Source organism: Fistularia commersonii, chromosome 27 (assembly GCF_037954325.1).
Source record: "Fistularia commersonii isolate RoL2024-O1a breed Wild chromosome 27, RoL_Fcom_v1.0, whole genome shotgun sequence".
In the NCBI taxonomy this organism is placed as follows: Eukaryota; Metazoa; Chordata; class Actinopteri; order Syngnathiformes; family Fistulariidae; genus Fistularia; species Fistularia commersonii.
In genome coordinates, this window is record NC_141310.1 from 11,961,285 (window position 1) to 12,022,500 (window position 61,216).

General features: G+C 46.3%; 1 protein-coding gene across 1 annotated transcript; it reads left to right on the forward strand.

Moving 5' to 3' along the window:
* The first annotated feature begins 6,753 nt into the window (after positions 1-6,753).
* Positions 6,754-49,909, forward strand: tox3 (TOX high mobility group box family member 3). Its single transcript, XM_086174602.1, has 7 exons — positions 6,754-7,524; positions 32,951-33,016; positions 41,391-41,642; positions 48,039-48,299; positions 48,383-48,613; positions 48,692-48,772; positions 48,872-49,909. The coding sequence occupies exons 1-7, from the start codon at positions 7,423-7,425 to the stop codon at positions 49,793-49,795; spliced, it is 1,917 nt and encodes a 638-aa protein (XP_086030728.1). The 5' UTR covers positions 6,754-7,422; the 3' UTR covers positions 49,796-49,909.
* Positions 49,910-61,216: the final 11,307 nt, after the last annotated feature.

Sequence of the window (61,216 nt, forward strand, 5' to 3'; positions counted from 1 at the left end):
CTCTGATACCGAAACCATCGGGAAAAAAAAAAAAAAAAAAAGGAAATTAATTCCATTGCCTGGCAGCGATGGCCAAACGACGTTAAAAAATGGGAATATATAACAACAACACACGCACACACTGGTGTTGTATTGAAGCCAAACATCCAATAACCAGGCTGAAGTGGGAATATAGTGCTTATCTGATATGTGGTGTGTGGGAGGATGCGTGGGATTTTTTTTTCTGTGTGCGTGCATGTGTGTGTGTGTGGGTCGGAATGAATGGGATTTGATCGGGTGGGTGTATCGGTGTGTGTGTGTAGCATGTCAAGGGATAGCTTTTTTTTTTTTTTTTTAATGCATGCTAGCACAGATATCAAACAGGAACACAGAAGGGGGGGGGGGGGGGGGTTGCAACGCAAGGCCGACATCAATGTGTCCATAATTACAAAGTAGATTTACCGGTGACGATTATGGATTGTTGACCATCGCTAGGCAAACACTGGAGGGTGTTCAAATGAGGATTATCTTCTCCGGCGCAGCACAGCGGAGTTTAGCACTGTATGTCATTGATTAAGCCTGCACGTATCACATGCCAGCACATATCTCACTTGCATTGGTGTCTTGTAGAGCTCCTGCTTAAATGCATCCTCCACACACACACACACACACACACACACAGCAGTACAATCTGTTTATGTAAATAAATGCGTGATTTATTGTCTCCCCGCGCAGCCGACAAATACCTTTGATTGACAGATGGATAGAGGTGTTTGTTGTCAGCGGCCGATGCATGACAAGAAGCGAAAACAACCAATGAGGGAGAATGGGAATTATTTAATTTATTTTGATTTATTTTATTTATTTCTTTTTTTTTTTAGAATTTGAAATGGAATGAAAGACGGTCGCACAATGAAATGAATGAGGTGGCTCGAAACGGTTTAGCGTGGCCAGAGAAAAGGAGTGGGAGGAAGCGTCACCCTCCCCCGTGATTCAAATCCTCCCGTAATTCACAATATTCTATATAAATTAACTTCTTGGATGAGATTTTATACAGTCACATATTTACATGTATATTTATTCACATATAGCATTAATGCTATCACGTATACATACTTCAATGTTAGCTATCAGTCCCTTGGGATGGTTTGTTTTCATGATTTCCGCTCGCTTGTTCGAGAAATTGATTTGATCGGTGCAAAATAAAAATCCGGTAAAACGTCGACGCGGTTCCTTGAATTTAAAGGGAAGAGAAAATAAAATATTCCAATTTAAAGAAACTGAGTGAATATTCATTCATTCATTAATTCAGCGGGATAAAGTAAATGAATAGTAATAATCTTCATCAAGATAATGATAACAAAAATAATACAAATAAATAATAAATCATAAATAACGATAATAATCAAAGTCCAATCTATCCTGCGCTGAACATACTTTTAATCACAGTTTAATTGATCATTACAACTTTTGCTTCCTTTCAGATTTATTGATCGTTGTTCCGCCCTGTATTGATCAACGTCTCGCGCACCATCTGTTCAAGTCTCCAATGTTTCCTTTTTTTTTTTTTTTACTTTTATTCTAAATAAATAGAATAGGCAACAACCGTTACACAAGAAGTTATTAGTTTAATCATCTCAAAAGGGGAAATTATATTATATTCCGAACTCCTTTTTTTTTTTTTTTTTTTTTGGGTTTCCAGTGTAATTCGCGGCTTCACGGCTTTATCTTCACATTTCTGGACATTCCTCGAGAAGAAGAAATCTATTTTCCCCAGGATCGGACTCAGACAAAAGCATATTCGTCTAACAGCCGGAAAGGTCTGTGACAGGCAGCCGGGGCCGGGGGGGGAAGTCTAACAAGGAGAAATCACGGGGGGAGGGGAAGGGAAGGGGGAGACCACGCTCTCGGGCCGATTCACGTCAAGTCCAATATTCAGCTGTGACTTCCACAACTGTTTTCTGTGCCATCAGGAGTATTTTTGTACTTCTGTCCTGAGACAGCAGTTCCATTCCAGGCAGCTGTTATTCTTGAACTACAGGGGTCAGCAGAGCCATGATAGCCTCTAAAAACCCACCCACTGAGAATAGCCAATAATAATAATGATAATAATACAGCTCGGATTTCCTTTGCGCCTTTTAGGACACCCAAAGATGCTTTACAGAGTAGACCAAATGTCAGAACCGGAGGAACGCCGGTTTAAAGCTGTGAGTTTGAGCTGAAGGTTGGTAAAGACTCCAGTGGAGGCACAGGAAGAGGCAAAGTCCCCCTCCAAAGTTTTGCGCTTGGTTCTGGCGATGCGGAGCGCAGGAGGTTGGAGTCAGCATATCGGGGGATGGCGGCAGGAGGGAAGGCATTGGGGAAGGCCTATGGAGTTGTTGGAGATGTGGTCGGTAGGTTGGAATCAGCAGATCTAGGATGTCTTTGGGGAAGGCCAGAGAGGTGGGTACTGTTCGTGGTACCCACCTTCGGCGGCGGAGAAGGCGGGTGAGGTCGGTACTGCATATGATACCGGACAAGAAGAGCCCATGGAGTTGTTGGAGGATGGTGGAGATGTGGTCAGGAGGTCGGAATCGGCAGATCTAGGATGGCTTTCGGGAAGGTAAGGTGAGGTAGTTTCGGTTTAGGATACAGAGGGTCGGAGTTAGCAGATCGGACACAGTAGACAGGGGGAAGGCAGAGGGAGGGGGCAAGGAGGTATATGATACCGGACAAGAGGAGCCCGTGAAGTTGTAGGAGGATTGGGGAGATGTCGTCAGGAAGCTGGAGTTGGCAGATCTATGATAGCTTTGGGGAAAACCGGTGAGGTAGGTACTGTTTAGGATGCAAAAGGTTGGAGTAACCAGATGGGACACAGCAGGAAGGGGGAAGGCGGTGGAGAAGGCCGGTGAGGTAGGTACTGCATATGATACAGAACAGGAGGAGCCCGAGGAGTTGTTGGAGGATGGAGGTGATGTGGTCTCTGGACAGGGTGGAGGTGAGAAAACTGGACAGCTGTAGTTTTCTGAGGTCAGGAGAGGGAAGTCCGTTGAGAAAGCTGTTGAGGTTATCAAATTTGGATACGTATGTCTGCGGTGGGGTGGGAGAGGTAGGTGCAAAGACACGCAACAGTTCAGAAGTGGAAGAATGAAGTCCTGTTCCTGGAGAGGGTGGAGTCCATTGAAGGGGACTCTGAAGGGGTCCTGTTGAGCTAAGCTAATTAGCGGACTGCTGTGTACCACGGTGCAGCAGAATGCTACGGTCTTGAATCTGCTGCCTGCGGGTCAGCAGCTCAGACACTGGATGACGCCATTTAAGGTCCCTTGGGTTCCTGCACTGGCCGCGACCAAATCCTTGATGCTAAGATGCCGCTTGCTCTTCAGCTAATGACCAATCAGGAACCCCCGATTTCCAAAGTGACAATTATGTGCATAAGGACTTCTTCAAAACTAAGATCCGGTGGGATTTTACATCTTAAAGTGCTGAGAAATAGCTACAATTGCGTTCGGGGTACACTGATCTCTGCGGGCGCCAACTCCCTCAAACCTCTTGTTCTCCAGCGTACCCCAACATCTAATTATTGCTGATGTTACCGATACCGCTGCAGAAGCGCCGTAGCTAGCAGGAAAGGCGTAAACAATGCCCGGTGTCCTGGAAATGCTGCGTCCGCGTGATGATATCACCGGCACGTTCTTGGCTTCCCACCAGGGAGCGAGGCGGGGAGCGGCAGAATTGGGTGAACTTTAAGATCCGCTGATGCCGACACGGTTTAAAGGCCAGCGTGGGCGGCTGTGGGGTGTCGCGTTCAGGCGCTCGGCGGCGGACGTGAACCCCAAACCCTCAGCGCCGGGCGAGAAGCGGGGTTCACCCTGGATCATTCACAGGGCCACGAAAAGAGACAAACAACCATTCACTCGCTCATTCATACGTCTTATAAACTCATTCACCCTCTCAGTCACGTCATATGGACACAAATTATATTAGTTTATTTCAAAAGGGGACAATGCATTTTCATAAAAACACATGAATAAAAACATGAGTAAAAAAGCCAGAATTAGCCAAAGAGGCTATTTTTCATCCGTAGTCCCCGTCCATGATGTCAAAAATGGGAATAAAATGGACAAAGACATACATCGTTGGACACGACAACAACACGATAGTCACTCTCTCATTCACACATTATAAAGACACGCAAACATTCACTCATTCATAGTGTAACTATTCACTCGCTCATTTGTGCGTCATCTACACATTCACAAGTCATATAAGGACGTCACATAGATATACAACCGTTCACCCTCTCATTCACTCATCTTAAGAGATGAGATTGTTCACCCGTTCATATAAAGACACACAAACGGCTTTTACACTCATCCATCCTCCCATTCACCTGTTATACAGAGACATGCCAACATTCACCCTCTCATTCACATCATGCAGACACACAAACAGTTATTTGCACATTATATTGAGACATATGACTTTTCACAAATATAGAAATATAACTATTCACTCCTCCATTCTTCATTGACGCATACACTCATTAATACATCACACAGAGACATGCAACCATTCACCCTCTCATTCACATCATACAGAAAGACGACCGTTCATGTCTTATACACTCATTCACCCTCTCATTCACGTCATGCGGAGACATGCAACCAGTTATTTACACGTCAAATAAGATACAATTTTTCACTCACTCATTCACAAACAGAGAAATATTACTATTCACTCTCCCATTCACATGTCATTGACGCACACAATCTTTCATACAGACATGCAACCATTCACCCTCTCATTCACGTCATATGGAGATATACAACCAGTTATTTGAGATGAGAGAACAACTTTATTTATCCCGAAGGAAATTGTTGCACATTATATTGAGACATACAACTTTTCACAAATATAGAGAAATATAACTATTCACTCCTCCATTCATCATTGATGCATTCACTCATTCATTCATACATCATACGGAGACATGCAACCATTCACCCTCTCACTCATACATCATACACAAACATACAACCAGTTATTTACACGTCAAATAAGATACAATTTTTCACTCATTCATTCACAAACAAGAGAAATATAACTATTCACAGACCCATTCATGTCATTGACACACACACTCATTCATACAGAGACATGCAACCATTCACTCAGTCATTCACATCATGTATAGACATATAACTATTTACTCTAATTTATGCGTCACATGTGCATCACCTCATTATTCACCCTCTCATTCATACACAACTATTCACATGTCATATAATGACATAACTATTCAGTCTCTCGTTCATTCGCCACATACACACTCCTTCACACACTCATTCACCCTCTCATTCACACGAAAGGAGAATTTATGGCGAATTTATGGCGAACCTCGTTTTCGCGACTCCGACTTTAGAATAAATGAATAAGGTTTCCAGAAAGGGCTCGAACATAAATAGTCGATTAATAAGAAACCTGAAGGCTCCGTCTCGGTCCCGGAGTAATAACGCCCGATGTGTAATAACACGATAATTACCGAGGAACCCAAACCCAAACACATTCCAGCTCCTCGCGCTTCTCCAGAATTGACCCTGGCGGGCTCATTAAAGATAATCAGAGCAGACTTTTGTATTGTTTCCATGGTGCCGGCGAGTACTTCTTTTTTTTTTTTTTTTTTTTTGCCCTCTTTCTTTTTCAAGTTCACGGCTGAAATAGTCCGAACGCACCTTGAACGAAACAAACACCGCTTGGAATTCAAACAAACAAACAAACAAACAAAAAAAAACCAGAACGCTCGGTGAAAAGAAGAAAAGAAAGGAAAAGTAAAGGCTCACCTCGACGACTTTCGTACCGGTCGTACCGGTCGTACCGACGTAACGATTCGGGCTTTTCCACGGTAATAAACGTGTAATAACAATCACACGAACGACAGGAGTCGGAGGCGAGGGTTATTTATTTAAAAGCAAACGCTCACACTGCAACGTGTGTGTTTTCCCTTTCATTGTAGGGGGCGGTGTTACGCATCGTACCATCCTGCGGAAAGAAATTGACCACAGTCGTGCAGAAGAAGAAGAAGAAAAAGAAAAAGAAGAAGAAGAAAAAGAAAAAGAAGAAGTGCAGAGGTCTCTATTTCCCCTTTGCTGCCCCTCCCCCTGCACTCCTGCAGGCTGTGGGAGTTGGAAGGGGGGGGTCACATTCAGAACAAGAGCCACCGATTTAAATGGGTACTTTATGTGTGTGTGAGTGTGTGTGTGTGTGTGTGTGTGTGTGCGTCAATCACCCCCCCCCACACACACACACACACGCTTTGAAGGGGGGGGGGGAGAGTAAATATGGAAATGCAGAAAGCTGGCATGACGTTATGCACACATAAAAATACAAAAAAAAAAAAAAAAAAAATTGAAATAAATAAATTAATTAATTAATAAATAAAAATAAAATAAAATAAAATAAAATAAAATAAAATAATCCAGAGCACGGAGCATCAGTTGGGGGCGGGCTAATTGAAATTAATTATCTCCAGCCAACTTCACACATGGGAGTTTTGCATGGGAGTGGCTTAAGAGTGTTTGGGGAGTGGCTGCCGTGTTCACACACACACACACACACGCACACACACACGCCATCGTGCGCGCTCTGGCACGCGCGTGCACGTCTCCCCCTTGCACGCGCACTGACTTCTCCTTGTTCATCAGAAGCCCGTCAGGCTGGAGAGCCGTGGAGACCCATGTAGCCGCAGCAGCGCCTCCTCCGCCGCCGCCGCCGCTCCACCCGCGGATCGCTCTTTGGCTTTTTTTTTTCTATTCCTTTTTTTTCCCTCCCTCCTTCTTCTTCTTCTTCTTCTTCTTCTTCTTCTTCTTGTTTGTTTTACCGACCCTCCTTCCAGGGTTCGCCGCGAACACGGAGATACGCGCACAAACTTCTGCAGGCGGGCTTGTGTAACTTTACCGTTGTAATTACTACTTTATTACAGCGTTATAACCCCTTGTGCACTTTTTGAGCCCTGCATCGGAGGAGTGGGGTAAGAAGAAGAAGAAGAGAAAAAAAAAAAGGCGGCGGTGTTGGTGTCGGTGGTGTGGAACCCACGCCGGTCTCCTTTGTGCACGGCGGTAAATGCGTGGACGCGCTGCAGCTCCGTGCGAAAGGGGACCGCGATGAAGAGCCGGGCGTGAGGAGGAGGAGGAGGAACATCTCGGAGCCTTCAGCTTTCAGCTCCGTCCGTCCGTCCGTCCGCAAGAACCCCCACCTCCACCTCCACCTCCACTCCTCCCCTTTAACAAAGCTGGGGGGGGGGTCAGCTCCGACGCCTCTCCTCCTCCACCACCACCACCACCTCCTCCTCCTCCTCCTCCTCCTCCTCCTGCTGCTGCTGCTGCTCTTCCTCCTCCTCCGTTTCTCGCCGCTGCGCTTGGATTTGCAGGCAGGAGGAGAAGAAGGAGCGCGCAGCCCGCAGCCGCCATGGATGTACGCTTTTACCCCGCCGCCGGCGGGAACCCGCTGCCCGGGGAACCGCCGAGCCTGGACTTCGCCCACTGCCTGGGTTACTACAACTTCAACAAGGTGAGAGGGCGGTAGAGGTCCGTGCGTGTGTGTGTGTGTGTGTGTGTGAGATCCACTTTCTGTGTGTTTTTCCTCTGTGCGTTAAGAGCGCGGGAATCGAACCCTCCCCTTCCCTTAATTGCACTTCCGCTTCTAATTAATCTCCATGCGACAACTTTGACGATTTTTGGTCCCTCACGACGTGACGTGACGTGACGTGACGTGGGGGGGTGGGGTGGGGGGGGGTGAGAGGAGCGCTCGTCCATCCCACGGTGTGTGAAACAGATTTAAAAAAAAAAAAAAAAAAAAAACAATAACGAAAGGATCGATGTTGACTCGACTTGGATCCAGTGTCAGCAGATAATCTCTGCACCGGCATTGTGCAGAGATTAGCCGGCTCAACATCCCATAATAGACGCTCCGGTGCAGAAAGAAGCGGCTCCTCGGGTCCAGCCCCGGTGGCAGCTACCATCTCCGCCCCGGAGAGCTCCTCCGCAGGCCTCCTCGGAGTGGAGGTCGCCCGGGCTACCGGGAGTCCAAGCCGGGAAGGGAGCGGTTCGGTCCGATACCGGAAGTCCAAAAAGTTAGCAGTCGGGTCGAAGCGGCGTGACGTTCTTTTTTTTGCGAGTGCCGCCGGCGACATCGCCCATCGGAACCCCGAACAATGGTACCCCCTCCTCGCACGGTTGACCCCCCCCCCCCCCAAAAACCCCGACCCCTCCGGGATCGCCCCGAACGCAAGTTGTCGCCCCAAAAGCGGAGTCTATACGTCTGACGTACGTTTGGACGAGCGGGCGGCCGCTGAACTCCTGGGGTCAAGTGAAATTTTCCATCTGCAACAGTAATTGGCCGGTGCGCAAAAAGAGGCGGAGGGGGGAGGAGGAGGTGCTGGTCCAGTATCTCCACCAGTTGTGCTGGAGAGGCAGAAGGAGGGGGTTGTCGAGGAGGGGGGTGGCGAGCGCACAAAGCATGCATTTCACGCTAATTCCAACCCTTCCCTTCTTTATTTTTTTGCACGGCTTCTTCCAAACGAGCCTCCCGGTGCGCCAGGATGGACTTGCGCGAAAGCGGAAGCGCAGCGCCCCTCCGTAGCCTTTTCTTTTTTTTTTTTAATCCACTCGTCGATGCGTCCCTGAGAACGACAAAACTTTCTCTTCATTGGGCGGAGAGAGAGAGAGAGAGAGAGAGAGAGAGAGAAAAAAAAAAGAGGGTGGACGATGGAGGGGTGGGGGGTGCTAGCTAGCGTTGGAATATTCCATTTTAATGACAGTGGAGACGGAGGGGGCCCACAGGCACTTTGAAACATCAGAGATTCTTTTATTTTTTTTTTGGGGGGGGGGGCGTTCTAGAAAAGAACGGGTGGTGAGAACTTAATTAGGCCGCGATTGATGGGCGATGGAGAAACACGACCCGGCTGAAGGATGGAACCAAGAAGAAGAAGAAGAGGAGCGCGGCTCTTTAAGCATCCGTCCTTGCGGATGTAAGCATACAACTGGGCGCAGGATTCTGTTTTTTTGGGTATTTTTTTTGCGACGGCGCTCGAAGCGCCGCTCCTCCGCCGGTCGGGTTCTGCCTCGTTCCGGTGGAGGTTTCCCCGCGTCCGGACCAAACTTGGAGATGCGAGAACGACTCCGGGTCGGTCAGACTCGGGTATTCGTTCGAGTCCAAATGTGATTGACTTTAATGGGTCCGTGAAAGGAGCCCGGTGTTCTCTTTCTATTCCCCCACGAATTTATGACCATCTGGTCTTTTCTTCTCCTCTTAAGCTTTAATAATGTTTCAGATACAGTATCCATTCAGAGCTGGGAGGGCAAAAGGGGGGGGGGGGGGGGGGGTTCATTACCTCCAGGGCTCGCGTGGGACTGAAAATCACTCACAGATGTGGAAGGCAAACTCCTCACCTGCGCTGCTGCGAACGGGCGTTTTGGAGAGTAGCTAATTCCGAAGGATCGTCTCTTGGAAGGGAAAAGTCTTGACAGCTTGGTTTTGGAGCGAGTACCCAGATTGATGTCGATCGGTCGGAACCCGGCTTCAGCCAATCATCTGCCTCCCGGCTCACGCCCACAAACTTCATGTCCTCTTTCACTGCACTCTGAGTTTCCCTTAAGGCCTGGCAGCTCCAACCTTCTCACCACTAGCCCCCCACATGTGGTGTCCCACTGATGGACTCGCTGCTGATCCTATCCATCCTCCTTACTCTCGGAGAACCTCCACATCTTCTTCTCCGCCACCATGTGGTCTACCTCCTCTCTCTGAACCAGACCACATCTCCCATACGTTCATTTCATTCTTCATCAAAACCCAGCAGTGATCAGAACGTCTCCTGCGAGCGTCCTCACGGATCAGATGGCGATCTGTGAAGTTCTCCCATCCATCAAACGCACCGATTGGTCGGCGAGGAGCAGTTTTTTTGGATTCTGATTCTGGTTTGTGTTCTGTTAGCACTGCGCTAATAATGTAGATCGCTAGCAGTGTCGGTGATCTGGACCGGGAGATACGAGCTAGCGAGGACGACGGTTTTCGGATCATGCGAGACCCGCGCATGCGTTAGCGTCACTCTTAGCGGTTAGCAATCACCCATCCACACAACGATAGCGACAGAGCTGCTATGCTAGGCGCTAACCGGGCACTCGGGAGTGACTCTGCGACACCTCCGCACGCAGGCTAAGAGGAGCAGGGAATTGAACCGCTGACCGGATCGGAGAGACGCCAGAGTCAATGCTAACAGTAGCTTAGCAGCGGGTTAAAATCCCCCTGGGGGGCCGGTGGGTGGGGGGACAAGGTGTCATTGTGTCCCCAAACTGGGCTCCTTTTGTCTCCGCCGTTCTTTCTGCTTCACCAGCAGAGAAGAGGTTAATGCTCTGCTCTTAAGGCCGAGGAGGGGGGTCGGGGTCGGGGGTTGGGAGGCGGGGGTGAGGGGGGGGGGGGACTATCTCCAGTGTACACAGCTGGTGCCATTTCATCACACACATTCTAAACATATCCAAACACAACTTAAATGTGTGTGTGTGTCGGGGGGGGGTGGGCTAGTAACCCTCGCGAGCTGTCTGTTTTTAAAGCTCAACAGTTGAAAGATCGGACCGGAGGGGTCGGCGGTGGGGGATGGTGGCGGCGGCGGCGGCGGCGGCGGGGGTGGGGTGCTAACTGTCCGAGGCGCTGAATGGCCGGTGTGTTTCTGCTGAGTCTTTTAATTGTAGCTTGTCAGGAAATGTATTTCCGCAGATTTATTAAACGGCTAATTTCCCCGCAGAGGCCGGAGACAGCGTTGTTTGCGCCCGGAGAATGCCGGCTCTGTCATTTGGAAGGGGGTGGTCTATCTGTACCGCACGTTCGACCACATGTTCAGGTCGTGTTAACTCGCCGTCCCCGAGCGGCGACCGCGAAGGCCGACCAATGAAGGGGCTCGCGAAGACGCGTCGGCCGTTGGAAGGGGATTCGTTCGCCGTGCGTTGTGAGGAAAAGTAACGGAGTCATGAAGCGACGGGGCTTCTCGCGTTTGTCCGAGAAACATTTGATCTTCACGAAAGAAGCTGTGGGGGGAAAAAAGAAAAAGAAAAAAAAGACTCGCTTGTTTAATCACTCCACGTCACCATCTTCCCTCCGGTTGCCCCCGGAGACCGACTTCTCGTAGCTCGTTTTACACCGTTTGGCGCGGTTTGTTTGACGTGATAAAGGCTACAAAGTCGCCCGCAAACCCGCCCTGGTCCAGTCATCCCGCCATCGCCGCACATAAATCCGCCCCTTCAGCGGGGAGGGGCGTATCTAGGGGCGTATCTAGGGGCGACCCACGTGGGCGACGGTCTTCTGGTGCCAAGCTAACCCTGCTATGTGTGCTATGGGTTCTGGAAATCATTTCTACATTGGACTCGCTTCCCTGGTTTGTCTTTTTTTCAGGAAGGGGTCGGGCGGTGATGGGGGGGCTACCTGGATTTGTCTCTAATCAAAGCTTTTTATCTGCATACAGTTGTTGAATTAGCGGCGAATGATTGGAACCAGACGCTCGGACTTAAATGAAAACACAAACGCCGCCAGTCCGAGGGCGGTCGACGGAGGAAAAGCCGGTAAAATGATGGGAGGAGGAACACAACACCCCCCCCTTAGACCCCCGCCGTCCCCGGCCCGCTCAGCGCCGAGACGCACAACAAGTCGAAAATCAAGCTAACGGTCATTACGAGGCGAAACCCTTTGCTTTGAGCGCTGCCGAAAGTGCTGAGTAGCAACATGTAAAAGAGGAAACATGCGGTTCATTTACTGAATATAAAGCTGTGAGTCAAAGGGACTATTTTCTTTGGACCGAAGGACTCCCTCCTGCTTCCGCCCCCCCAGACTGTCTTGTGTGGTTCTGCCCGCTACACAAGCGCTTTATCCAAAATACCGAGCCGTGACGTATCTATTTAAGTCGCTAGTAAAAGACAAGCGGCCCTGACGAATCGCCCGTCTAGCGAGATATCGTGATACTTCCTGTTTGCGGCGTCAACTAGCCGAGCGTCGCTAGTTTAGCATGTCGCGTTCATGTGTATTAAAGTCGCGCGGCTAACAGCAACGCCGTTTTCGCCGCCCCCGACTGCTTTCCCAGAAACGTGGAGGTTCATCCGGGTCGAACCCTCGCCTCTCAACCAATGACGGCGTGGAAAGGCAGATAATGAATGAATGAATATCTCATCCCGGATGCGCACGCTTTCATTCACTCAGCAGCAGATACTCATGACCAAATCTCTCTTGCCGTGGCAACTGGATTTGAAATTTCTTCACTTGAAGACGTTTCAGCCCTCGTCCGAGAGGCGTCTTCGGTTCTAATGACCGATGGAAGGTTTCTGAAAACCGCCAGGTTTTAGATCATGGTGGCTTGTTGTGTCACTGGAAGAATTGATCTGCAGAAACTAGTTGTAAGATAAGATAAGATAAGAACAACTTTTTTTATCCCGAAGGAAATTGTTGTGCCAGAGTTTCAAGCAAAACATAACAATAATAGATAATAGTAGGAAGGAGGGAGAATAAGAAATACAATAAAACATAAAGTGTTACAGCTATCAAGTGTTTTAAGGTGGGGGTTGTTACGCTAGTGGCCGCGGATCGGCCCCCGAACGTCCGTCAACCAGGAATATCGGACTGAAATCGCCCCTTCCCGCCGTCGACAAGCAACCCTTAGCTCCGGATGCAGTTTTTCTCGCGACGCCTCCTGTTAAAAGTGGCTAAAAGCTCCATAAGCGCTGGCCGTCTTCCCCGAAAACACATGCGCAGAGTTACAGCTGTTATTTCAACGTGTCAGGATACATGATTAGCCCGGCTGCGGCTAAGCCGTCTCCGCCAACACAAAGCGGTTTGACATCTTTCGTCTGGTTTTATGCTAGTCCTTAGTTGCTTGCAGATGTTTAGCGGTAATAATTCGGGTGATTTGACAGTTGATTTGAAAGCTGGATGTGATGAAATGCTTTTTGAAGCCCCCCCCGCTCGCTCCCGACCCCTGGCAGTAACAAGTCCCCGCGGGGACTCGGAGGTTTTCTCACAAGCTAAACAAAACATCTCGCTTCTTCTGCGGCTGTTTGTTGCTACGCGTCTTGTTTTTATTTCTTTTCCCGCCGTTACAAGTGAGATGAATGTCAACTTCTGCGGCTGGAATTGGATCCCCCCCCCCCCCCCCCGAATGTGTTGATGACTGCGAGGAGAAAAGACACAAACTGTTTACTTTGACATCCAAAGTCGTAAAGGAGAAGCCGCGTTTAAAATGTTGTCGTTTAAATATCCCGAATACGGTTCACTTTGGGTTAATTAGAACTTTAAATCATTTCCTTTCATATTGTTTCTCCGGCGGTTTTGTCAGAGTCATGGCGGAGTTGCGGTTGGGGCGGCGCCATTTGTCGCTGAAAATGAAAGTGGCTCCTTATCTTATTATCTCTTTTCTCCAAAATGTATTTGATGCTTCGCTACGGCGCAAATGAAACATGACACTCGGGAGCAGAGCCGAGCCATAAATCGATTTTATCTATTAACTCCGATGTTCCCTCTCGCCGCCGCTGGTCTGAAGACGTCGAGCAAAGTGAAGTTCGTCCCGAGTCTGTGGCGGCGAAAGGCAAAAAATACCAAATTTGCGAAAGTGGGCGGCGCCGCGAGCGAAACCTAAACACCGACCAGGAAACAGAGGGAATCCATCTCCTCGAGTGTCTCTCGCTGTGAAAATCCCCGACTAGAACGCCGTTGTTTGTTTAGATTATGATTTTACACACACAGCAAAGAAAATCCAAAGTGCATTCCAGCCAAAAAAAAACTCAGACGTTTCTTTCGGTGGATTAAAAGCCTGCCGTGGCTCGTTGTCATCTGTGTTTCCACCGTCCGGCCGCGTGAAGGTTATGCAAATCCTGGAGCTTCCAGCTTTTCTGACCAAAAAAGCCAGGCGAGATCCGAATCCGGTCGTCCTAATGGACTCTCGAGCCGGAGAATCCACCGTCGAACCGAATTTAGACCAAAGTTGTGAAATGTCACTCCGGAAGGTTCTCAGAAAAAGGTTCCTGTTGTCAGAATCCACCAAAAACAGTACCCTAGATAATATTACCGTCGTTGTTAAGCGTTTGCGGGCAAACGCCCAACTTATGTTGGGTTACGGCCAACCGTTAGCATAAGATCGCCTGGAAACAGAAGGATGTGGAAATGATAGTTCGCTTTGAGCAGTAACTCCATCACTGGTCACTATTGTTGGAGCGTGAGGAGATCGCATGTCGTTGAAAACGTAGCCGTTAGCCTAGCATCCGCCCCCACGCGCTTGATTGACATAGGGTACAGCCAATCCGAGATCTCGATCCAGATACCGTTCCGCTTCGACCGATGGATGTTTGGAAGTGTGTGTGTGAGGCGGGACGACCTGTTAGATGAGTGTATTCGGTGCAAGATGCCGTCAGAGTAACGCAACGGTCCAAAAGTGAATGCAACTCTGTTGTGCCATACATGTTCTCGCTGTTCCGGAAACAATACATACTTGAAGTATTAAGTATATCTGGTATATATATCTATATAAAATAAATGTGTACATTTATACGTATATACAGGACTGTCTCAGAAAATTTGAATATTGTGATAGAGTTCTTTATCTTCTGTAATGCCATTAAAAAACAAATGACTTTTTCATGATATTTTAATATCTTGAGATATGATTTTTGAGTTTTGTTATGATGTAAGCCATAATCAGCAATATTAAAACAATAAAAGGCTTGCAATATTACAGTTGATTTATTACAAATCCAGAATGTATGACTTTTTTGTTTTTGTAATTGCATTACAGAAGATAAAGAACTTTATCACAATATTCTAATTTTCTGACAGTCCTGTTTATATATACATATACAGATATATATATATGAACAACACACAAATACATATGTATGACATATGAAATTTATATATATACACACACACATATATACACACACACACACATATATATATATGAAATATATGCACAAATATATACATACACATTTAAATACACACACATAAATGATATTTATATATACACACACACAGACACACTAGTATATATATACACACACATATATGATATATACATTTAGATATATACGCACATATATTCATACACATATAAATACACACACATATATATGATACATATATATATATTTACACACACACAGACACACAAGTATATATACAAACACACACACACATATATATATATATATGTGTGTATACACACACACACACACACATATATAAATATGTAATTCATTTTTAATTGCTGGTCGATCATTTTTAAGAGTTGCTCGTGAGCCAAAAAAGTGTGAGCAGCCGTGTTCTACGCAATCTGGTGTTTTAGTCCATCGCCAAATCTCGCCGCCACCTGCCGGCCTGGTCGGAGTACGGCGGCGTCACTGGTGTTTCTGTGCACAGAGATACGTGTCGTGGAACCGCTGGAAAACACTCTTAAGGTTGCAGTGAACAGCGAGATACCAAAACAACGGCGGCGTCTCGACACCTCGTGCGCGAGAGTGTCCGACTCTACCGCTCCTCGTTCCGTTGGACCTTTCCGTGCTTCTCCAGCAAAGTCACCTTGTAGTTTACGGCCACTCGAGGCAATAACTCAACCTCATCGTCGGCCCACCGGTCGCCGTTGTTGATGTTTACGCTCGCCGTTGTTCCCATCTTTGTTATTGCGTGTTTTTAGTGCATCGCAAAAATCACGCCGCTACACCCTTTCTGATGTTTTCCTGCAAAACGTGGCGGTGGATAAGGAACGGCTTGCAAAAAAAAAAAAAAGAAAAAAATCAAATCTGGAAACGAAAGGGAACGTTGTCGTGTCACATGTGCGACCCCGCTGGGCGTCAATTCGCACCTCCGCCAAGACCACATTGAACTCATCATGAGGAAAGTTGTTAGCCTGTGTGTTTCCATGGAAGCGCAGGGGGGAGGCTTAGATTCTCCAGATGAGACCTAAACTGCATTTGACAGCAGCGTCTCGACTCTGTTGCTAACGGGAGTTGAAGGCTACGCTGGTGTTCAGGACTTGTGTGAGAGCTAAGATGGGCGCCGGCGTTTGGCGCCCAAGTTGGAGATACTTACGGCTCCGTTTGTGAACAAATTGGACAGGAAGTGGTTGCCGGCGAGAATCGAGGACGGCGCGATGTTTGAAAAGCGACGAAGTAAAAATAAACGGATGTAAGTTGCTCAAAAAACGGGTGATTAAAAAGCTGATCTGGATGAAAAACAAAAAAAAACAACAATAACTGCATGTGAGGGTTGTAAAAGCATTTTTGGAGATGATTAGCATTAATATAATATTAAGTTTATCGCTCTTTTGTCACAGCTGCATAACAGTTACAGTCAATAAATATGAATATAAATATGGAGACAATTAGAAGATGGCAAAAGACATCTACAAATAAATAGACAGTAGAGAACAACAACAAGAACAAGGATAAGAATGGAGACAAAAAAAAAACAAGGGTGAAAAAAGACAAACAAAAACTACAACAACAAGTATAAGAACATCAACAGTGACAAAAATAAACAAATTGATGGCTAACAACAGAAAAAAAAAGGACATTTCTGCTAAAAACCACTCAGGCTAGCTTTCTCAGATTAACCTCTGGGCCAGTCTTTGCTAATGTGTGTGTGTGTGTGTGTGTGTGTGTGTGTGTGTGTGTGTGTGTGTGCAGGTGTTGCATACACGTCATGATTAAACCTCCCCCCTTTCTTCCTCTCACCTGCCCGGCCTCCTCAATCGCGCATTCCCATAATGCAGCGGGTTTCCAGGCTGCGGCCGACAGACTTGACAATAGCGGCAGGTGTGCAAATACCCCTCAGACATGACGGACAAAGAGATTAAATATTGGAGGTAAATATGGCCTTTTTTTTTTTTTTTTAAATGGCCAAATAGACAGTGCGCCGGACTGGAAGACCTCCGCCCGCTACGATCGAAGGACTTGAACTTGTTTATCTTGCAGAAACTATAAGTCGTTTGGAAGTTTTTGAAATAGAAGTTCGAACTGTCAATGTCTTTTATGAGATGGAATAGAATGGAGCTTTGGATAAACGGGACCAGGACCGGGACCGAGACCGGGACCGGCCCACATGGACTCACTTCGACCACCTGTGGTCGGCGATTCTCTCTGCAGAGGCATTAGCATTAGCTAGGCTAGCAGAACGGGGGGTCAGCTGGGAACAGTCAGGTGAAACTCACGGACGGACAGACGGTCGGACGGATGGATGGATGGATGGATGGATGGATGGATGGATGGATGGATGGATGGATGGATGGATGGATGGATGGATGGATGGATGGATGGATGGATGGATGGATAGATAGATAGATAGATAGATAGATAGATAGATAGATAGATAGATAGATAGATAGATAGATATAGATAGCTTGCTAGCTTGCTAGCTTGCTAGATAGATAGATAGATAGATAGATAGATAGATAGATAGATAGATAGATAGATAGATAGATAGATCATATAAAGCAGGGGTCAGGAACCTCCTTGACTGGGAGAGCCATAAAAGCCAAATATTTCTAAATATATTTAATCGAGAGCCATTTCATATTTTTAACATAATATTAAATTAAATATGTCTTATTTTTAATGCAACCTCTGCTGCTGCATGGATTTGTTCGAGGTGCCGCTTTATATTTGACCGTTTCATCAATAGCATATTAGACGTACCGCAGATCCAAATGTAAATTCCTCTGTGCAGCCTGGAATGCACGTCATCATCATCTTTATTTCTTTTCACCATCTTTTCCGTTATGAGGGTTGAAGCGGATAAACTAGTTGGTTATCTGATAAAATTAATTTCCTCACCTTTACAACGACCCGGACGTGCTCGGAAGCCATCGGTTCCCGACCCGACCGACGGGCGACCCGTGAAATTTCTCTTCAAAACTAATTTCTGTTTGCTTTAAAATGACACAGTATGATGAAGAAATATCACAAGTATTTTAAAATCAGATCCAAACTGATTTTATTCTTTTTCAACCCAAAATTGTCTGGGAGCCATAGGTTCCTGAACACTGATATAAAGTAACAGAGTACTTTAACAGAGTAATATATGTATACAGGACTGTCTCAGAAAATTAGAATATTGTGATAAAGTTCTTTATCTTACGTAATGCAATTACAAAAACAAAAATGTCACACATTCTGGATTCATCACAAATCAACTGAAATATTGCAAGCCTTTTATTATTTTAATATTGCTGATTATGGCTTACATCTTAAGAAAAAACAAATATCCTATCTCAAAATATTAGAATATCATGAAAAAGTAATTTTTGTTTTTTTAATTGCATTACAGAAGATATAGACTTTATCACAATACTCTAATTTTCTGAGACAGTCCTGTATATATGTATATAATTCTATATATTATATCATCCCAGTCCCTGTGCATATATTTACATACGTAATAACAATGATAATAATAATAATGATAATAATAAGTGCGTAATAATATGTACATATATATATATATTGGATGGATAGAATCCATGGATGACAGAAGGATTATATATAGATCCATCCATACATGAAAATGTATCTATGTAAAAATAAAATAGAAGTATATCCATACATATATGTATGTGTACAAAATGAACCCTGTGCCGAGGCGCAGACGTGCAAACCCGCAGAAAAGTCAACGCTCCAAACGATTCCTAGCTGATTAAAGAGTAACCGCCGAGTTAGCCGAGGTTAACCGTTCACGAGGAAACACTTTGAAAATATCGACACTCTCGATTTTACGAAAGCTCACGGGCCGGGCCGCTCAACGCCGGCGACCTTCGCCCGGCTGATCGCGGCGACGGTTTAAGACTCCATTAGCCTCGAATATGCATCTCGGCCAGCGGATCAAGGTTCCACGCCGAAATCCGTCAGGAAGATTACCCTGGTTGCATTTTATATCATAATCAATAAGCTGCTCATGTGGAAAAAAAGAAAAAAAAGAAAAAATATTTTAAGGGAAATTCCCTTCCAGGATCCATACGGCGAGCGTGAATACATGAGTGCATTTGTAAGCGGGCTGAACAACAACCATCCCGGGATCGATACCGCGTGCTTCCAGAGTGTTTTTCATCAGTTGCCACGGTGACTGGACTCCAACAGGAGGACTTCCTGTGTGGAGACTTCATGCAGGAAGTAAATTACAGATATTAAATTGCAGAGTTGTGGATGAGAGAGTGAATGGTTGGATGTCTCTATATGATGTGTCAGTGAGAGGGGGAATAAAATCAAAAATAATAAATAAAAATAAAATAAAATAATATAATATAAAATAAAATAATATAAGATAAAATAATATAATATAAAATAAAATAATATAAAATAAAATAAAATAAAATTAAATTAAATGAGAATGCAACAAAAACAATGGAGAATATAAAGGAAATAATGTGAAATTAGCAAAATGTGGTTTTGAACATACAAGTCAAGTATATCTGGTGAGATGCAAAGTTTCTGCAAAATAGCATGAAGTAAAAAATTGTCTGTTGTTCTGTTTAGCAGTCTCTGCACGGTGTGAATGAGAGGGTGAATGGTTGTATTCAAGTATTCAAGGATTTTTATTGTCAATTTATTCGGAGGGAATGGAGCAAAATTAGTTTCCTGAGACCCGGTAGACCGCCAGCAGCAGCGATACAGATATAATGCAATAAGATGTGTGTGAGATATGCTCAGTGGACGGATGATAAGATAAAGAAAATAATAAAATTCTAAATTAAAAAGAAATAAAATTAAATTAAATTTTAAAAAAAAAGAAAAAGAGAAAATGAAATGCGACAAAAGCTCTATGACGAACATACAGGAAATAAATCAAAACGAGCATAACGGTAATTTGTACCTATAATTATATCAGGTGATTTGCAAAGTTTCTGCAAAATTGCGTGAGGGAATTTTTTTTTTTTTTTCAGTTTTGCAGTCAACAGAGCGGCACCACTGTTTAGCAGCCTCACCACTGTTATATTTCTGTATATGATTTGTGAATGAGAGGTTGAATGGTTATATTCAAGGATATTTATCGTCAATTTATTCTTAGAGAATGGAACAAAATTAGTTTTTCCTGAGGCCGGTAGATAGTCAGCAGGAGCGATCCAGATGTTATACAATGTGGGGTGTCAAATATATACAGTAGACGGATAAAAAAAAATGTAAAAAATAATAAAAAAATGAAAAAAAATGCAACAAAAACTTTGAGACCAGGAAAAGAAGATAGTAAATGTGTGCTTAAAGATCACAACAAGTCCCGATGTGCAAAGTTTGCACTGTGCAAAGTGTGGTTTGTGCATAATTGCGTGAGGGAAAAAAAAATAATTTGTTGTTCCCGTTGTTATATATATTTATATGACGTTTGAATGAGAGAGTGAATGGTTGTGTGTCTTTCTATGTCATGTAAATGAGAGGGTGAAAGGTCAAGCGGGATCGATAATCAATGAATGAGATTGGATTTTGAACATAATGAATTTAAAGAAGATAAAACAAAAAGTTGCTTCATTAGGGGAAAAGGGGGAAGGGGGGTTGAATACACATGGTGTCATAATGAGCGGTGTCGTTTCCAATCGGGGTAATTAAGAGATTAATATGTCAGTTTCGGGGGTTTTGGCAGGTTCCGCATCCGAGGCGGCGCTTTATTCCACGCAAAATCTCATTCAGTTTGCACAGAGTGGGGGAGCCTGCAGAACAGACGCCGCTATTCTTCTCCAGAAGGCGTGGGGCTGATGCTCCGGGGTGTGATTTGTCATTATTATTCAGCGCCCGCTACACTTAAAAACACAATCCTTCTGGATTTTAATTACGCATCCCAAAAGGGGATGGGCGTGGAGCTGCTTGGCAAAAGAAACATCTTTGATTTCTCTATCATTTTATTGTTGCGTTGCAAGGAATTGACACACCGGTAGCCGAGATGGAGGCGGGAGGCGGTCCGGGTCCCGACGGGGGTCCGACCCGGGATGAGCTAATGTCTGCGCCGTCCTGGGATTCCGAGCTGGGGCGCTTATTTGCAAAGCGGGGCGTTTAAAAAGCGACCATTCACTCTTTCATTCACACATCATATAGATAAAGACACATCATACAGTCATACAATCATTCATATACCGTCATTTTCTGGAGCACACCTGAATATAAGCTGCACCAGCTAAAAATGACGAAATGATAATAATAATGATAATAATAATAACAATAATAATAATAAACGATATAATAATAATAACAATAACAAGAAAATAAATAATAATAACAATAATAATAATAATAGATACAATTTATTGAGCTCCATAGGGGAAATTCATTTGTCACAGCAGCATTAAAGTGATTAGTCTCAATAAATATAGACAATTAGAAAAAGCAAAAGATATCCCTAAAAAACAACAACAACAGCAGCAACAACATCAAGGATAAGAATGAAAAGAATGGAAAAAAAAAATACAGTAAGGATGAAAATAGACAACCAAAACTAAACGATAACTTAGAGTGACAATAGTAATGGCATGAATAAAATAAGTAAATAAAAATATATAAATATAGTAATAGGCGGGATACGAGTGGGCTGAGACCAACAAGGATTAAAAAAATAAAATAAAAAAGACAATGTGTACATGTACAAATATGTGCACTTGTCTATAAGCCGCAGGTGTTCACATTGTAACATGAGATATTTACACAGAAACATTTATTACTTCTAATGAACTACATCTATAAGTACTTACTTTCATCGTCATTTCATCGGTCTGATGTGAGGAGGCTAAATGTTACGTGTAGCTTGTTAGCCCCCCAAAAAATCCATAAATAAGCCGTAGTGTTCAAAGCGTGGGGAAAAAAAACGTAGCTAATAGTCCGGAAATGACGGGAGAAACAAAGCGTTCACATTTTCATTCAAGTTATATCGACATAAAACCGTTCAGCCTTCCATTCACCTGTCACATGGACCGATACAACCTCTTCCAGGAAGCTAAAAACAAGAGCAAGAAATGGTTGCTAGCAATAAAATAAAGACGTTCCTGACCTGACGTATCGGGGAAAAAAAGATGTCACGATTGTTTTATTCGTACTTAATCGTTTTTGAACTCCTTATTTGGGGGGGGGGGCAGTTCTAGGGCTGTCAATAGCCGTGGCATGCTAATGCTAATCGGGTCAATCTCTTTAGCAAAGATGAATGAAATGATTAACTCCCAAGACGAACTGGGAAGTGGGAACTCTGCCCCCCCGCTCGCCGAAATAACCCATTTCCCCCCGTCGCTTCGTATTGATCCATGGGATTAGCGACATCTGGCTAACGGAAGGAGTTCACTGACCGAGCGAATCTGGATATGGGGGGTGAAAAAAAAACAATTTCTAACAGTGCGTGAGGTTCGTTGGAGACGTGGATATTTGATTCGGGTCATCGGAACACCGTCATCTCGGCTTTTACACATCGAAGAAGCTGTGGCGCGTGATTGGACGATCAGACATTTGGACTGAAGTACTTGGAAAATATTGTGTTTTTTTTGTTTTTTACTTCCCCCTGTACTTCCTGTAAGCAAGCTGGGCTGACTGACTCATCACCATGGCAACTGGATATTATTGTACTCTTACCATTATCAGTATAATTGTAGTGATTGGCCATTTTGATGAAGAAGACACACCAAATGTAACAGTTCTTATTTTCTAAATTACATCTTTTCAATTTTGATAATACCTAATTTTTCCAAAAAAAAACAACTTAATTTTCCAAATATTCAATTTCAGGCAATAAAAAAATGTATATATATAAAATATATATAATATGAAATATAAAAACTGAAATATTGAATTATTATTTATCTTTTAATAATGAATACAAAAATACAAGCAGAAAAGTATATTTGTCACGAACATTAATTGATTCATCATAAATTTTCTCAAAAATCACCCAATATCATTTTAATTACTTCCCCAAAGTGTCTTATTTCATTTCAATCTCATCCTAACTGCAGGAACAAACAAATTCACTAATCACCTGATCGGCCACAGGAAGGAAATAAAGAAACAGATCAACAGATGAATTAATGAATGAACCCTCATTGGTCGGCTCTTGAAACGAGGCACTAACTTCCCTGAGGCAGGAGAACTGCGTGCCTCACTAAGTGGCTCTTCGCAGCCGTTTAAAGATCTCTCAGCACAAGAAACTAGAAACACGCATACAGTTGTTGAAAAAAAAACACTGTGCATTAGAAATGTAGTTCATATAGCAAAAGTGTTTAAACATTTAAGCGACATGCAGAGAGACAGCAAAACGGTCTTAGTGCAGAGCATGCCGGCAGTCAGCCGTCGTTGCACAATCTACGTTGAGGCTCGACAGTCTGCCGCCTCAATGCACGTCTCTTCTCAGCAGTCGTTTGAACAGTAATTGTGAAAATCCATTTTGAATAAAAAACAATCATGAAAACTAGTGAAGTTAAATGAAAAATTCCTTTATAGCTCAAACCACTGAGAACTATAATCATTTCATTCTTTTTTTTCCCCATTTTTTCTTTCCAAGATTGGCAAGTGAGGCACGGCCTCTCCTGCCTCCCCTGACTGCATGTCACTGGTATATGTGTATACACATATATCTCTATTTATATGTATGTGTGTGTGTGTGTGTGTGTGTGTGTGTGTGTGGTGACTGGGTGAAATGGGTCAAACACAAACCTAAGACTGATGTGAGAACATGTGTGAACTGCGAGTCGGCTCTCAATAATTTCGGCGAAGAAACTCAAGGCACGATTCCTTAAAATAGAGGTCAAGGCTCAAATGCAGAAAATGTCCCTGAACCCCTCCACCTTCACCCCCCCCCTTTTTTTTTTCTCTTATTTAGCCTCCTGGAGTAATGGAGGTTGCGAGGGAAGGGGTGTAGGGGGTCTAACTGGAGCTCTGATGCGAGGGGGAAATCAATACAGCTGGAATGGGATGTGGGCTGGTTGAAGAAATACAATGTCGGTGTTCTGGGCGAAAACGAAAGAGCAGGAAGGCGGGGGATGAGGGTCGACCTCTGGATCTGCGATTGTCACCGCTCGGGTGCTCTTTGAACTAATTTAGCGCTTTCTGATGAGCGTTTTTTTTTCTCGTAATCACCCGATCGGCGATATCCAAGCTCCCGGCCTCTGTGGTTAGCATTTCCGCTAACACGGGCACAGTCAACCCCAAGCCAGGCACCCGAGGTTTCGTTTCCCAACTCAAAGGCGGCTTTTTAAACGTTAGCATGGATGATACAAACCGAGAAATGCAGCGCTTGAGATGCTAAGTAGCGTTAGCATGTTAGCATTGAACGTTGTCCATGTATATGTATGAATCCTTCAACACACAGACCACAGTTGCGCCGGTCTAGCGCGTACGACCACAACTAGGAGTAAGACCCGTTCTGATTGGCTGGACGGCGGGACAGAATAAGCCGTTCAACTGAATGACCTGCAGTTGTCGTTTCGTTGCGTCTGACGCCTTGTTTAAAACACACGAGCGACGGAAAGAGAGAGGAAAAAAAAACACAAAAACAACGTCTTAAACGCAGCCGGGGCGTGCTAATGATGTCCTGGTGTGCTGTCAATCCACCAGATGAGCAGACAATAGTTCGCCGAGGAGAGAACGCTTGAAATAGCTAATTGCTTCCAAAAGCCCGCTCAGCCATTTTCCAACAACCGCGTGCTCGCAGATGTCTTTTCCAGCTGCTGTTTAATTACCAAACTCGGATATATTATAAAGAACGCGAAGCTCCGTCTTCACAAGCTCCACGTAACGGTCGCGACGACGACTCCGAGCCGGGTGGCGGAGAAGAAAAAAAGAAAAACAAACAAACAAACAAACAAAAAAAAAAGGAGATTAAAGAGCAACGTCCGTATCGTTTTTTGCGCATTTTCACCGTTTCACGTCATCCGCCCGAGTCATTCCCCGAGTTAATCCCCCGCCAACTTGTTGACTGTCAGCTCGGAGACACATTTCTGGAGAGGAGCCCGGGGGGAGAGCGCTCGCAGCCGGACCCCCGTCCGCGGTGCCAAGCAACACAGACACAAATTGGAATGTGGTACAGCTCCGGGAAGGCGGCCAAGATTTAAATTAGACAATAACCTTTGCTCCCTCTATATTGCCTCTCTTTTCCAGCTGCAGGCTGAGCCATTTGTTTAATACAGTCGACCCCGTAGTATATAATAGACTGATATACGAGTCACCGCTCGGCGGTTTGTGTTTTTCCAGATTTATAGAGATTGAACAACTGGTCGGTTTGTGCTCGCTGCAGCCGCGGAGGTATGAGTAACACAAAAAAAAAGGCGCAGGTTGAAAAGCCGAGCGGGGAAGTCGTGGAAGAGTTGATCCATCGGCCCTCCTCCTCCTCCCCACCCCGCCGGAGAGATCATCGACCCTGCGAGGACCTACTTTATGAAAATAATGGTTTACACTTCCCTTTTTTGAGCAAAGTTTCTCTAAAACAAGAGGAACTTGCGCGGCGTTTGTTTGTGCCGAAAGCCGGGAAACGTTCCCGACTTCAACTAGCATTCAACTTAGCATTTTTAATCTTGTGGTTGTCTACAACCTAGCTAAACGGCTAAGGGGTCATCTTTCCTCAACGTTAAATACCGTCGTTCATTTCCCGCGTAAGCGCGACGGTTTTTCTGAGGATTTCGCGTTATTTGTAGCCGAATGCAACGAACATAAAGGGGCAGGGTTACGCGGTATGCTTAATACAACCGGCAAAAAGGAGCGGCCGAGAAGAAGATGGCATGACCATGGAGAAGGATTCTCTGTCAACATGATGCCATGGATGTATCGCAGAACACCGTCAGAATGTGCCTTACCAGATCCTCCGCCGCCACCATGTTTGTAGCTGAAAAAGAAGTGAACTCTGCATTGTCCACTCAGGGATGCATTGCTGAACAGGCGTGTTGGCGCCGGGTAAGCAGATAGGCGGTGACGCTTGCCAGGACGTAGCTATCTGCGAACCAAACGCGAGCGTGAGTCCGCCTCAAACCCCAACAACCGTTGTCTCTGTTGGTAAAATCCCATATTTACTCCTCCTGGTGTCACCGGGCAGCAAAGAGTGGATTAGTCGGAGTCTGTCGGCGCGTACGGCTCCCAAAGCCGGTTCTAATGAGCACTTTAGCCAGTTGCTGCGCGCCGAGGATAGAAAAAAATGCGCCGGCGCCGTGGGAGCAATAAGAGAGGACTCCACTCCCGGCAGCTCGATGTGAATCCCAGTCCTGGAGCTCATCTGATGGGGCCGATGCCGGGCAACGTCGCCCCGCTCCAAGAAGCAGAAATCTCTTGATTCCCTTGCGTAACAGCTAAACATGTCATTTTTTCTGGTTAGCTTCTTTATTAGCCTCCCTCCCCCATCAGCGTCCTCCGATGGAAGTGAGCTTGTTTAAAAGAGAGAAAAGTAAAAAAGTTCCCCGCGCCTCTGAAACTATCTTGACTTGGAGTTGCTTCAAAGCTGCAGAGAGTAAACAGCCGTGAGACATGGCTTTGCAGTAAAAGAAAAAAAAGACACACGGACACAGAAAAAAGAAAACACAACCGGGCCGAAGTCTCGCTTACGTTACGTCCTCAAGAGCCGCGCAAAGGCGGCCATCGTGAGAAAGCTACACCGTGTTTCCCGGGCCCTCTCCGTGTAGCCTAAGCTCTTTTGTGGCTGCCGGCCAATGGCTTTGCACCCCGCCAGATCAAAGATGGAACCCCCATTTAGCCGGCGCTTTCTTTTGGGATTTGCTCTCCGGAGTACAGAGGAGACTCGACAGCAAGGGCAGAGGATGTCGCGCGACGGTTCCGCGGACGGTCTTTGTTTTAGTTTCGTTGAGCCGCGGCGAATGATAGCGTACCTTAGCTTTGGCTGCGTAGCGAGATCGCGCTAGATGCAGAACAGAGACGGCGAACAGGAGCAGGGGATTGTAATTATTTCATGAGAATTAAAAGACGAAGCCGCCCTGTTATCTGCTTCGTTTTGATCACGGGATGTACGACATGAGCCGGCGGCGCTAAAGTGACGGCCGACCTCCGCCGCGGCCGAGAAACCCGTTCGTTCGAACGCGTCTATTTTTTTTATTTTTTTTGTTTGTTTTTTCTTTAAAAGCCTGCTCGTTACAGAAAATGAGTGGATGCCGACAAACGCGGCGCTTGCCAGAAGTTCGCTTTGAAGCGCTGGAAAAGAAAAACCCCGACGGATCTCATTCTTAAATAACTTTAAAAGCAAACGGGGGAGAAAAGAAGAAGATGGAGAAGAAGAAGAAGTTGCAAAGACGGCTTCATCCTTTCTCCGTTTGTCTCTTCGTCTTATTACTTTTGCAAGATACGTCTCTCCGGCGCTGGATATAGATCCAGAGCCCCGAGGAATATGCTGAGTGCACAAACTAGCGCTCGCCTTCTGCTGCTATAATGAATGCGAGGGGGGGGGGGGGGGGCTTCAAAACACATCACACATATTTGCCGGAGTGTGAAATCACTTAAAGTTTTTATTTTTGGGTTTGTTTTGTTTTTTATTCCTTTTGTTTTGAAAGCGCGGCTCGTCTTCAGCCGATTTGGTGTTTTTCTTCAAGCGCTCGTTTGTCAGGGATGGAACTGTAACGTGCTAATTTTGATTAATTATTCAGACGGATGAGTTATTAAGGAAATTAGCTCTTTTTAATTCGCGTCGAAGAAGTTGCTCGGATTCCGGGGGGACAGATTTCACCCACGCGCTACGTACCTTAGCGTGCCAAGGTGTTTTTATGTTAATCTCTATATTTTGAAAGAGCAGGGAGTCTTAATCCAAGATGGTGGTTTCATACATATATAAATATATATCCCCAATATCTATATTTTGGGGACGGATCTTCAAGTCGTGAATCTCAATGAAATAATTACAGAAAAATGTGAAAATCTAAAAAAAAAAATGATGCATTTCAATTAGCACCATGGACCCTTTTTTAGGTGCGTGGGTTCTAGAGTGGCGTGTTAAACCGACACACAGTTAGCATTAGCATGATGGACGGATGTGAAATTTATATATATATAATATATTTTCATATATTAAACTTATATGATGTTTTTTAGCGTTCGATGCAAGAAAGTATTAGCTTATCACAGGAGCAACTCTGACGCTACAATTTTTCCTTTTATCATACTATTGTGCACTCCTTACCTCACTTGTTACTAAGACACTTATAGTTTTATCACTTGTTTACTAAGACACTTTATAGTTTCACTGAGACACTTTATAGTTTCTTTTTATTTCTAATTCTGCCTTTTTCTTTTTTCTTTTATTATTTATTACTGTTATATTTTCTGTAACTCTGGCACAACAATTTCCTTTGGGATTAATAAAGTTGTTCTTATCTTATCTTATCTTCTTCTCGCTTAAATGCTAAACACGTTGAGGCTAGCATGTAGTTGGCAAAACTTGGTAGTATCAGCAAGCAGGTTGTCACCGGCGGACACGCCACCACGTCAGGGTTGGAAAAATCGACCAATCCGCCCGCAAGTTGGCCACCACCTCGTCTCCGCGGCAGGATATGAGGGAGGCGTTGCAGATTGATCCAGGTGACTAGAATTTACGAACCGCCGTTAAGAAACGCTAACATCAAAACAAATCCAACGGCGGCTCGATGATCCGGGACCGGAAGGTTTGATCATCCGGTGGCCTGGGGTGTCTCTTCTCGTTTTCTTGCGCCGGATCCTCTTTAACCGAGACGGGCCACACACTGAGAGAAGACGAGGAAGACGGAGGTACTTCGGACGACCTCCCCTCCCCCCTCCGGGCTACCTTAAACAGTTGAGAACTCGCCGTCCTAATGGTGGAAGACAGAGACGGGCCGAGTCTGGGGGAGTAATGATTTTAGCTTTAAACTGAATTACCTATTGATTGGGCCTGCGGATCAGAACACACGGCCCCCGCTAGCCGACCGCGCGGACACGCTGTTTGGTAGTCACTTTACAAATTGACTGCTGCACACATGGCGGGGAATACATCTATGTGTGTCGGGTGGCGCACTGTGAGCGCGGCGGCCTGCCGGGCGTGAATGGGCCTTGTGACGAGCAGAGAGGCAGCTGCAGCATGTTTATGCCGAATTAGCTTATAAATGACCGTGTATTTGGCGGTTGGACTCGGGCACGGGGGAAGAGGGGGGGAGGGCCAGGGGAGCAGGACTTGTATCCTCGGCAACGAAGGAAACGGCGCCGCTGGTTCCAATCACCTGCATTGAACGCGAGGCTCGAAGTTGGCAGAAAGCCCGGCCATTAAGCGGAATAATACACCAACTTACTGGATTTTTTTTTTCCTTCGGTTGAGTTTTTTATGGACGGCCGCTGGGGAGCGTATTAGCCCGAGTGTGGCGTTCCGCAGAATGCGTGCCAGGCTGTGATTAGGAAGCTGGAGCTGACCTGTGAAAGAGCCTGTCAGCAGTTGATGTCTTTCTGGAAAAAGCCGAGGCCCTTGATTGAATTACTTTAGCGGTTTTGGGTGGTGGTGCTGCTGGTGTTGGACTGACAGCACGCTGTGACTATTTTTGATTGTACTCAAACACTTAAACCGCGGGACCAAAAAACCTTTAATGTCTGCAAACAGCTGGCTTTTGTCTGCAGCTAAAGAGGGTCCACTTGCTCCTCTCTTTGCACGAAAACAGAAACACCTGTGCGACCGTTCGACTGCAGATTTTCGCGATTACGACATCTCAGCGAGCCGACCGCAGCGTGAGCAAGCGCTAACGAAAAAAACCAATGCCGCTACCTGCGGCCTTACCAGAAGTTAATCTTTGCGCTGCTTCGGTTTAAAAAGGACGTCAGGGGGACAGTTGTGACCTTCCACTCTTGTTGTAGAAGATAGATGAGGGAGGTCACGCACATTCAGTCATACATGTAGCACAACATCAGCGAAATTTTACCACATCCTTTAACCCATCCTGGGCAAACCGTTAGCAGCGGGCAGTCACTTAGCAGCGAGGGGCTCAAAGGCACCTCAACAGGCTGGGAGGAGCTAACCAGGACTATATGGTTCCAAGTCAATCGCTCTGTCTTTCTGAGCCAAGCTCTGGGTTAGCGTGATAGCAGGCGTTAGCATCATACCCTGTAGAAAAACTAAGCAAACTCCATTAAAGAGAAGCAGCTGGAGTCATGCAAGTCAAAAATCTGCAAAGGTTGACCGGAAAAGGGAATTCCATGTTAATGCATGCTAGCCAATCGGCTAGCCGATTGAACAAACCCCAAAGAAGCTTGCTAGGAGTTCAGTGTCCTGACTCAACAGCACTGTGAAAGGTGATGAGGAGCTCGGGAATGAAAGAAAAGCTCTGAATTAGCATTGCAGCAAGCGTTAGCACCCTTATCCTGTAAGATTTCTTGATAAACTGTTTTCATTTGAAAAGCTACAGTCGTGCACGTCAAACTTACAAAGGCCTACAGCACCACTATGCTAATGCTACGTACTAGCCAACCACAGAACACACACACGATTTCAGAAAGCAGCGGGTCAAGAGATCGGCTCGCCGTCCACTCTGCGACGTTGTGTTTGTTTACTTCCTGTGTTTGTCTGCTTGTAAACATTCGCCCATGAGGTCGAAATAATTTTGTTTGCTATAAAATGCCTTATTTCCCATCGGGCGGCCCCTTCACACAAACTCTCCTGGCAGCAGGATTTCGAAGGTGAGCGGGTAAAAATAAGCAAATAAATCAATTAAATTAGCCGTCCGTTTAACATCGGAGCTCTTCATGCTCGCCCGTTGACATCGGACGGCGCGATTGTTTTCCTTTTTACGACCAGTCCCACCAGATTGTCCCCGCGTTGCCGTGACAGGAGACTCTTTCCCCCCCCTTCTCTTTGTGGAAAGCACCCCACCCAAACACCCACCCGTGCACGGTAACGTTTCAAAAAAAAAAAAAAAGAAAAAGCAAATGAAGTGAGTATTACTTCACGCACGCACTGCTGTTCGCCGCTCCTCTATCCTGTCACATCCTTTTAATTACATTGTCTGCACTGACCCATTTCTTAGCGCGGTGCCTGACCGTCAGCTGCGTGGTGGCGGCGGCGGCGGCGAACCCCCCCTTTGCCCCCCCCCAAACACAACCATTCACACTTAATTTCATCTGGCGTTTGATTCCATGGACGCTAGCGTGAACACTAGCTCCTCTGAAAGGAGGGGGTTACAATAACCATCTCCGGTGGTTCGGGGACGTAGCGTAGCTTGAAACGGCGAAGCTTGATCCGGGTGGCGTTCTGGGAGGAGATCCGGAACCGCCAACAAGCGCCCGAAGACACCTTTTGCCGTTTCCTCCAATGAAATCATTTTACAGGGGGTCGGCGTCCCGATTGGTGAACGTTAGCGTGCTTGCAAATGCGAAACACGGCAACCAAGCGCTATTATAGCGCGGGAATGGACGCGCATATGGGGAAAATACTTCGTTATTTTGCGGTTCGCGCAACGGCCTAAAAAAGTGGGGACGGGGGGAGGAAAAAAAAAAAAAGAAAATGAAATGTAATTCGAGGTCGGAACAGAGACGCGGAGGCGCTATCTGGCGCGGCGATCGGAGCAATGTTCCCAGCGTTTGAACAGGGACGGATATCTCTGAGACTTCAATTTGTTATCTAAAAGAAGAAGAAGAAGAAGAAGAAGAAGAAGAAGAAGAGGGAGTAACGCGTCGTAGATAAGCTCGGCAGGAGGTTAATTACCAGCCGAGTGGCTCCAAGTTGCACGTGAAGAAGCTTCTCACGTTGGTCGACGGCGTCCGCGCAAACAGGCGTGACCCCTGCTTCGCAGTTTAGCGAAGCAGCTTCAGGTGGGGGCGGCGTCACCACCTGCTTCGGCAACTGCGTGTAACGCCGCCGCCGCCGCCGCCGCCGCCGCCAAACCTTCCTCCTCCTCCCATCTCTGTCTCCGGGGCACAGACTAATTAATGGATACCATTCGTAGTTGATTAGCGGCAGTTCTTTCGGTAATTACATTCGCGCGCTAACCGCTCGGAAGAAAAGAGAAGATGAGAGGGGAAGTAAAAAGAAAGAGGAAAAAAAAAAGAAAAACACAAAAGGGGTTTGGAAAAAAAATATATTAACACGCGACTCGGCTCGCTCTGATCTTAATTTGTTTCTGCTATTGTTTGGCTCTTGCCGAGATAAGAAGTCATTTCTCCCGTCTCTCCTCCGGTTCTTCATCACTCGCCATTTCTTTTTCTGACTTTGTAATAAACACACAAAAGAGATTACCGCAAGACAAGGGGAGGGGAGGGCGTTCTCGACGCCGTGCAGGCCGGGATCTGCGCCGTCTCTTGGTCCGGGGAGAAAGCGAGAGAGAGAGGTTGCATTGTGCTCCCCGGACCCAGCTGCTAGCCCATAATTCTTCATTCTGTGTCCTATTGTTCCTACCTGTCAGCACGGTTGTGTCTCCTAAGAAAGGAAGTGGCTGCCGTTTCGCCCGGCAGGCGATGTGCGGGTTGCGGGAGGGTGGGTGTTGTGGCAACATGTTATTTCTCGGCAAAGAACTGCTTATCAAGGTTTTTTTTTTTTTTAACGCCGGGGTGTCGTCACAGCTTGACACCCGGTCATTATCACCGTGACAACGGCACTGATATCAAAGACTGGATAAATACATTGACGGGAACAAGCGTCCATTAACCAAAACACCCCCAAAAAAAAAAACCTCTCCCGGTATCACCGCTCTCCCATAGGTTATTTGAAGTTAATAAGCTGCCACCGTATCTTGATACTTGGCTTTTGTGATGCAAACATGTCCTTAATTGCCATCCCATAATGCCTGAATGGCCCGTAGCCAGACTCTCATTACCCCCCCGGCCTCTCGCCGCATCACAATAACGGTGAAGTAGCAGAATGTTGTGGCGCGAGCCGAAAGAGACGGATATAAACATTCGCTGGTGGGAGGGACGGGTGTTTGAGTGACAGGTGTCCATTATGAAAGCGGCCACTCGAGTTGCATTCGATGTTATCTCGACACCAATGAGCTGATAGCTTCTGTGTGTGTGTGTTTTGTTTTTCATGTCCTCATTGGCAGTTCCAGAATAACAACAACTACATGAACATGACAGAGGCCAACGGTGCGCTGCTGGCTGCCGGCGATGTGAGTATTAATCCCTTTACCCTCCTCCATCCGTCCCCCCACCTCATTAAAACCCCATCTGAATCACGGATAGCATGAGCGATGAAGACATAGCGCTTGATTTATTTTCCAGTGTTGGAAAGAGGAGCTTCTTGTTCCTCTCTGCTTTGCGAAAGCTAAATATAGCATGCTAAGCTAAGGCTTTCTGAATTTGTGATGCTAGCAATGATACAATTTCTCAGCAGTTTACTGGGAGGCATAGTTTGCGCCGACTTGTATGCTCGATAAATTTTCCAGTGATGGAAAAAAGGGCTTCTTCTTCCTCTCTGCTTTGCGAAAGCTAAATATAGCATGCTAAGCTAAGGCTTTCTGAATTTGTGATGCTAGCAATGATACAATTTCTCAGCAGTTTACTGGGAGGCATAGTTTGCGCCGACTTGTATGCTCGATAAATTTTCCAGTGTTGGAAAGAGGAGCTTCTTGTTCCTCTCTGCTTTGCGAAAGCTAAATATAGCATGCTAAGCTAAGGCTTTCTGAATTTGTGATGCTAGCAATGATACAATTTCTCAGCAGTTTACTGGGAGGCGTAGTTTGCGCCGACTTGTATGCTCGATAAATTTTCCAGTGTTGGAAAGAGGAGCTTCTTGTTCCTCTCTGCTTTGCGAAAGCTAAATATAGCATGCTAAGCTAAGGCTTTCTGAATTTGTGATGCTAGCAATGATACAATTTCTCAGCAGTTTACTGGGAGGCATAGTTTGCGCCGACTTGTATGCTCGATAAATTTTCCAGTGTTGGAAAGAGGAGCTTCTTGTTCCTCTCTGCTTTGCGAAAGCTAAATATAGCATGCTAAGCTAAGGCTTTCTGAATTTGTGATGCTAGCAATGATATAATATCTCAGTGCTTTACTGGGAGGCATAGATACCATGCAAGGGCTTTATTCCCAGAGATGTTTATCCTCTTTGCGCCGACTTGTATGCTCGATAAATTTTCCAGTGATGGAAAGAAGTGCTTCTTCTTCCGCTTTGCTGTTCGAAAGCTAAAAAAAAAAACATGTGAAGCTAAGGCTTTCCGAATTCATGATGCTAGCAATGATACAATTTCTCAGCAGTTTACCAGCATGCAGATTCAATGCAAGGCTTTTATTGCCAGGGAAGTTGTTCCTCTTTGCGCAGACTTGTATGCTCACGGTTCCCGCATGCGAGGGTGCAAACACCTGTTTCTTTGCCCAGGCGCTACGAAAAGGTGCCTGAAGCGCCGCAGGTCTGCCGAGCTGCTTGAGCAACCATGTGGTCATGTTAGAAAAGGAGGAAGAGGGGAAGGGTCACTTCACTGGAGGTCCACTCTTTACAACTACCTCTGCGAGCAATAGCGGAGCTAACGGTGCGCTAAATTTTCCCAAGTGATACCCTCCCTCTCTCTCCACCCCACTCAACTGCCCTGTCATTAGAGACAAGTGCACCAAAAATACCGGTCATCCTCCAGTTTAGCAAAGGGGTGGGGGCTGAACCAGCAAGGCATCCACACAAAGCTGTAAAATACAGTGATGGATGTAGTCTTGTCGTCAAAAAGGGCAGTTGGATGAAACGTGGAGCGGGTGACCTTATGTTCATAAAAAAGTAGAGGCCTCACAAAGAGACTGAGACGCACCAACCCCCCGCCCTGCAACCCCGACCTCCGACCCCCTCCTCCTACGCTGAGTGGACACATCCTCTATGCATCCACTGCGATAGGGATGTGGTCGACGTCAGATGCGTGGAGTGTTCAGCCCCCCCAGCTGTGAGGGCCCACAGCAGCAGCTCAAGAAGAAGAAGAAGAAGAAGGGGGGGTGCTGAGGTTGGGGTTTGGGGCCGGGAAAGGGGCGGAGGTGTTTGGAGTGGATGCTTGCTACTTGATGGAGAAGAAAAAAAAAAAAAAAAAAACAGCCCAGCTTATTTGCATTTTATCAAAAGGAACAACTGTTTCCAGTGTCAGGGCACAGATGGCATTGTGCTTAAAAAGAAGAGGGTAGGGAGAGCGATAGAGGAGGAGGAGGAGGAAGAGCTCTCCTTTCAGGCGAGTATTAGCAACCCCGAGTTTTTACTCTCAAGATACTTTATGAGTCTGCCTGGAGGTGAGAGGGCAGCGGCGAGCGGAAGCTCCGTGACGGACGGCTAACTCCGGCCGCCAAGCTAAGTTAACATCACCTCCTGCGGATCGGGAATAAATAACTTTATGTGCTGCAGGAACACTCGCCGCTACGAGGTTTATAAAACTACACTTCTCTTCAACCAGAAGAAGAAGAAGCCGCCTGACCTACAGCTCAGACCTCACAGACTCATCAGCAGTACTTATGTTTCTATCTCGTCTCTTCCCAGATTACGATCGCTGGCTGCGACCGGCTTTCCTGAAAGAATGATTTGTTTTGTTTTTTTTTTCCTCCCGTGTTGTCTCTCGGGCTGCGTCAGAACGAGCGCTTTGCTTCGCGATTGCTATATTTGTCCGGTTTGTAGTATCAGGAGCGGTTTCTGCAGCTGTTTTTTTGTTAGCCGGGGCCACCTGCTGTTTTGCATGAGGAGGTTTCAATGAGAGTGTCCTCTTTAGCTGTTTAAAGGGTCGGCGTGGGAGGTGGGAGGGAACACCGGCAGCAATGGACTGTGATACCCGCTCCTAAATAGTAAATATATTATCCATCAGTCGCGCTGCTTCCCAGGCAATGACTCACTTTACGCCGCGATAACACCCCGAAGGCCACCGTAGGTACTTTATTGCCGCTGTGCAGAATAAACAGCGAGCGCCGGGCCGATGCGTGAAGAGGCACCGGCGCTTGTTCTCTGCAACCACCATTGCGGTCACGGGGGGCGAGATCGAAAAGATTTGACTCTCAAAATACACGTCCTCTTTTGTGGCGCGGGGAAAAAAAACGAAGTACCCAAAGAGAACTTTGAAGTGCGGAGGGCAGATTAAATGCCACGCTGACACTTTTTTTTGGTATTTATTTATTCATTCCTGTTAAGCTTCCACTTTAGCGCTTTTGCCATCTTGCCCTCTGGCAACCCGGCTTAATGATATTCGGACAAGATGTTGAAGCTAAGGAGGAGCGAGAAGTTAGCGTACAGTGACAGTGCCGTCAGGAAACGAACAAATGAGACCAAAAGAAGGAGGTAAACATTTTCTTTCCTGGATGTCGTGGAGTATGTAGTCGTTTCTTTAAGCTAGCTCTTGAGCTGCTTCCGCCCTGCTGGAACCTTTTGCTGTTCCTGGGATGTTTATTCGATCATTTGGAAGGCACAGCAACCATTTTAGCTCCTACGCCGCTCACGTCTCCGCTTGGTAGAACTCTTAAGCCAATCCCGTCGTCAGGTACTTCTCGCACTCTGCTGCGCACCGTTTGTTCAAAACTACAGTGGTCAGTTTTTTTTTTTCACTCCGCTTGGAGAAAAAAAGAGGCATGAAGAGGTGACTCCTAGTTCTTCTGGAATTAGCTAACGGCGAAGCAGCACAGCAAGAAAATAAAGACATTTCAACCCCATAGTTATTATTCCCGCCAAGCTGAACATGAATCCTGTAGCAACTTGGCTCTTCTTTCTTCTTCTTCGAGGTTGTTTCTTTTTGAGTGTGGTGCTTAAAGTACATGTACCCCCCGAACGTGGTCTCTTCTTGCTGTGAACTGAGTTCTTAAAGCCGTTCTGCCCGAAAGCGTCTCACGTGGGCGCTTGGGAGCCGCTAGCGCTAACGGCAGAAGCTCCTCCGTTCCTGCCCCGACGGCCGGCGTTGGAATCAAGCCCATGCGGAGATGCCAACGCAGGGGCCGGTGCTCAATCTTACGACTTCCTCGCCGCGAGGCTAACCCGCCCAAGCTAAAGCCCGACACTCTTAGCAAGCTAGCTCGCCGTGTTCTCGCATCACAACATCAAAACCCGTTTCGTATCGTTTACCTTTATGCACTTAAGGGGATGAGATAAGATGACCCCGATGAAGCGCACATGCTAGCAGGGAAAGCTTGACTGCTCCCCCTCAGGGAAAAGGATACTGTACACTGAGATTGTGTTCCACTCAGACGTATCACTTTACTTTCCCAATCATATTAGAGAAGTGTAATGAACTATAAATATGTAGAAATAGACTCCAAACTATCCAAATTGGAAATAATGTTGATTAGAGGTTCCGCGGGCTGACGTTGTCATTCGAGGAGCAGCACTCCGGCCCCGTCTGGTTATTTGAAACTGGATCCTCAATCCTGCCTTTATTGATTCCAAGGCCTATTATGCTCAGTATTCACATGCTGCTGCCTTTTAACAAGTCCCGCTTATTGCATCTGCGAATTGCATTACCGCGTTTATTGAGGGACTGGGAACGCCGCCTGAAAAGCTTTTCGCTGCTCTTTGTCCCGAAAGAGCGCCACGACGACAAGAGCGCCAGAAGAAGAAGTTGACTGTTAAGCGTCCCGGCGCAGATATGAAGATCTTGGGTATTATCTCTATCACTGCACTGTGCTCACTTGTTCCAGGGCAGCAGCTGCAGGGACGATGATGCCATTAGACCATATTTTGTTATGTAATTCGCAACTTATCTAATCAGGCTAACATACTTTAAGAGCGCTGGACCCGGGGCAGACGAGGCCGAGAATAGCCGACCGCGGAGCATTGTCCGTGTTTACCGTCCGTAATGAGCTCTGGACTGGAGATGGTTCAACACACCTGCTCTTGGACGCTCACGCCGGGTTACATGGAGGCACCGCCCGGCCCCTCGTGACTCCGTTTTAGCGTCGTACGTGCACGCGTCCGGCTCGCCGCTTCGCTTCGTGAGCCTTTCAGGACATTTTTAAATGGATAAGGGGGCCGAGGATGTAAAGAAAGTGGATTGCGCATCTCTTAATCTCCCATCAGAGCTGCTCCCGGTGCAGAATTAGACCGGCTTTATGTGAAATGACACGACAGCACAGTGTAACGCTCAGAGGCATCCAGGAAGATCTGCAACCTCCCCCCCCCCCCCAGAAGAGGGTCTTTTTCCAGGGACGGTAGACAACTCATGTAGTCCGAAACACCATGTCTCTATTTAAGCCCCCCTAAATTGCAGATGTTAATTTGAATTGTTATTAACAATAGGGGATGGGGTGCTCATCTCCATCAGCCTCCTCCATGTTTGGCTCCTTCTGTATCTGTGAAGTTAACATTAAACAATCACTCGTGCTCTTGTTTTTGACTTAAAGGTCGCCCCCCCCCTCGCCTTTTTGAGGTCTGTTTCAAGTCTCTGTAATCCGGGTCACGATGTGCCAGCCTATAGGATGCGGTGGCCTATTTTGGAGCAACACCACCGGAAAAACCTACTTACATCAGCAAGCAGTGCCCACGGAGCAGAGAATGCGAAAACCAAATGTGTATATGTAGAAACAACACAGGTGATGTGTCAAGGCAGTTTGCAAGAAGCAGCCATCTTTAGCCGCTTTCGCTCTTTAGGAGCTTTTTCCTAAAGCCTCTTCAGCAGAGGAACCAGGAAGCACGGAGCTCAACTTCTAGAACCATCTGAGCTCCTATCCCGAGGCAGGGTTTTCTTACAGTTCCATAGGACCTCATATGTCAGGTGCTTGGTGATCGTTGGACCATACAAGTCTTGCCCATTCCCAGGTGCTTCTTCCCGACTGCGGCGCGGCATTTTTAAAAACTAGAGAGCCGCTGACAAATGTAGCAACGAAGAGGTCCAAGGTCTTCTGGCCTGCTCGGTGGATGGAGCAACATCCAAATTTTGGCCAAAAAAAGTTTGGAGTTAGCTAACAGCTAACAGCGTTCTTTAGGCAGCAAAGCAGTGGAAGGATTTGTCTGGTTTGTCCGCTGAACAGTTCCCTTGGAGGAGGGTAGTTCCTGGAACAGAATTCCAGCAGGACAGGTCCCAAAGTAGCTTTTTGGTAGCAGAAATAGCACAGACCTCAGCGTCACATGAATGATAACTAGCGGCTTTCCAGCTACATGCACTGGACCTCAAGGGAGTCGAGGCCGCCGCAGAGGTCGACCCCGCTCCGCAGGAAGCAGATAAAAAAGATATTTGGCGACTGCAGTTATAGTAGACATGTTGTAAGTCCGTGCGACTCTGCGACCGATGTCAGTTATTTTTCCATGAATGTTCTCGACACTGCGGTTACTGCGAACAAAGTCGCGGTGCGCCAAGAGCGGACGAAAGCCCACCGCGATGGTGGGCCGACTGGTTTCGCAAGCGGTTCCCGCTGACAGCGCCGGCAAATTATCTTGCATCCCGAGTCGGAGCGGCGATGAATATGACCTTCGCTTCTTTTGAAAGGTGAACCGATTCGCTTGCCGCGGAACAAGAGCCAAAAAGCGAAACGCCAGTTGGGATGCAGAAGGAGAGGCAGAGGAAGGGGAGGCGGGTGAGGGGAGGCGGAGGAGGAGGGGGGTTGAAAACTCTATTAGCCGCCTCTGCCACTGGAATTCATCAGTGCTTGTCAAGACAGCTGCCCTGAGTAGGCAATGAATTAGTTTCAAGTGTCTGTGTGCTAAAGCAAGCAAGGGGAACATTAATACTCCCTAATCAAGGGCTGTGCTGGCATATTCCCTCCATTGTCTCCCCTCTGTTATTCTATCCTCTGCTGGTGACGGGGAGATGGAGTCCAGGAACAAGGGGAAGACAAGCTTGGGTGGCGTCGCGCCGCCATTAATACTGGAGTTTATTGGGTCGATGCTGAGGTGACGCGACTTCTGCCCCGTTGTTTTTGAGTTGATGTTTGACACAGGACTGACCGCCGCGAGGTGCCGGCTTTTCTCCCCGGAGGAACTTTTTGCATTTCCTTAAAACCTTTTCGGGAAGCGGGCCGTATTTCTTGGCGCACATTTGGACCCAGATCTAGTTCCAAGAACCGTTTTAGCACCTACTCGAGTCGGGGTCGTTTTTACGGGTGTGACGTCCGTGCTTGGTGATTGTTGGGAATCAGAAGACGTGTCCATTACCAGATACCTCTTGCGGACACAGAGCGCCATTTTCACCGCGCAGCTGATTTCCTGTGACGAAATCGGGAGAACGGCGAGAAAATGGACCGAGCTTTTACGGCCTGCTCAGCTGCAGAAGGAGAGGAACGTCAACACTTGGGCCAAAATAAATACAGTAAGCTAACGACGGGGCTACTTCAAGTGCCACGCAGCTCCTTGTCTCATCGTCCTTGCGGTGGATGGTTTTTGACTTTTGACTACCGCTGTCCCTTACTGCCTGTGCGATTGCAAATCTCCAAGGTCCCCCAAGGAGGAGGCTTCCTGGAAAAAAAATCTGGGCCGTAAAGTACTTTTCTGTCCGAAAGCGGCTAACGCGTAGATGCTAAACAGCGGTCGAGGGAGGGGTAGTGAAGGCACCCCTTTGGGAGAAGCCAGAGTTTATCTCAAAAAGTGACGCGTGATCTTGTCCAGGACTCGCGCTGCTTTCAGCAAATGAAACGCAGCTGTGTTTTAAAACAGGGCAAACCGGCGTCTGCCAGAACCCATACAAACATCGAGCTGTCTTTGTTTTCTGGTTCTGGGTCAAATTACTTTCTGCAGTTACGGGTGCTGAAACAGTGCCGTCGGACCGACCCGACAGAGAGCAGAAAAAGGGGAGTTCAATTCAGAAACCAGGTTCTTTTTATCCTCATTTTCGACAGAAAACGCCAGAAAAAAAAAAAAAGATGTTTCTAACGGCGCCGGGAGTCTAACACGGTTCTGCACTTAACTGCTGCGCCTCCGAGCACCGTGCCAAGAGCGGTCCGGTTAAAAATCACCCCGCTATCGCCGCTTCTCGCCAACCCGAGCGTCTCGGGTCCCACGCCGCCGAGACCCCGTCCTCCGGTTGCATTCCTGCGCCGGCTAGGAGCGCGGCTTAGCGCGGCGCTCGGCTGAAAACAAGACCCTAGCTTGGGGTGAAACGCTCCATCTCCGAGGAAGGCGCGTAAGCAAATTAAGTGTGTCCAAAAGCTTTAATTCGAACGGCAGAGGGATTAGGCTGTTTGATGAGCAGATTTAAGGGTGCAGGCGAGGGGAACAAAAACACTTCTGGCCGAGCGCAATAATCTTTGGAAATGTTCTTTAAACCCGTCTCCCTGTGACGTGTACTTTCAGTGCACTTCAACCCAACATCTTCCATCCACAAGATTAAGGACCTTTATCATGTATCCTCCCTCGAACATGATTGCTGCTTGATATTTTTCTGCTTCTGACTTCTTCTTTTTTTTTTTTTTTAATAGAGTTTGCTTTCGCCCTTTTTCTCCTCAAAGTGGACTTTCTAATAGGTTTAGGAAATGTTACATCTCGGTGCACTTACAGACGAGTGTGTGGACGACCCTCCCTGGAACTAAATTGTCTTGATTTAATCCCCGCTAAAGGTTTTCTTGCTAGGTTCTCTCCCTGCGCGTTAGCCGTCCTGACTGCTTCTCCTCGCCCTCTAGACGTTTCACACGCCCAGCTTGGGAGACGAGGAGTTCGAGATCCCTCCCATCACTCCGCCGCCCGAGACGGAGTCCGGCCTGGGCCTTGCCGAAGTGGACTCGCCCTTCCCGGCCATGCCGGAGCCTCAAGTGCAGCACAGGGGACCCTTGATCCCCCAGTTCCCGCCGCAGAGCCTGGAGCTGCCCTCCATCACCATCTCGCGCAACATGATGGACCAGGAAGGCATGCCGGTCAACAACGGTCAACCAATGGTGAGCGCCGCTACACTTTGCATTCCCTGCATCCACATCTCCGAGAGCCGTTCGCATCGGAGGAGATTAAAAGCGGATATCAGTAGCGCGCGAGTCCTTAAATGAGCCCTTTTGCCGAACCGTAATGTCACCTTGATCGTTCCCGCGCGCCTCCTGTTGTCAGAACATCTGGCGCAGCAGCTGGCCTTGTTTACCACACGGGAGGCGTATGATCACATCGAGTAAATGTCATGATATTATGTTCCCGGCTGCGAGGGGGTTTTGTGAAGGCCTTGGGGGGCGGGAAGGGAGGGGGGGGGGCAATCCTCTGCCTTCATAAGGTGAGCAGATCGCCGGTAAACCAGGAAGCGCAACCGGCCTTCGAGAAGGACGGCAAAAAAAAAAAAACGGGACCCCGAATGCACCTCTAGTTCGCATGCTAATATATGATGCTACCAGAGCTACGAGTGTGCAGAAGTGCTTATTCACATGTTGATTTAAACAAGTGTTTTTTTGAGATCCACGTATCGGCATTTGAGGTAGTTGTGATTAAACATGATGTAGAAATGTTATTAATCACAAATTATTCATTTATTATTAATTAATAATTTATTTTATTAATACAGGACCGTCACAGAAAATTTGAATATCGTGATAAAGTTCTTTATCTTCTGTAATGCAATTAAATAAATAACTTTTTCATGATATTCTAATATTTTGAGATAGGATTTTTGAGTTTTCTCAAGACTTAAGCTATAATCGGCAATATTAAAATCATAAAAGGTTTTGCAATATTTCAGTTGATTTATAATGAATCCAGAATGTGTGACATTATTGTTTTTGTAATTGCATTACAGAAGATAAAGAACTTTATCACAATATTCTAATTTTCTGAGACAGTCCTGTACATCTGCTCGGTTAACAACTGAAACGGCTCGGAGAAGTCAAGTGGATTTGCCATCCACGCGTGTTTTCCAATTTTCCGTCCAAAAACCCGAACAAATTACAGCTACAACTAATAACTATTTCTATAGAAAACGAGTCATTATGAATTGTACCAAAAATACAGATGGCACTTATTTAAATTCAAGCAGGAATTAGATACATATTCTATTCCTAACAAAGTCTGTTAAACAAACATTTGACTAGATACTCAACAAATGTTGCTAGCGGCAATAAAACGCTTTTCTCTCCGTTAAACAAAAGTGCATTTTTGTCGATAAAGTTTATTTAAACAAACGACAATAAGATCCCAAGTAGCTCCCGGTAGCCAGGTTAGCGGTTAGCATGCCAAATCTGACGCCATCAGAGTGTAAACTGCTTTGACACAGCAAGGCGCTAAAGCCTTGCGATAGAAATGGAGACCGCAATAAAATAGCGGAGGGCGACTTGAGAACTTGATCCATCTGGTGCTGAAAACCGACTCCGTCGAACTGAAGCTCACTTGTTCCCCTTCTGATCGTCCGAACCAGTTTCAGTGGAATACTTCCACCGGCAATCTTGCGATTGTTCTTCGGGGCCAAAACCTGACAAAAACGAAAATATCCCCCTGACGTTTACTCCTTGCGACGGCGCCGCGTACAAACACCCGAAACCCGGCAACCCCAGATTTTCCTCTCGCTATTTAAAGTCGACCGATTAAAACGTTAACGTCCCGCACATGCGGGAACAAATTAGCCAACGGGCTACGGTTGAGCTAACGGAGGAAACCCTTCGAATCAGCGGCTCGTAATTACGCTTATCACACACAACTGACCAACTCTTTTGGCTCCGCCCGAAACGAAAAGCATTATCTTGTATCAACACTAAGGAAGGGAAGTGTTGTCACGTACGGTGTTCAGACCCGAGTCTTGAACGCGTCATGGAAACATCAACGCGTCGACGAAACGGGGAGCTAAATCCTCAAACGCATTTCCATCCCATAGTTGTGTCGGAATAAACGGCGCCGGATTTCCGAACCCTTTCCGGCGTACGAGGCTACACGCTGAGCTTCCAGATGGCCGTCACATCTGCTCCGGCGACAGGAAGGCACGACACCTCCTTCCCATTACGGCGAACGATGTCGCGCTCGGCCGAATGCTCGTACGCTTTTACGCGACGTGTCAACGAGAAGGTGAACGTTCGCACGTCTTTATGGGGCGGTCGGATGAGGGAGCAAGACTCGTATGCTTTCGATATCATGTGCGAACGCGGGAGTTTCAAGACGACGGGAAAGAGCGGATGTTTTGACGTGAACGGACGACGATACCGACGCCGATTGAGGCGTTTTAGCTGCGAATGAACGAATCGCGCTCGAAGCTCCGCCCCTCGTGCTGTACATCTTCCACAATTCCACTGATATTACAGATATTTATTTACGTGCCATATGAGGAGGGGGTAATAAACTTTAACTGCCCCCCCCCCCGTACCCTTCCATGCTCGGGGCACGCTAGATAATTGCAGCTTTTAAAAACACGCCGCCGTGCAGCCGGCGAGCGCATCCCGAAGGCTTTTCGCCTAAAGAATTTTCATTTCATGGTCAGTTAAGCTTTCTACATCTGGAAGAGACGGAACCTCGACACAATTACATTCCCGGCCGTTCCCCGCCACTTGCCGGAGGATTAGATTTGCCCCCCCCCTCCAAAAAAAAAAAAAAAAAAATCTTATTCCTCTTTAACACCATTTGCATGGCTCATGTCTCTGATTGTGTGGAGACTCTATTAAAAAAAAAAAAAAAAGGGGGGGGTTGCAGGTTCTCCGGCTCCGTTCACTTCGAGTCATGTTCGTCGTACCTTGTCGCGGCCCTTCATTACCCTCCCAAAATAGAATCGATGCCAAAAAGTCCCATGACGACGCCAACGGCGACGGTGATTCCATTAATGGAGGTTTTCATGTCTTTGCCCGGTTGGGGGATTTTTTTTTTTTTTTTTTTTTTTGGACTTCCGCTGACGGCAACCTTCTGTGCACGGTCACGTCTGCGGGGGGTAAACAAATAAACCTCGCGGCGTCACGGCAGCGTTATCCCGTCATGCTAGTTCTGCGCCGCGCTTCCGAAAGCCGCTGTCTCATCACCACACAGATGCGCCGGCGCGGTTTTGCGAAAAAAATGAGAAAGTGAAAAAACATTTTCCACGCTCGGCGAGCACCTGAATCCAAAGTCATCATTTATTTAACCCGCTCGCCCCCTCCGATGGCGGCGAGTCGGGAGCCGCCGGTGTCGCTGTATTCACAATTTCTGCCAGGGTGATTGGTTTCTGTTAGCATACGCTGAAACAACCAGGGCTCCTCCGTTAGCATCTTGCATCCGAAGGCCTTCAGGAAGGCGGAGCCTAAATGGCATTCAGGCCCCCGCTCAACTTGTGATGTTTTAAAAAAAAAAATTAGCTTGACCGCGGCAAGCTAACACCCAAAAGTAGCGCCTTTTCCCCCTGCAGCATGTCGTCCACGTGCAACCCCCCCCCCTCCACACATTCGCTTTCCACCGGTCCAAAAATCCGCCGTGTCTGGAATCAAATGGAAAACGTGGCCGTCGTTGCAGGAAGCCTGTTTTTTTTTTTTTTTTTTCTTCCCCCTCCCGAGCTCTTCTCTTATCTTCCCTTCCGAGCCAGGAAGCACTGACATGAGCTCTACATCAATTTAAGAGAGTGGATTTCTTCTCTCCCTCCTCCTCCTCCTCCCCTCCAACCCCAGCGCTCTGTTTCTTCCTCCCCCGACAGACAGCCATTGTGACATATTGGGTCAGTCAGCAACCAAGAGATACTCGCGCAGGCATGCAATACTTGTAATGAAGTCGCAGCTTGACCTTCCGCGCAATGGATTCGCCGATGATGATGATGATGTCATGCCGGTGAAGATTTTTTTTTTTTTTTTTTTTTTAATAGGAGGTGGGTTCGGGCCTGGGGGGGGGGAAGCAAAACAATTCATCTCCACGTTATTGTAGCCTCACGAACTCCTCGTTGTCTTCGGGATTAAGCGACGGGTTGCCGAAAAAGAGCCCCCCCCCCTTCCTTGCGCTCCAACCGCCAACCGCTCCGAAACCCCTTCCTCCTCCAAAAATATAAATAAAAATGAAGTAGCGGTTTTAGAAGCAAAGGAATACGTGCAGGGCGCTGATAAACTATCTTTAATAGGACTGACCTTTTCGTGCCGGCGAAAGTTACTGGGAGGATTCATCCTCATAATTACCATATAGATGATTTTACCCCTCCGCCGCCACGGAACATTTCCAAGAGCCCTCGCATTGATTGAATGGAAATTGAACTTGTTAAACATTCCTTTTTTTTTTTCTTTTTTTTTTCCTGGCCTGTTACAGCTTAGCGCGCGGCACCGCTGTGCAAAGAATCCCCAATTTCTGGTTTTTATTTTTATTTTCCCTTGGAAAAAAAAAAACCTGCGTTCGGATGCCGGTTTACTCGCCGGTCCGATGCGTGTCGCCGGTGCTCTCGCCTTCAAAGAATCCTCAATGAGGGATATTACAAACCTTTATTAAAGGAAAAAAATAATATAACAAGCCTTTATTGGCTGGATTTTCCAGCTCACACACACACACACACACACACACACACACAGACATGACTAAGGGGGAGGCACATCTGGCCGCTGTGTACTCAAGATAAGGACTTATTTGCAGATTTACGATGACTTATCACAATATCTGGCGAAGATGTCTGCCCGCCGGTGCTGACAATACCGCAATCAAAATGCAAATGAGGAGGGGGAGGGATGCGGACGGACGTCCCAGCAGCGGCTTTATGTTTGGAGGCACTCGAGGCGGCGGTTACTCGAGATGATTTCATCCACCGCCGCGTTATTAGCGGTTATCTGTCCGTGTCCTTTCAAAATCGGACGCCGGCGGGGTGGAAACCAGGAATATAAAAGAAGGAATTGTAGAACGAGGTATTATTATTATCATCATTGGTTATTCTTCTTATTATCGTCATTAAGAGCAACGTTGGGTGTTAGCAGTCAGCGCTACTTTTAGCAAATTTAGCATTAGCATTGCTTTCTGTGTACAAACCGACTCTGCTAAAGCAAAGTAGCCGTGACACAGATGGCCTCGGCTAATGAGCTCAGTGTGTGTGTGTGTGTGCGTGTGTGCGTGCGTGCGTGCGTGCCTATGTGTGTGTGTGTGTGTTGGATGTTTGCCACCGTGTTCCTGATGATGGAGGTAACAATAACCCTGGGAAAACAGCAGGTCAGATATGCAAAATTACAGTGGTCTTGTATGTGTGTGTGTGTGTGTGTGTGTGTTATGGCTTCAAATATTTGAAAGATTGTAATAATACAGCCCCCCCGCTCATCTCCACACCTACCAGTCCGCAAACCTCACCCCTCCCCTTTACCCGCGCATGCAAATCCGCGATCGCCGCGGCGATAAGCAGCAGACACGGCGCGCGCGAGCGAAAATGGATTGCAGATCCAATATGTTGCCGTCTTAAATGGCGTTGGCGATATTGTTTTTGAAGAGCGGCGCCCGCTCATAAGGCCGTTTCAATAAGACCAGGTGCGCCGTCTTATGATGTGTTGATGTTGGGAGAGATTGAGTTTGCTGCTGCAGCTGAATACCAGATGGATGTGCCCGGGGAGAACAAATCACCTTTTTCTGTTATGCTCACGCACCCCCAACCCCCCCTTTATTTTTTTTCTATTCTATGTCAGCTCTCTGATCCCCCCCACTGCCCCCCGGGGGGGGGGGGGGGGAGCTGGCAGTTCTTGTAATTTCACCCTTGCCACAATCAATGCAAACACGTTCCCTGTACCTTCTCCATACAAGACTCTGGGAACTTTATGATAATGTACCCGGCGTGGAAGGAAGGGGGAGGGGGGAGGCTTGATTTATGGAGCTGATTATAGAGCTCCCCCCCCTTCCCGTGTCAAACATGATCTATGAAAGGTTCCTTTTTCTAAGAGTCATAACCGTAAAGTTCATTACATCCAAAATGTACAGAGAACTGACGGCTGCTGGGCCGCAGTGACTTGTATGCTCATGTACGCAATTCAAACAGTGGTGTTTGGAGTTGTGTGCGATGGCGGCGGCGGCAAATTCCCACCGCTCCGGCCGGGAGTCAAAAAGCCGTGTCACAGATATCCATACAATGGGGGTGTTTTCAAGTGAATCAACTGAGCCGCGTCGCCGTCGATTAATGGCTTATAAAAGTTGGCTCCTCGGGTGTCGAGATAATTCATCGAGGCGCCCGGTAATGGATACGAAAAGAGCCCGGACATTGTGACACGTGATCTACAGCAAAAATGAAAAAAAAAAAAAAATCCAATGACCTGATTTCCTCTTTAAAGGATACAGTGACTTAAGCTGGTGGAGCATCAGAGTCTGCGAAAGCCTTGCGGCGAAAGCTGGAGCGCGGAGTAGATATCAGGAGCGACGCGCGCAGGGATCGATTAGATATCACCTAAAATTATCCGATTTCTTCCTCCAATTAGAATGTTGGACCGGGCCACCTTCGCCAGTACCCGCCCAACCCGGCCATGCTGATGAAGTCCATCATCAACATGAGTGGCCCCAACGGGATGATGTCGCGGAATCAGCTGACCACCATCAACCAGTCCCAGCTCAACGCGCAGTTGAACCTGAACATGGGGCACAACATCGCCCACACCTCGCCGTCGCCGCCCGCCAGCAAGTCGGCCACCCCGTCGCCCTCCAGCTCCATCAACGATGACGAGCAGGACGACGGCAACAGGGTGAGGAAGGTTTTCCGTAGCCGAGCGCAGATCTTTGACGAGTACCCTTTATGTTGACGTGCGGTTCCGATAATGCTTTCCAGGTCATCGGGGAGAAGCGACCGGCCCCCATAGATCCCACGAAAAAGCCCAAGACTCCTAAGAAGAAGAAGAAGAAGGATCCCAATGAGCCTCAGAAGCCGGTGTCGGCCTACGCCTTGTTCTTCAGGGACACGCAGGCGGCCATCAAGGGCCAGAACCCAAACGCCACTTTTGGCGAAGTGTCCAAAATCGTGGCGTCCATGTGGGACGGGCTCGGGGAGGAGCAGAAGCAGGTACTGCCGACTAAGTGTACCCTAGCGTCCGCCTTTGGCTTTACGGGTCTATTTACCTGAACTTTGCCTCTATCCCAGGTTTACAAGAGCAAAACGGAAGCTGCCAAGAAAGAGTACCTAAAGGCACTGGCGGCGTACCGAGCCAGCCTCGTTTCCAAGGTGAGAAACGGACGCAATGAAGCAACTATGTATTCAGAATTCCCGGTATGTCATCGGAAAGGTGACTTACGACGGCCTTTGTTTCCGACTCGCACTCAGGCTGCGGCAGAATCCGCAGAGGCGCAGACGATTCGTTCAGTACAACAGACGCTGGCCTCCACAAGTCTCTCGCCGGGCTTGGTGCTGCCGTCGCCCCTCAACCAGCACCCCTCCATGCCCTCGGCCGCCCAGGCCCTCCAGCAAGCCCTACCGCGGGCCATCGCCCCGAAACCCCTTCAGATGAGACTCGGGGGCAGTCAGATCGTGACCTCCGTCACAGTTTCCCACCAGAACATGTCCTCCGGGATGCCGCCGCAGCTGCTCGGCCAGATGGGCGCCGGAGGGGCGATGGTGGCAGGCGCCCAGTCCACGGCGGTGTCGCAGATGAGCCCGCCCATGCAAACGGTGCAGCAGCAGCAGCAGCAGCAGCAGCAACAGCAACAGCAACAACAGCAGCAGCAGCAGCAGCAGCAGCAGCAGCACGCCATGCAGCAGCAGCTTCAGCAGCAGCAGCAGCAGCAGCAGATGCAACAGCACCTCCAGCACCACCAGATGCAGCAGCAGCAGATGCATCACCAGCAGATCCAGCAGCAGATGCAGCATCAGCATTTCCAGCATCATCTTCAGCAGCAGCTGCAGCAGCACCACATGCAGCAACAGCAACAACAACAACAACAACAACAACAACAACAGCAGCAGATGCAGATGCAGCACATGCAGATGCAGCATCAGATGCATCAGCAACAAATGCAACATCTCCAGCAACAACAACAACAACAACAACAACAACAGCAGCAACAACAACAGCAGCAGCAGCCACAGCAGCAATCGCAGTGTTCTCCGCCCCAGCACTCGCCCGGCACGCCACATTCTGCAGGAGGCTCGGCCTCGCTGGGCAGCCCGCAGCCGGCGCCGCCTCAGCAGCCCCACCCTTCCCAGATCCAGGCCCACGCCCAGGTCCTGTCGCAGGTCAGCATTTACTGAGTCCGAAGCGGAGGGTCGGGGTGTCGGGGATGAGGGGTGGGGGAAGGGGAATCCATCCAGGGACAGAACAAAAATTAAAAAAAAAAAAAAAAAAAAAAAAAAAAAAAAAAAAAAAAGCATCGCGTCTGCGTTTGCTTTTTTTTTTTTTCCCAAGTTGCACTTAAGAAGTGTGTAAGATTTAGAATGTTATACAAAGAACCGTGTCCATTGTTATAGACGGATATGCACTCGCGTGTACAGGGGTGACTTTGTCTGCCGGGATTTATTTTTCGGGGTGGGTGGGTTCGATGGGGGGGAAGGGGGGGGGGGGGGGGGATTCTCGTCTATGAAATAGGCGGCGCCCGCGAGGGGGGGCGCCCAATGATCTGTCTGTTCGTCTGTCCGTTCGTGAGGTCTTTTTCGGTTGTCGGTGTCGGAAAAAGCGACCGGGGTCGGGCGGGGTGGGGTGGGGGGGGGTTTTGGGGGTGTTGCACGTTGGCGCGTCGAGGAATACATGTGTCCTGTCACTGTTTTATTTAAACGAAAAAGCTTTATTTAACAAGGCCGGAGGTTGTCGGTTCGGCGCCGGCCAGGCGGGCGGGAGCGTTTTAATTTTTTTTAATTTTTTTTTTTTGTTTTATTCTTCGGGTGGGTTTAAATCGGCTCCTGCCTGGACTGAGTGACACATGCTGGAAGAAACCCTCACATCCATCTTTGTTCCCACACTGGCCAGTAAAGAGCGAGGCTTTTTTTCCATTTTTTTTTTCCACTCCACCCTCCGGTTTTCGGGATTTTCGTGGAGGAGGAGGAGGAGGACGCCGCCGCCGCCCTCGAGGAGGAAAAAAAAAAAAAAACGATTCAGGAAGGAGGGGGGGTCGGAGACTGTCGCGCATCTTGTGTCGTCACATCAAACTGTATCTGTAATCTGCTGTACATGTCTAATAGAGTGGGAGAGAGACAAGGCTCCGCCCCCTCCCCACGCCAAGCCCCGCCCCTTTCCAAAAACAAACAAAAAAAAATCTTCTTTAATCTATTTGTTTTTACTTGAGATGTTTAACGATTAAATTATGTTTTTTATTTTGTGTAACAAAAGGGGATATTTTATGGTAAAAAAAAATAATAAAAAAAAGAAATCAGAATTTCAGGATCGGGCATCATTTAAAAAAAAAAAAATTGGAAAAAAAAAATTACGAAAAAAGAAAAAAAATTAAAATAAAGAAAATGAAGAAAAATAATAAAAAAAAAATTTAAACTAGCAGAGCCAGTCTGTTGCACTGCCAAAGCCAAGTGGAGGGGATAAAAATAGATAAATAAAATAAATAAACAAAAATAGGCATTGGGGGTATTTTTGCTGTACAGTCGACCCCGAACAAGACAGGAAATGTTGTACATTTTTCATATCACCTGTTGTAAAGTTTTAATATGTGAGGCTTTAATTAAAACATTGTTAAACGACCTGTGGATTGATATATCACATAGTGCTTTTCTTTTCTACGCTTTTGTTTTACCAATTCCGAATAGCGAAGCTTCATCCTGTCCGTGGGCACGACGGATCCGAGGACGTTTTCACGACACGACATCATTTTGTATGAAGCATTTCTATATTTCTTTTTGTGTCTTCTGCTCAAATTAAACTATAAAACATTTTTTTAAAAAAATATTTTGGAGATATTATTATAGACACTTTGTTGATATTATTTCGGGTATCGTTTTGTTTCAAAATAAGAGGAGGAGAACCGAGCAGGTGTTTCTTTGCTAAATCCCATGATTTTTCTATGGAGTTCTTCTATGAGAGAACGCTCATAGATTGGTGTCAAACACGCTTCAGCAATAAATGAACCGCAAAATCGAAATACAAAAATGGCAAACAAAATATTGATTTTCAAATTCATTCATTCATTCATTCAAACCGTTCATCCTGCGTGTCATGGGAGCAGGTGTGCTGGATCCTACCCCAGCTGCCATTGGTCGAAATTCGGCGTTCACCTTGGATCGTTCCTGGGGCCGCTAGCAACCATTGCAAACATCTGGACAATTTAGTCTTCGACGAAGCTCCTGCATGTGTTTCGACCGTGGAACGTGGAGGAACCCCACGCAGGAACATGGAGACCCCACTCAAACAACACCCCCCCGCCGGAATCGAACCGTGGACTTTCACTCAGCATGGTGGAAGCGCTAACCGCTGCGCCGCCATTTGTAAATCCGCCTTTTTGTCCGCCGGGATGGGAATTCCGCTTGCTCCGATTTTTTTTTTTTTTTTGGAGGCTGCCTGTCGTCCAGGAGCGACGACTTAATGGAACTTCAGCCGCCGACATCATACAAGGTTTCCTGTGAAATAACGGTAAGTGTCTTAACAGTTGTCATTTTCCGAGGGGTGTCTTGATTTTCACCGAGGGTACACATGTAACGGTAAAACCATAAATGTAACTGAAAAATGTAACTACTTTGTAGTAGTAAAATGTAATGTTAAGTAACTCTGAATTTATTACTCATTAAATCCAAAATTTTGCCTAAATGTGAAAAAAAAAATTGTTACAACATAAATCCTATTATACTGTCAGGTTAAGAAATCCACATTAATCATTAATGATCAAACTATCCAAGTGAATAAAAAATATTTTATATCAGTATGAATTGGTTGTTTTTTCTGGAAGGCTAACTTTAGCATACTTCGCTCCGTGTTTGGTGTCAAAATGCTGAAGTAGATTTTACTCTCTGACAACCGACGCTGTCTCATAACACAAAAACATACCGCTTTTTGAATGTAGCATATTTATTTTAAGACAATCAGACCTTTTAAGACATTCTCGCACCACATTTGGCCCGCGGGCCTTGAGTTTGACACGTGATCTAGCGTTCAAACCTTCAGGTTCAATGGCGAGAGATAGCGCATCTGCTAACACTAGCATAGAGGTGAGTGTTAGCTTCGCGTCGCAGGGCGCAAATCCAAATGACTTTTAACATCCCGTGTGTTTTTAGTGGACACACTTTCCCCCCCGCTGTGTAATAACCAACCCGTAGGCGCCCGATAGCGCTTACAACTCCGTTATGACGCTTTTATTTCGAAAAGGAAGCGTAAAAAAGAAGAAAAAAGAAAAGAAAACCGGGGGGTACAAGGTCAACGTGAATACTGGTACTTGTCTCAATAACAGCTCCCAACCTTCTTCTACAATCACTTCTCAGAGGATTCTACTTCTTTCTCACTCGCTTCAAAAAAGAAAAAAAAAAAAAATCACTTCATTTCCAAGACATTCCCCCAAGGGAAGGTGGGGGGGTTGGGGGTTTTCGGGGGGGTTTTGGGGGGTTCTTTGAATAATACAGGCAGTCGGGGGGGAGGAGGAGGGGGGCAAACAATAATTATCATATCTTCACAATGGGCCCGGAGTCCACTGGCCCAGAAAGGGCTCCTTTTTTTTTTTTTTCCTCCCTCTCTTTTTATTTCCTCCAATGGCGGCGGCGATGTCTTAAAAACGCCGGTCAATCCGCTCTCCCTTTTTCAATTAGTTGTTTTTTTTTTTCATTTTTTTTTTTTTTTTTTTTTTTCTTAATTGCGATTTCTGGACCTCGACGTCGATGCCCATTTCGCCGGCGTGATTAATTGCAGCATCTGTCCCATCAGAACCCCCACCATCCCTTCCACCTCCCCCTCCTCTTCGGCGAGTGTCCATGGATACCAAACACATGCTTTAAAAAAAAAAAAAAAAAAAAAAAAAAAACACACACACACACACACACACAATAACAAGGCTCTGGGAAATGGGGTGTTATTATTCTGAACAGATTCGCAGCAGAGCCCATTAATAATGCATGGGGGGGGGGGGTGCTTGTTATTCCGTAACCCCTCGTTGCCGCGGTCACCGTGTGTACAAATATCTCACAGCCGGGGCCGCGGGTATTACGGCGTAATAAAAAAAGAGGTGACGAGTATTTAAAAAAAAAAAAAAAAAAATAGCCGTACATGAGGTGATGCTACGCTAAAATGTGTGTGTGTGTGTGTGTGTGTCTGCACGGATGGCGTTGTGACGTTAATGAGCGACGCAATGGTGAGGTGACCTAATTGTCCACCTCCTCTTCCAGCAGGGGGGTTAGCAAGTGGCTACAAAGTCAGGTTTTTTTTTCTTTTAGGAGGGGGTTAATGATTTTATTTGGGCCTTTTGTTGTTTTCCTGTCCGGCGCACACACACAATGCAACCCCCCCCCTCCCTCCACACACACACACACACACACACACACACACACACACACACAACCCCCTCCGCTGACACTGACCATCTGACCGCGGCGGACAACGAAGGTCCTCCACAGCTTGTTCTGTCGAGAGGGGCGGGGTAATTATATATATTTTTTTTAACTTTGTACATTCATTAGTTCATCATCTGTTCTGCTTATCCTGCACTCTTGGGGGCGGAGCCAGCGGTTCAACCTGGACCAATCACAGAGCCTCATATTGAGAAATGCAACCATTCACCCGCTCATTCACATTTAATTTGTAGCATTTTTGTTATTATTGTTAGTCATAGTAACAGTAATATATTTACTAATATTAAGGAGATATACAGGACTGTCTCAGAAAATTAGAATATTGTGATAAAGTTCTTTATCTTCCGTGATGCAATTACAAAAACAAAATGTCATTCATTCTTATTCATTACAAAACAACTGAAATATTGCAAGCTTTTTATTATTTTAATATTGCATTGCATTTAATATTGCATTGTAGTGATAATGGCTTACATCGTAAGAAAACTCAAACATCCTATCTCAAAATATTAGAATTTCATGAAAAAGTCATTTTTGTTTTTTTAATTGCATTACAGAAGATAAAGAACTTTATCACAATATTCTAAATTTCTGAGACAGTCCTGTGTATATAGTTTTGTGGTATATAGAGTATTATAGAAAACATGTTGGTGCATTGTATTATGCTAATTCTTGTGATATTATTATATTATTATGATATTAATACTGATGATCATCATGATTGTTTTTAAAACAGACTTGTAGATTATTGTTGAAGATAGAATACCTTTTATTACTGGTCACTATACTATCGATTACTTAATATTTTAAAGAAATTACTATTATTACTTTAATTATATATTTGTTAACCTGTATGAGTCTATCATTATTCATGTATTATTGTTGTGGTTTTAAGTATGATGATTATTATTACAATTTCGCCTTTATTAATAATTGTAGCTTATTCCAAATAAAAAAAAAAAAAAAATCTTAATTTTTTTTAAAATATTAAATAATTCCAAGAGGCCGGTCTTGGAAGGGAATAATAAATGTTATTTTTTTATTTATTCAAGACTGATTTTTGTATCTTTAATCAATTTGGAATGGAATACATAAATACATAAATTTATAAATAATAATCACCCCGAGAATAAATATTGATGCCACAGACAGAGAAGGAGGAGTGAGGTCACATGATGCAGCGCTCTCTCTCTCTCTCTCTCCTCCTCTCCTTGCACATGCACAACATGCAAAAGCACGCACGTACGTGCACCCGCGCACATTTTCCACCCTCGGATTTCACCGCAGTGACGTTGCCTAGGTGACGCAGCAACTCTGCCATTTAGGCCCATTACGGCGCAGCTTATCTGCGAGTCTGCTGACCTCTGCCGACCCCCCACCGGTCATTCTGATGAAGGCTCGGCGGCGCACGGACACAAACCCCGTGCACGGCGAACGCAACGCTACGGGACCCTGCCGGCCATGGATATTTAAGCGTTAGCGAAAGCGGTTTGTCCTCAGTTGATTGCGGTTAGCGTGCTAGCTGACAGGGCCATCAGGATCAGAAGCTAAAAACGATAGCGGCTATTTGCACTGTTGAAGGATGCAAAATCCATCTCTCCTCTTCTTCCTCCCATCCTGCTTTCCATTTTTATTCCATCAGTATTTTATAGGCTCTAAATGCAGCGGTGGGTCCCAACTCCAAAATTACCTTTTTATTTTTATTGCAACTTACTTTGCCAGTTTAATACAGCCGATTGCCCAGGGAGGGAGGGTGGGGGGGGGTTGTGCGTGTTACTATAGCAACAAAAAAAAAACGAGGGGGGTCGGATAGATCGCACGTGCGCGCCGCGTCGCGTCTTATCGAAATCAAAACCGAATGTAACGGCGCAAAGAGGCGGAGGGGAAGAAAATCAATAAATATGGTCGGGGGGGGGACGGAGCATAAGCCCCGCCCCCTTTCCTCCAAACAGCTTCCTTTCTTTGGTCGGGATGGCGGACGGCGGCCAAGACGGATCATACCGCGAGGACGTCCCCGCTGCTACAAGAGGCAGGTGCTGCGTAGACACCATTCAAGAACTTGGCCTATTCAGCCCGACTCCTCCGACGCTCCATTCATGCATAGCAAAACACCATCTGCTCCTGTTTTGCCCCCCCGCCCCCCCCAACCCAGGAGCAATCACAGCTGACCGAAAAAGAAAAAAAAAAAGAAAAGAAAAAGAAAAATCCATGCTAACAGCTGTTGCAGGACAAAAGAGGGGAGGGAAAAAAAAAAAAAGGGAGCTCAAGAGCAGAGAGGAGGGAAAACATTTACTCTTCGGAGCTGCTAACAGTCGGGGAAACACGAGACGGAAAAGGGTCAAATGTGAAATCCCTCCTCGTCCTCCGACCGGGAAGCGCTCCGGAAGATGGCCGAGAAAAGGGGGCGATTCTGTGACGCGTAGGACTCTCACCTGTTGATTCGGCCCGCGAAAAAATGGCGTCGAAAAAAAAAATGGTTCATGAATGTGTAATAAGCAACAAAAAAAAAGGCTGCAGGGGTTTTTTTTACATTTTTTTGCCATTTTTGTAAATAATTTTATTTATTTATTCAGATTTTTTTTTTTTTTTTTATAATAAATATTTCTATTCAGTTTAAAAAAGTCTGCAAATGTAATATAAAAGACCCATTTATTTTTATCTATTTTACATTATTTAGTTGAACTACTCATTTCATTAAAACTATTTCTGATATATATTTTACTCAATTACATCACTTCACTGATTAATGTCTTACCAGTAAAAAAAAGTATGCAAACGTAATATTAAAGACGTATTTATTTTTTTTACATTTTTGAAACTGTTTAGTTTAACTATTCATTTCCTCAAAATATATAATTATTTATGATAAGAAAATGTCCTTCAGTTTTTACATCACTTCACTGATAAAGATGTAATATCAGTGTAATAAGCAAAATAGGCCGCAAATGTGATAAAAAATAATTTATTTTTAACATATTTTTTAACTTGAACATTTAACTTTTCATTTCGTTAAAATAAATATTCATAATTATATTGAATATTTTTATTCAGCCTTGACATCACTTCATTGATAATAATAATAAATAATAATCCTTTATTAATCTCTCATGGGGAAATTCGTTCTCTGCCATCAACCCGTCATGGATGAACATGTAATGAGCAAATGTAATATAAAGACTGATTTATTTTTTATATTTTTATAAATTATTTAGTTTCTGTATTCATCTCATTTCCATATGTAATTATTAATCTTAAATAGTTTTAGTCAGCAATTACAATACTTTACTGATAAATGTCTAGTAATTGAGTAATAAGCCAAAAAGTCTGCAAATTAAGTATAAAGGATCGATTTATTATTTAAATTTTTTTTTAATTATTCAAAGTAACTATTCATTTGATTAAAATATATATATATATTATTAATGATAGATATTTTAACTAGTTATTACATCACTTCATTGATAAATGTCTAGTAACAGTGTACTAGGAACCAAAACAAAGTCTGCAAATGCATTAAAATAAGATTTTTTCCAATCATTGAATTTAACAATTTTTCAGTCCGACCTCGGAAGCGACACGCTGAGGAGGAGGAGGAGAAATTAAAATCAGCTGAACTATTTAGCTGACGGGAGTCGTTTCAGAGAGGGGGAAATTAAAGAAAAAATATAAATTACAAATCCAGTTCAACGGCGAATAAATTAAATTAAAACTGCTTTGAAGTACTTAGAGAAGGGGCTGACTTTGTAATAAAAAAAAAAAAAAAAAAAAAAAATTAGTAATAATAAAAAAAAAATAAAAAAAAATGCTGATTTGATTGACAGGTGCAACTTCAGACGACCGCTTCAGATAATACGGGGTATCGAGTCGACGCCCCGGGTTCAACCCCCCCCTTCTTTACATTGTGTTGTGATTGGCACCCGCCCATCGACACCCCCGAGCGTCACCTGACCCGGGGGGGGGGGGGCGACCATCTAGAAAACCGCACGGTCACACGCGGCACGTGACGGCGAAGCTGTAGGCGATGTAGCGGCACGCTATCGCTAATGCTCCTCCCCCATTGCCCCCCGCATACGTTTCATTTCCCACCCGGATCCTGATTGTAATTTCGCGTCGTTTAAAGAACGTCCCCGACGACGTCCCGGTTCTTCGCCCATTTGACTGCGAAACATGCAAATCCTGCGGTTTGGGCTTCGCTAAAAACGAACGCCGGCGCGGCGGTTGATGGCTGGATTTGCCAGTCAAATCGCTCTCGGATGTGTTTCTCATGCAGGAAGAAGAAGCTTGAATTTAAGAGCCCGGACTGTGGCGATGAAGAATGAAACGACAGGACGGGGTTTCCAGCCTCGCGGGTTTTATCAGTAAATTTTTTCATTATCCCCCGCGTTGGCCTCTCCCCCGTGGGTAGCGCTGCTGTCGGAGCGGGCGGGTGGATGGGTGGGTGGTTGCGGCAGCAGGGCGGGCCGAAGGGGGTCGGGTTAGCGCTTGACCCGCAAAGCCATTCAGCTCTCAGAATGATCCATTGTTTGAGTCCCTTCTTTGTTCGGCGCCCGGGGTGGAGAAAGAGGCCGGCAAGGGGGTCGGGGGTTCGGTCCCTCTCCGGGGTGACGGGGGTCTGCGGTTGCCCTCGACACATTCTCACCTACGGGGCCTTTCGGAGCTCAGAGGCCGGCGCATCCCGATGCTTTATTGGGTTCCGCACGCTCCGCGAGAGGCGGGTGTCCAAGGGTTCCTTCGTCACGGCTAAAATATCCCAGCGCTTTTTTTTTCCAGCGTATTTAAAGGAACGAGAAGCGCAAGAGGCGACTCAAGGGTGCGTTTGGATCCCGGCTTCAACGCTTCACAGCGGAGCGTACTGGTTTTGGAAAACGGTATCTTCACCGTGGTGCAAAAACGTACTAAAAGGTCACGAATCATATCACGACTTCAGTTCCTGACTAAGGTGGTTTTGGTTCGACTCCTGCCTTCAGCACAGTCAGTGATACAAGTCATAATTAGCTAACATGCTAATGGATGGTAGGTTGCAATGAGCAAGCAGGGATGGTGGTGAATCACCATGGAGTTTTAACCAAAACAAGCCTCTCGCTGTCGGAGTCGGAGAGCGAGTGAGTTCTTCAGAGCCGTGAGGAAAACGGCTTCAGATGGTGACCTTTGACCTCCTCTCTTTCTGAACATCACAACCACCAACAGGGAAAATATAACTGCAACCGTCTTCTATGTTTACGTTGCTTTTTCTTCTTGATCCCCTCATATCAGACTATTTCCTTAAAGCGTGATTGGTAGTCAGGAAGTCAGGTGGTAAAGGTTGTTAGGTAGACGGGTAGTCAGGCGGTTGCGTGGTCAAGTAGTAGGGTAGTTGGTTAGTCAAGTAGTCGGGGAGCTGGGTAAGGTATTCATAAGGCAGTTAGGTAGTTAGGTGGTCGGTGAGTTAGGTTGTTAGAAAGTCAGCTAGTCCGGAAATCGTGGGGTCAGGTAGTTGGGTGTCCAGGTATTTGGGTAGTCGGGTAGTCAAGTGGTTGCACGGTTAGTTAGTCAAGCACTCAGGTGGTCAGATAATCAGGTGCTTATGTGGTGATGTGTTCAGGTAGAAGGGTAGTTAGGTAGTCGGATAGTCAGCGGTTAGGTAGTCGGGCGGTTTGGGAGTCAGGCTGTTGGGTAGTCAAGTAGTAGGGTAGTGGGTTAATCAGGTAGTCGGGGAGTTGGGTAAGGAATTCATAAGGCAGTTAGGTGGTCGGTAAGTTAGGTTGTTAGAAAGTCAGCTAGTCCGGAAATCGTGGGGTCAGGTAGTTGGGTGTCCAGGTATTTAGGTAGTCGCATAGTCAAGTGGTTGGGTAATTAGGTGGTTAGGTAGTCAGGTGATCAGTAAGTTAGGTCGTCAGAATATCAGGTGATCAGAAAGTCAGGTGGCACGGTAGTCAGGAAATCGTGTGGTTAGGTAGTTGGGAGTCCAGGCATTTAGATAGTCAGGTGGTCATGCACTTAGTTAGGCAAGTAGTAAGGTGGTCAGGTGGTCATGTAGTCAAGCACTCAGGTGGTCAGACAGTTAGATGCTCATGTGGTGAGGTGTTAAGGTAGTAGGGTAGTCAAGTGCTTAGGTAGTCAGGTAGTGAGGTAGTTGGTCAGTTAGGAAAAGCACACGCCCTCTTTCTTCCGGAGATGCTGCTTGGGGTCTTTGGGTTAAATAACACGTTGCATGAAACAAGAAGTTCATAAACAGCCGCTGACGATACAGACGCACTCGGCGTCCCAAAAATTCTTCTGTTATTTATCTATTTTTTGCTATAACTCGTGATGCATTTGCACGCCTGATTCTTTCACCTATTGATTCGCCACAGCCGCGGCGCATATTTCAGAGCGGAACACCTTCGGAGGTGCGTTCAGTATTGAACACAGGAGAACTCTGGTCCATCACGGTATTCACTTACACAGAACAATTACCGTACCTGCTACTGCGTGAATCCGGCAAAGTTGCGGCATGATTCGGGTAGGAATAAAAAGGCGACAAAGCTAATTTGCTGGGCGTCAGACACAAGGGCGCGCTGTGACCTTTTCCATGACTACAGGAGCGGAGTAGGTGTATTTGAAAAAATAAATGAAAGGTCTGACTGGAAAGGTCAGGACACATGTTTTCATAATGTGGAGTAAAGTGTGTTTTCGCGGGTGTTTTTCCGGACGAATGCGCAAAGAGTCCGCACAAGTCGCAAGTGAAGGGCCCCGCCACTTCCTGTCTCACATGGAACATCAGTTTGGCAGACAAGCTCAAGGTGAAGCTCTTTTTGTTTTGCACCCTTGTTGGACAAGGCCTCCTGCAGAAGTCTGATGGAGTACCGCTGCACTGACCTCCCAGAGGAAAGTCGTCAAGAGTACTTCTGCAAGCACTCATTTGGACATCAGTGGACGTGTGAAGGTTCACTTTTGTCAACCTGGATTCAGTCAATGTCTGCAGGTTCCTCTTGGACCCTGCTGCTACACCACCCTACTTAACACGTATGTCCTTTTAAATACATCAGTATCCCGCGGGGTCACAGCGGGCAACCAATCATCTGCCTCCAAGAGTCCGAGCAAGTCACGACTAGTGGGCCCTGTCGTTTCCCGTTTCACGTGGAACATCCGTTTGGCGAAAAAAGTTGAATCCGTTCTTGTTAAGCACCATATTTGACAAGGCCTCCTGGGGAAGTTGAATGG

Bases quoted from the DNA above. Each gene is read 5' to 3' on its own strand.
- tox3 (XM_086174602.1), top strand. From the start codon at position 7,423: ATGGATGTACGCTTTTACCCCGCCGCCGGCGGGAACCCGCTGCCCGGG. The intron at 7,525-32,950 runs GTGAGAGGGCGG...CCTCATTGGCAG, and splicing joins GTTACTACAACTTCAACAAG to TTCCAGAATAACAACAACTA. The intron at 48,300-48,382 runs GTGAGGAAGGTT...AATGCTTTCCAG, and splicing joins AGCAGGACGACGGCAACAGG to GTCATCGGGGAGAAGCGACC.